The sequence below is a fragment of the Phocoena sinus genome, chromosome 11, assembly GCF_008692025.1.
Source record: "Phocoena sinus isolate mPhoSin1 chromosome 11, mPhoSin1.pri, whole genome shotgun sequence".
Taxonomy (NCBI): domain Eukaryota; kingdom Metazoa; phylum Chordata; class Mammalia; order Artiodactyla; family Phocoenidae; genus Phocoena; species Phocoena sinus.
The window spans coordinates 93174324-93246412 of NC_045773.1; the positions used below are offsets into that span (position 1 = coordinate 93174324).

The following is a 72089-nucleotide window of genomic DNA, read 5'->3' on the forward strand; positions in this document are numbered from 1 at the left end:
TCACATAACCTCATTTCCCTCTGTTAATGTTACTGAGTTAAGCACAAGAGAGAAATATTATTAGAAGATATATGGCTTCCTCTTCATCAGAGCTGGCCTAGAGTGGAGAAACAGAGCCCCTGGGGACAAAGCAAGACACTCATGAACTCTGGCCACTGTAAGACAAACAATGGGGACCTTATTCTTAATTTAGTTTCTAAGCAAAGGTTTTCCTGGTGACCTCGTTTCTCTGGAGCAATCACAACGCTCCCCTGATGGATTAACAACTTGCCCTGGTACCGTGAGTTCCCACTTTGTCCTCGCTGCCCATTTTCTTTCAGGAGATCTGGATTTTTCTTCTAATTACACATTTTCTCCATAATTCTGCACAGCAGTAAAAATAAATATAACTTCTAGCCTCTTAAAACCTGGTAATCATTCAGCTAGAAGAAGGGCTACTGTTTGGCATAGATAAAAATAGTCTCCAATAGTGTCCTGCCTAGAAATAGTCCTAAGCTTGAATTTACGGTGAGGACAACCCAAGGTCTCTCATGTTTAGGGAACCACCAAGCTGTGATGATGCTTAGCCGGAAGTAACTATTGTATTACACTGGGACTTATGAGCCCTGAGGGGTCCACGCAGTTTATCTGGGGTGAAAGCTGCCACCAAAAGTGCACAATACCAACTTCCCCTGTCAATGAAGCCTTCACTGCATCACCTCCACTGCCCCATCTTGTGAAGTGAGGAAAGTTCTCTGATAGGAGAAATGGAAAAGAGGGAAGAGGGAGGAGTGTGCAGGATAGAAAGGGAGGGGAAGGTGGTTTCCATAGAGACCTAGCCTTCCTCATGCTCTCATCAGCCAGTGGTCTAGAAGAGCAGTCTCTGAAGCCACTGGCTTAATTCCACAGCTGCCTATGGAAGCCCCAGGGGCACTGAGATATCAGCTGTTTTTCCACAAAAGAAGGTCCCCTAAATCACCCATGAAGGACAGTGTGCATGCCTTGCATATATCATATACCATCTTTCAATGGAGCCAATATAGCCAGGTGTGTTTTTTTTCCATTATTAAAACACATCTCTGTTTCTTGAGCAGCAGATGAAGTAGTTGGCCTGCATCTGGGGCCATGTTTTGTGAGAACTATGGTTGCTGTGGCTGTTGTTTTCTGCAAACATGTGGTTGAGTGTGTGTAAGTTGAATGTGAGTGTGATATGTCTCCACTACAATGCGAAAGGGATGAGGATAGTCTAAATTTGATATGGTCCTAAGGTTAGCGGATAAGCAGAATTACACTTCCTTCCTTCCTCAGGAAATGCTTGGTATTCATTCTATGTTAAATTGTTTGATTCCAAAGATCTACTGGTTTGCTCATGGCTCCTCTTTATTTTTCTTATCCAAATGCCCTCCTGCTCTACTGATTTACCCAGGAGAGGTCAACATTTGAGGACTTAGTAAATCAGGTCAGCCTTGGATTTCCATCACAGCTCTGACTGCTTATGTGAGCACTTTATATCACAGAGAAGGAAGTCTGGAGGACAGGACAGAGATAGCTCAGAGAGGTTTCCATATTTACCGAAGCGTTATGTGAAAATATTCTCCCCAGCTCCCACTTCTATCCTCTTTAACCACACACATCCACAGAGATGAGCACTGTTGTCATTGATTGTGGCCACAATACTGGATGGAGGCAGCGAGGCCAATTTACATGTATCCCCCCCCCCGCCCCCATTGAAGAGGCGTGACACAGGCTAGAGGGGAAAAGAAAACACATGCAGGTACAGTAGAACGGCATCTTGCATATTGTGATTTGTCCATACATGTTGATTGAACTGAATTAGGTAAAAGTGAACGCAGCAAATATTTGCCTTGCGCTAACATGCTTAGGAGTGGAATTTTGTTTCACTTTCCCTGTCATCTTGCAACATCTCCAAATAGTAATCGAAATTTTGCGTAACTCCGATGTATATTTGTATTGGTATAAGATGGTGTTGTATTGAAAAGATTGGCACAATTTTCTGATCAATTACAAGGCTCACATAGTTATTAAACCTTACTTTTGAATGGAAGATTAAATACGGATTGGTGACACAATCAAAATTGGAGGTTGAGAGAGTTTTGCCCAGTCTAGATCCTGTTTGCAATCAAGATTTGGGATACTGTTTCAGGGAATTCCCAACCAAGAAAGTATGAAATAAAAGCCAGATGAGTGAAACAAATAAAGAGCTATGGGAAAGCAAAGGAAGAGATGGGCATGTTTGTGAGAAAGTTCTGAGGAAATTTTCACAGAGAAGATAATGTGGGAGCAAAGGGCATGGATCTTACTGGTTTTGCCTTACACGGTGCCTAGAGCCAGCTTAACAATTAGTCGATTCTCAATGAGTAGTTATTGAACTTATAATGGGAGGAAAGGCAAGGAGATAAGAAGCAAAATTTTAATCTTGGAGCACATCCATATTTAGAGGGCAGGGGGAGGAAAAGGAAGTACACAAGAAGGTTGCAAAGAAGTAAAAGAGGAAAACGGGGGATAGAAACTCATGCAAAGTATGAAGACATCTCAAAGAGAACTTGTTGGACAATATTTTCTAATGCTGTAGAACAGTACTATTTAAAGCGTGATCCTCAGACTAGCGGCATAAATGTCACCCTGGAGCTTGCTAGAAATGAAGGTCTTTGTGCCAGCTCCAGATCTACTGAATCACAATCTTTTGGGGTGAGGGCCTGGAAGTCTGTTTACTAAGCTCTCAGAGGGATCTTTATGCACAGCTGGAGTTTGAGAATCAACATTGTAGCGTATTTCTGGAAGATGAGCTGCTGCTGGCATAACTAAAGTTCTCTGATTCTGAGATTTCAAGAATTTGGTTCTAGGATCCTCCCAGAACCATGTTGCAGGGAAATTACTATACTAAATTGCTAATGTTTAAATTATATTTAAACGGTTCAAGATAAACAGTTTGTGCCATGATTATTTCTTTTTTTCTTCTTTTATTGAAGTATAGTTGATTTACAATGTTGTGTTATTGTAGTTTCAGGTGTACAGCAAAGTGATTCAGTTATATATACTCTTTTTCAGATTCTTTTGCATTATAGGTTATTACAGAATATGGAGTATAGTTCCCTGTGCTATAAAGTAGGTCCTTGTTGGTTACCTATTTTACATGATTTATTTCTTCAAATCTGTTTTGTAATGCCTCACTTCTATCCCCACCCACACCCCAGCCCTGTGTAGCTGCAGACGCAGGGCGCAGTCCAGGGTGGGGAGAGCAGGTCTCAAGTGCGACTGCGTTTAAAGTGCTTGCCGAAGGGGCTTCCCTGGTGGCGCAGTGGTTAAGAATCCGCCTGCCAACACAGGGGACACGGGTTTGAGCCCTGGTCTGGGAAGATCCTACATGCTGCAGAGCAGCTGGGCATGTGCACCACAACTACTGAGCCTGCGCTCTAGAGCCCACAAGCCACAACCACTGAGCCCACGCACCACATCTACTGAGGCCCGCGCGTTCTAGCCCGTGCTGCGCAACAAGAGAAGCCACCACAATGAGAAGCCCACGCACCGCAACGAAGAGTAGCCCCTGCTCACCGCAACTAGAGGAAGCCCGCACACAGCAAGGAAGACCCAACGCAGCCCAAAAATAAATAAATTACTAAATTAATTTTTTAAAAAAGAACATCAATTAATATAAAGATGCAGCCGTTAGAGATTTTTCATGTGAACCTTATTGCTTTTGATAGGGATCAGGAAAAACCCTTTATAAAGGGGGACTAGTGTAAACATCTCCACTTTGGCCTGGGTCCTCAGACCATGGCCGACCTCACTGTGGTCATTTCTTGTATTGAGCACCAGTTCGTGCTCTGTGGTGGTTCACGCCAGGGTGGTTGTTCCAGATCAAGGCTGTGCTCCCAGCAGCAAGGAGTTCTCTCTCTCTTTGCTAATGTGTTTGTTCACAACTCAGACTTCAGGGTCCAGGACCTGCATCAGCCGTCTTTGTGTCGCCCTAGCTAGCTGTCTCAGTGTGCTTCTGTGCAGATCTATATACCATATAGAATGCAGTTTACAAAGGTTACTTTACTGTCGGGTCTTGCAAAACCACCTGCTGCTGCAGAGATTAGAACCTGGGGTGGCTTCTCTGTGCTGCTGTGAAAGGAGGTTTTAGAAATCATCCTGGCTTTGGGAAGGTAGAGGAATCTCTCTAGGCTATGAGTTAACATAAGGCTTTCCCTTAACTCTATAGTTTCCTGTCTGGTGTTGCTCCATCAATGGAATATTATTCAGTCCTAGAAAGGAAGGAAACTCTGACACATGCTACAACATGGATGAACCTTGCAGGCATTATGCTAAGTTAAATAATATGATTCCACTTATATGAGGGACTTAGAATAGGCAAATTCATAGAGACAGAAAGCAGAACAGAGTTTACAGGGACTAAGGGGAGGGGGTTACGAGGAGTTACTGTTTAATGAGTACATTTCCTTTTCGGGTGATGAAAAGTTCTGGAGATGGATGGTAGTAATGATTGCGTAACTTTGTGAATGTACTTAACGCCACTGAACTATACACTTAAAAATAGTTAGTATGATACAATTTTATCATATGTATATTTAGCTACAGTGAATGATAATTTTTTTTAATTTTAAAGCTCATTGGAGGCTCTGAGCTCAGGTGTGGGGCTTACATGCTGCGGAGTCAGCCATTTCTTTGGGGACCCCTCATTGTCAATTTCCTAAGATTTTCCTCTTGGACGAGTTGGATTCTCCAGGGAAAGACTTTCCAAACTCTTACCTGAAGGACAGAGATAAACAGAGTGGGGGAAGAGGGCATAGGTCTTGGCAGTCAGTATGGAAACGTTTATTTAATCTTCCTCCAATCCGATTTAGTCCTCCTTTCATTAAGGTACCCCTGCCCCAAACTGTATCTGGTGTAACCCCTGTCTGGAGACCTTCTCTGTTACTCCTCTGGAGAATAGACCCTTAGGTTTCTGCTGTGTAAAGGAGGGCTACAAAGACATTTCAAGTCTTAAACAGATTTGTGACCAATCCTCCTGTTTTCACTCTGCACCTTAAGCCCTCCTTCTAGAGGTAACTGATGTCAACAATTTCTTTTTTGAATTCTGAACATTTATGTCCATTCTTTTTCTTTTTTAACATCTTTATTGGGGTATAATTGCTTTACAGTGGTGTGTTAGTTTCTGCTTTATAACAAAGTGAATCAGTTAAACATATACATATGTTCCCATATCTCTTCCCTCTTGCATCTCCCTCCCTCCCACCCTCCCTATCCCACCCCTCCAGGCGGTCACAAAGCACCGAGCTGATATCCCTGTGCTATGCGGCTGCTTCCCACTAGCTATCTACCTTATGTTTGGTAGTGTATATGTGTCCATGCCTCTCTCTCGCTTTGTCACAGCTCACCCTTCCCCCTCCCCATATCCTCAAGTCCGTTCTCCAGTAGGTCTGTGTCTTTATTCCTGTTGATGTCACCAATTTCTGAAACTTTTGGAATTCTTTAGTGTCACCTGATCCCCTTGCTGGCTTAAGATTCATCTTTCTTAGGTCGGATAAGCCAGTTACCATTTGTTTATCTGCTTTCCAGCTTCTAAAACGTTATTACTATTTCCTTCTCTCTCATTACCTTTGTTCTCAGGGGCTTATGCAAGAAAAAAAAAATCCTTTACCGTTGTTTTAGTGGAGCCTAGGACGGAGCAATAGTTAACATGTATGTTCAGTCCACTGTCTTTGCCGGTAAAACTATTCTGTAGTGTTTACAATGCCACTTAAAAAACTGTTGTGATTCCTTAGGCTCAATTAAAAGAAGGAAATCATCTGAAACAAAGAAAGTGGTGGTGGTCAGTGAACTCTGGAGTACTGTTTTCAGTTCCGGGAACAACCCTTAACACCAGACAAACTGAAACTATTTAGATGACAGTGACTAGAATATCAATGGCACAATTGAAGGGATTAGGGAGGTTTTCAACAGAGGGTGGAAATTTCCAGCAGTTGACCTCAAATATTTGAAAGGCTGTTGTTCATTCATTCATTCATTCGATAAGTATTTAGTGAGTTCCTGCCGTGTGCCAGGAGGTATTTTTCCAACATGGGAACACGGTAGTGAACATGACCGATTCTTAATTCTTGTGGAGCTTACATTCTAGTGGAGGAAAGAGTGATTTGCTCTAGATGGACCCACTGTAGAAATAGAACAAATGGATAAAATCCATCAGGAAATAAATTTCAAGTTAATATAAAGAAGAACTTTAAAGTGTTTGAGTTACTGAGGTGTGATGGACAACCTCTTCCATGCCCTCAGAAGGCTATGGAAACTAGGATGTGCCCAACAACAGCTGAGCAGAGAGATTAAGTGGCACAGCCTCTAGCTGGAATCCCAGCTCTACTCCTTGCTGACTGTTGACTTCGGTCAAATCACCGAACCTCTGTGAACCTCTATTGTTTCATGTGGAAAACGCAGCTAATATAATATACCGTGCAGGGTGTTGTGAAGATTAAACGAATTACTCTGTGTAAAGTGCTTGGAAAAGTATCTACAGTACAAAGTAAGGGCTACATAAGTGCTGCTAATATTATTTCTTTTTTTTTTTAACCAGCTTTTTATTTTGAATAAATTTCAAACCTATAGAAAAGTTGCAAAAATATCTATATACTCTTTATCTAAATCCCTCAGTTGTTAACATTTACCTCATTTGCTTTAACTCTCTGGTTGTGGTTTGTTTGTTTGTTGCTGGAACATTTGAGTACTAGTTTAGCTGTCAGGACACTTCAACCCTACATACGTCTATATATATGAGAATGAGGGCATTCGCCCACATAACCACAGTCTAATCATACAAAATATTATTGATACAATCCTGCTTTCTAATATGTAGTCCGTGTTCAGTTTTCCTCAGTTGTCCCCATGTGTCCTTCATAGCTTCTGAAAAAATCATAATCCAATCAAGGATCAGATGTCACACGTAATTGTTATATCTCTTCAGCCTCTTTAATCTAGAGCCATTCACTGAACTTCTTTGTCTTTTATGGCATTGGCATTTCTGAGGAATCTAGGCCATTTTTTTGTCTGTTGTATCTCAATTTGGATTTGTCTGATTCCTTCCTCATGATTAGATTCAAGTTTAACATTTCTGACAGAAATACTACACAGGTGATGTGGTTTTCTCACTACGTCACATCAGGAGGTGCTTGATGTCAGTTTATCCCATTATTCCCATTTGGTTAAGGTGGTACCTGCCACCTTCCCCTTGGTATTAATAAGTCACCTGTGGTGTCATATTTGAGACTGTGAACGTCCTATTCTCTGGACAGTTTCTCACCCAGTGATTTTAGCATCCATTGATGATTCTCTTATTATTCCACAATGGGCATGGCACAGTCAACAAGATGAACAGAGAAGATAACTGGTCCAGGGAAAAATTGCCATAGAGTATAATGGGGGCTTTATAGCAGGTAGTTAGTCCCACTTAGTAGAAGAGACCATAACCTTTGATATAAATGCACATTTCTCTGACAATTGTTAGCTGAATGACACTGGGTAAAATTCTTTAAACCTAATACTCTGTAAAATGGGAATTATAATTTCCATATCCCGAGGTTCATTTGTGGATTGACTACAAAGGGACCGGATGATGATAATGGTGATGATGAGGACGATGATGACAGATGCAGTATCACAGGGTCAAGAGGATTAAGTTATCAACTAACTTAGTGGCAGTTAGAGAAAGAAAGAATGAAATGGACACAAGAGACAGGATGTAGGGAAAAGGCCTTGCTCCACAACTAATCAGATATGAGAAACGAAAGACACAGGGAAGCACAATGATTAAATATTGGTTGAATGCTTCCTATGTGCCAGCCATTCTCCAACTGGTACATTTAATCAAAGAGTGATGATGACTCTCAGGTTTATGGAAATTATGGCCTTACCTCCTGGGTTTGGACAAATTACGAAGGGCCAAAGTCAGGAGAAGGCGATGAAGAGTTTGATCTTCTTCGTATGCCACCTGAATTGGTGGTGATACATCTAGTCTGAAATGTAATGCAGAGCTGGTCATAATCAACATTGGACTGTTTGCATAACAATCTCCTGAGAAACTTATTAAAATTGTAAATTTCTAAGCTAAGCTAACCCTTCAGAGATTCTGATTCTATATGTCTGGGGTGAGGTTTTAGCCCACCGTCAAGGTAGGTAAAGTGTTACATGAGCCAAAGAAGTCAGCTCGGGGGTTGAAAGTCGATTTGAGTGTTATCAGATTATAGACAGTAATCGTATACTTGGGTGTGAGAGCATCGGCCTGAATCCTGGTTTGTAACAAGAAGAAGAAGGCAGCAAGGTCTTTGACGGATCAGTTGAGGCATTACGTGCACGTTCCTGAACTGACACAGGAGTAGCCAGAGAGTTCTGACGCCAACTCCGAGAGCTGCTCTCCAGATCCGTGCTGTCCCTAGGTGGCCGCTAGCCACACGTGATTCAACCAGAATTAGAGAAGCAAGAGTTGATGGACTTTTAAGACACACTTCTGAGTACTCAGGGTCATTAAACAACAACGACAACTTTTATTATGGAAAATATAAATTGAATTGAATTTACATTTAATTTTAAATGAATTATCTAGCCTATTGCAGGTGTTCAGTAACCACGTGTAACTAGTAGCTGTTAGATAGGACAGCATAGATGTGGAACATTTCCACCACTGCAGAAAGTTCTATGGGACAGCACTGCTGAGGAAGTGTTGATAGCTTGCCAAAAGCCCACTCATAGTACAAAGTAGTTGTCACCGGCCTCACTCTAGAGGCTAGGAAAGACAATGTTTAGTGAATAAAGGACGATTTTAGTTGGTCTTCTTGCCCACTGGAGGCAAAAAGATTGTAACAAGCAAGGAGGTATTTGATGAAATGAAGAAATGGCATCCATGTATGTTCATTCCCCTTCTTTGGTGTGGGATGGGCGAGACGGGAACTGAGCTTCTAAACTCCGTGGCCCCAGGAGCAAAAGCTCCCTATGACATCCTCAAGGGAGTGTTCTAGGATCCACTGTCGGATTCTACTCTCCTCCTGGCCTTCCCCTTCTCCAGGCAGCCCAATTGCCACGATGGTTGGCAGTGCCCAGGTGTGATGCCAGGTAGCTGCACTTCCCCTCTGTGTGCGCTCTGCTGGTCTCCTCTCAGTGTAGTTTGCACTTCTCGCCCTTGCGTGCTGCAGCAGTTAGGTGCTGTTTTGTCCCCTGGAGGAAGCCCATATTGTTCTGTTCCTACCAGAGGAAAAACAAATCAAGAGCAACAAGGAAAAATATGGAGTGTAAGCACGTGTTTCCAGGTCATCAACATGCAAGCAAACATGCATGAAAATGAGTGTTAATTTCTTGCGTGATTCGGTGTTTGCAAGACTATCAAGTCATTTCCCATAGGCAGCCCAACAGCCATCCCATGGTAATGAATGTCTATTACAGCCACGTATGATGGTTGAACCAGAAAACTAATGAGCAAAGAAATGAACAAAATAATAACAATGGTGATAACAGTAATGATGGTGTAATACTTAACTGGCAAGGCATTTACGACTGGGGTCAATAGGGTAATGTAGTTATTTGGGGGCAGTGAGAACAGGTCTGATTTTCTCATTTTAACATTTGTGGTTTCTGCTGCCTTTACATTTTTAAAAAATAAAAATTCTCAATGAAAATAGACCCGGCCTAATGATCAAAATGGAAACAAGTTGTATGGATAGTAGTTTGTGCTTTTTTTATGTTCTTCTTACTAGGTTTTAGAGGTCTTTTAAAATTTCCGTGGACTGTTCTGCAGAAATTAAAACAGAAAAAGACTCTAGCTTTTTGGAATTTTTGTGTTCAGTGTTGAATTATATTCTTCATTACCAATTTTCTCATTCATACGTATGTATCTTTGGGCTTTGCTTTAGTTATCTATAAAACTCAGGGTGGACTTGTGCTTTAACATGGACTAAACCGTTTGAAAACAAGACTATTTTAAAGATAAATAGGTATTTCAAAAATTCATTTTATCCTCCTTTAGAAATCACTATTATTTTCTTCTCACTTTTTCTTTCTCTCAGTTATCATCAGATATATTTTAATATCAGATTGAAAGGAGAATTGATCTGGGGTTTTTTTGTTCTTTGTTTTTTTGCGGTACGCGGGCCTCTCACTGCTGTGGCCTCTCCCGTCGCAGAGCACAGGCTCCAGACACGCAGGCTCAGCGGCCATGGCTCACGGGCCCAGCCGCTCCGCGACATGTGGGATCTTCCCGGACCGGGGCACGAACCCGTGTCCCCTGCATCGGCAGGCGGACTCTCAACCACTGCGCCACCAGGGAAGCCCCTGATCTGGTTTTTACAAGGTAAAAGTACATGATGAATTTAAAACATCTAGAGAGCAGCCCAAGATGGCCGACTTGGAGGACTGGGTGTCGGATGAGGAGAAGGTATGCATAGCTGCAAATTCATCACTCACGCACCCCCAGCGGAATGTAATGAAGTGTTCAACGATGTCCGGCTACTACTTGATAATGATGGTCTCCCCAGGGAAGGGGCAGCACATGTATTTGCCCAGTATAGCATGGGTCAATTCATGCCTGTGAAGATAGAAGGAGATGAAGATCAGTTCTTAATTACAGAACATGGTGACCTGGGTAATAGCAGATTTTTAGATCCAAGAAACAAAATTTCCTTTAAGTTTGATCACTTACGGAGAGAAGCAAGTGACTCTCAGCCGGAGGAAGTAGATGGAGGTCTGAATTCTTGGAGAGAATCCTGTGGCAGTGCTTTAGGGGCCTATGTGAAAGACCATTATTCCAACGGCTTCTGTACTGTTTATGCTAAAACTACAGATGGGCAACAGACCGTTATTGAAGAAATGGCATCCATGTATGCCATATGTATTGAAAGCCACCAGTTTCAGCCTAAAAACTTCTGGAGTGGTCGTTGGAGATCAGAATGGAAGTTCACCATCACACCCTCTACAGCCCAAGTGGTTGGAGGACTTAAGATACAGGTTCACTGTTACGAAGATGGCAGTGTTCAGTTGGTTAGTCATAAAGATGTACAGGACTCAGTCACTGTTTCGAATAAAGTCCAAACTGCCAAGGAGTTTATTAAAATCATAGAGCATATGCAGCAAATGAGTATCAGACAGCAATCAGTGAAAACCATCAAACAATGTCAGACACCACGTTCAAGGCCTGGTGCCGGCAACTTCCAGTTACCTGCACCAAAATCAACTGGAACAAGATACTCAGCTACAAGATTGGCAAAGAAATGCAGAATGCTTAAAGGCTGAATATAGGATTCTTCAGTACCTGGAAAGAAAGGAGTCAACGTGTGGTCATATGATAAATAAGTGATTTATAAACAAGAGGGATACTTTTCTAGGGCTTTCAAAGTTAACAGGTTTTCTAGTCTCATGGAATACTGTTGAACTTATAGCATTGTCTAGATTCTTTTGTGTTTTCTGCCTTGTAATTTTCTGTTTTCACTCTATCTACTTGTAAATCTTTTTTTTTTTTTTAATTCTACCACATTTAATGATGGAGAGAGATATCTATCCTGGAGTCATTTTTCTACTTAGAAAATTATCCTAGCCGTGAAGCCCTGTTACTGACATAGACAGGTAATATGTTCAGTACTTTTCTACCCCATCCTTCAAAGCACTTCTGGCACTTCACTCGTTTTTACTGATCAACCAACAGCTAAAGAGGCTATGCTACAAACTACAGCTGAATGGAAGACACATTCATCCTTCTCCCTCCGATTGCTTTGATCATCATTTATAACATCTCATAACTACAGTTTCAAACGTTTGGATTGGGGCTTTTCAGGTTCTTTTTGGAGGCAAAGGAAGTTTTCTGGAAATTCCATTATAGCCAGCTTCTCTGGGGAAGTTATTTTTAAATCTAAAGACTTGGACCACATTCCCTGTAAATGAATGTGTTTGCTGTTTTCCCTTCCCTCATCGTCTCCTTCCCATCTAGTACCATTATAGTGATAGACGTGCATTTTTAGAAGAGTTTTACCCATTTATTATTATTTTTGTAATATTCAAAAACTGCTGACATACTAGGGATATAGTAGAGTATAAAACTTGAAAAAATGCAGATGTTGAAGGAATAACAGTTACCCTGTGCGTTAATACTTTATGGCAGGATTGTACTATAAGCGAATGAATCAAACTATGTTTGTTAATGTAGTTAACAGTCATAGTCAGACAGTATCTTTCTATTACAACCTGTTATTTAAGGGAAGACTGGTGATTTGTTCTAAATAGGATGTAAAACTTTTTCCAAATTAGTCTTCCCACTCCTGCCTGCCAACTCAAATGTAACTGTGATAGAGCAACCCTTCCCAGGTTTATCGGCAGGTACAGGTGTGATCTCAGAATGCACAGGTAACATAGATACGATAGGACAATTGGTAATGGCGGATTCATTTACATTGTTTACACTTCAATGACCAGGCCTTAAGAGAAGGTCAGTTTTTTTAAAAACCAAGTAGTGTCTTCCTCCAAATACACGTCAAAAGAAGAGTTTGTGTTTCAGCTTTGTTTTTGCTCGGTAATACAGTCAAGCAAGTTTATTTCCAAGTGACCCGTTGAGCTATGTAAGCATTTTTGTTTATTTCAAGTAAAATATACTTGTATTATTTGTCATTCATACTATCCATCCATACCACACGATCCTCTGTATCAGGTAGTCCAAAAGAAATATACCTGTTTTGTTCTTTAAATAAAAAAAAATAATAAATAAAACTAAAAGAGAATTCTAAATAACGTAAATTGAGTTTAACGTTTCGTTAGCAATTTTTCTTGAAAAGTTGTGTCAGTTCATGCTCATTTTCTTTAATGGAGTGTTGTTAGTTATCTCATTTTAGGTAAATATTCTCTAGCAGGTTTCAGCCAGAACAAATATTTACAGTTAAGCCCTCAACTCCAGAAAATGGCTTTGCATGTGTGCTGGGGGGGAGGGTTAAATGCAAAGGCTGATTTTGTCTTCTCTTTAGACACGCCGCCACAATAAATCATTCAAAGACACTCAAAGGGATGTGTATTGGAAGAATGCTCACCTCCGTGAAGCTAAGGTAGAGGGTTAAAAGGCTATGCAGGCTATGACGCCACATAACTAATGGGCACACTTTTCACAGACAGAAGGGCCATGCTTTAGTCATTTAGTCATGGTAAATCTGTAGTGACAGACGTTTGTTCTATATTTGTGAATGACCTGATTTGGCATGCATGCAGCTCGTTCTACTGACAATAATGGTAACACGGTGTGAGGGAGAGAGGAAAGAAAGGAGGAGGAACAGGGGGACGAGGTGAGGTGGAGGGAGGAGAGAGACCCAGGCGGACTAGAGGGAGAAGGGGAAAGGAGTTTTAAACAGCTGAAGGTCATGAGCATCTAAGGGTGGCTCTAAGGAAACCTGCCTTCAGTAGATGGTTATTTTAATTTGGGAACAAGTCTTACATTCATTCCTAATTGATGTGGAGAGGACCACCTTCCCTTCCTCCATGCTCCCTCCCTCTTCTTTCACTCCTCTCCCCTCCAGTCTCTGGGGGAGATAGATATTTGTCAGAAGGATGCTTCTGTCTCAAGGAATCCCTTGTAATTTTCAAAACTTGCCTGGCCTTCCATCCTTTGCTGCAGTCCTGCTACCCCTTCAGCTAGGGAAGAAGCTGGCCCCAAGTGATGAAAAGAATGAAGGGCTGCCAAGAATTATTGACGTCTGCGCTGACCAGCCAATCCAAAGTGTGGCCCTCCCCCATCATTCTCCAACACAACACTTACTATCATCTGAAACTATCTTATTGATTTCTTCGCAGTTGTTTAATTAACCAAATAGGATACAAGCTCCATGCAAATAGGGACACAGTCTGTCTTATTCACCACTTCTTCTTTAGTGAAGAATATGTATGTTCTTTATCTTATTTGTATTCTCATTATAAAATAAATGCTTGAGGAGTATTCAGTGAATCTATACAGATATTTTTCTATGTTGAGTTCTTTCAGTTTGCAAACAGTAGAGACATACTGGGGTTACCTCAGTGAGTGGGTGTTTATAAGGTACACACAAGCAGGCGAGCGCTCAGGAAGCTCCACTGGGAAAAGGAGCATGGATCTCACTATTGAGGATCCATTTGGAGCTTTATAACCTGATAGCCCCTCTGAGGACACAGCATCTATCTGCTCACTTCTGCTCAGACCAGGCAGCCTTCCCTCTCTGCTCCAGGGCTCTGCCATGTCAGTGAAACAGGTCCCCTGGCTCACCAGTTCCCCTGTTCTGGATTCCCCAGCATCATCAACCCTCTGTGAGTTCTGAAGTCAAACTCCTCCAGAAAGGAGGAGTTTGCCTAATCACTACAGAGTATAAGGAACCCCTCTGGGGAAAAACTGCCTTGAAACCAGCACTCAGAGGTTCCTTACCAGGGGAGCCCATCAGAAGCAACTGTACAGCTTTTTCAAAATACACTTCCAGGGGACCCGCTGATATGGAATAACTTAAAATCTCCATCTGATATTGAATTGGACATCTGATATTTTGAAAAGTCTCTCCAGGTAATCCTGTTGCGTCCCTCTGGACCACAGCCAGTGCCACTGCTGATTGCCTTTGGGCCATGTGCTCATCTCTAGTCCAGTCAGCTATGCCCAGGGAGTGAGTGTACCAGAATTCCTGGTACAAAGGGCAGGGAGTGAGCATGGCACCCACTCCGAACTCCCTAGTTTCCTTTCAGATACCCGGTCTACCTTTCCATTTATCTGTCCATCTTTCCTCCTGTCTACCTATATATTTATCTTCCTAGGTATGATTTTTTAGATATTGGGTCTTGATTCTAATATCCTTCTCCTTGTCCTTCAGAAACACTTATAAGGATTGATTAAGAAGACAAACGGCAGCAGTTCTAAAAACTGGAAACAGAACAGTTGTGGTTATAGAGAACAGAGCACGTAACCCTAGATTCCGTTTCAGAATTAGAATTTAGCTTCTTAAAATAATAATCCTTTATTCCATAGTCTTTCCCATTCACAGTCCTTCCAAGGTGGGGATACCTAGAAAGGAATTTACTCTTCTGGGTCACATGAGGGCAGCCCACTGAATTACTTATGAAATATAACTGCTGCTTATTTCCTTTATAACAACAATGACAACAAACAGAGGTGAAGAAGGAGGAGGAGAAGGAAAACAACATCAAGCCTGGATCAACCTCCATGGCTGACATCAGGAGGCCCTTGGGAAAGAATGGGCTATAGCAGAAAGTGAGGAAGACTCAGCGATAATTTAGTCAATATAATGTGTACTGAGCTCCAATTTGTATGGTGTATAAAAGAAATAGAAGATACAGCCCTGCCTTCACTGAGCTGACAACCCAATAAGAGAGACACATGGAAAGGAGCTACAATATTAAATAGGGTAATGTATGTAAAGAACCTAAGACTACTGTATGATCTCAAAAGATGCTAGTTCCCTTTCGTCTGAAACAAAGAAGCTGGTTAAACAATAGCTGTGTGTATCAGACTTACCTAACTTCCCTTCCAATTTCCTCCTCCCTTGCCTGCCTCTCCTTGATTTTCCAAGCTCCCTTGCAGTTAAGGTGACCATATGACACAGGAGAAATCTGCTGGCATTGCCTCTACCCTTTTGTACTGGGTTGAATGGTATCCCCCAATAATCAGTGTCTACCATAACTACAACCTTATTTGGAAAACGGGTCTTTGCAGATGTAATCAAGTTAAGATGAGGTCTTACTGATTTAGGATAGGTCCTAAATCTAATATGACTGATGTCCTTATAAGAAGATGGAAATCTGGACACACAGTTGCAGACACACAGGGGAGAAGGCCGTTTGAAGATGGAGGCAGAGCTTGGAGTGATGTATCTACAAGCCAAGGAAAACCAAGGATTGCTGGCAACCCCAGAAGCTGGAAGAAGCAAGGAAGGATTCTTCCCTAGAGCCTTCAGGGGGAGGACGGCCCTGCCCACACCTTAATTTTGGACTTCCAGCCTCCAGAACTGGGAGAGGATAAATTTCTATTGTTTTAAGCCACCCAGTTTGTGGTACTTTGTTACATTGGCTCTAGAAAACTTCTTTCTTCTTCCTAGAAAGAGGATATGATTCCTTGAGGAACCGCAGACATCTTATGAGCATAAGGACAGAAGCCATATGCTAAATAAGGCTGGTAGACCAGAAAGACAGTAAACCTGTCTCCTTGGGGCAAGTTCCCCAGACTCAAGATAAATAAATCCTAGATGATTCCGTTGTCACTCAGGATTTCCATTAAGGGAGGTACATTTCTTTTTTTTTTTTTTAATTTAGTTTTAACATCTTTATTGGGGTATAATTGCTTTACAATGGTGTGTTAGTTTCTGCTTTATAACAAAGTGAATCAGTTATACATATACATATGTTCCCATCTCTCTTCCCGCTTGCGTCTCCCTCCCTCCCACCCTCCCTATCCCACCCGTCCAGGCAGTCACAAAGCACCGAGCTGATCTCCCTGTGCTATGCAGATGCTTCCCACTAGCTATCTACCTTACGTTTGGTAGTGTATACATGTCCATGCCTCTCTCTCGCTTTGTCACAGCCTACCCTTCGCCCTCCCCATATCCTCAAGTCCGTTCTCTAGTAGGTCTGTGTCTTTATTCCTGTTTTACCCCTAGGTTCTTCATGACATTTTTTTCCCCTTAAATTCCATATATACGTGTTAGCATACGGTATTTGTCTCTCTCTTTCTGACATACTTCACTCTGTATGACAGACTCTAGGTCTATCCACCTCATTACAAATAGCTCAATTTCGTTTCTTTTTATGGCTGAGTAATATTCCATTGTGTATATGTGCCACATCTTCTTTATCCATTCATCCAATGATGGACACTTAGGTTGTTTCCATCTCCAGGCTATTGTAAATAGAGCTGCAATGAACATTTTGGTACATGACTCTTTTTGAATTATGGTCTTCTCAGGGTATATGCCCAGTAGTGGGATTGCTGGGTCATATGGTAGTTCTATTTGTAGTTTTTTAAGGAACCTCCATACTGTTCTCCATAGTGGCTGTACCAATTCACATTCCCACCAGCAGTGCAAGAGTGTTCCCTTTTCTCCACACCCTCTCCAGCATTTATTGTTTCTAGATTTTTTGATGATGGCCATTCTGACTGGTGTGAGATGGTATCTCATTGTAGTTTTGATTTGCATTTCTCTAATGATTAATGATGTTGAGCATTCTTTCATGTGTTTGTTGGCAGTCTGTATATCTTCTTTGGAGAAATGTCTGTTTAGGTCTTCTGCCCATTTTTGGATTGGGTTGTTTGTTATTAAGCTGCATGAGCTGCTTATAAATTTTGGAGATTAATCCTTTGTCAGTTGCTTCATTTGCAAATATTTTCTCCCATTCTGAGGGTTGTCTTTTGGTCTTGTTTATGGTTTCCTTTGCTGTGCAAAAGCTTTGAAGTTTCATTAGGTCCCACTTGCTTAATTTTGTTTTTATTTCCATTTCTCTAGGAGGTGGGCCAAAAAGGATCTTGCTGTGATTTATGTCATAGAGTGTTCTGCCTATGTTTTCCTCTAAGAGTTTGATAGTTTCTGGCCTTACATTTAGGTCTTTAATCCATTTTGAGCTTATTTTTGTGTATGGTGTTAGGGAGTGATCTAATCTCATACTTTTACATGTAGCTGTCCAGTTTTCCCAGCACCACTTATTGAAGGGGCTGTCCTTTCTCCACTGTACATTCCTGCCTAAGGGAGGTACATTTCTGACTAAGGCACTATGGTCAAGAGGAACCGACATAAGAGTAACTTGAGTTGACGTCTCAGCCATGTTGTTCTGTAGATGGGTGGCCCTGGGCAAGTTGTAAAAAATTCTTGAACTTCATTTTATTCCTCTGTAAAATAGAAACAATAATATGTATCTGGGTTTTAAGTGAGATATTTTATGAGAAAGCCAGGGGTCATCAACAGGGCAGGGGAAGCTAATACAAATTTCCTAGACTGTGGAATCTCCCAAGGTGCCTGGATCCTGTCTGTTGCCTATCAATACAAACACTACATGGAGACCATTCCCCACCCCCATGCTTGCTGGCGAGGACTCCCCCCTACTTTTTAGTAGGAAGCAGCTCTTGACAGCCCTGGTAAAATATAAAGAAAGTATCTTGTAAAATATAAAGAACCATACCAACATTGAGGATTATTTAAGTACAAATTAAATCGCTCCATCACATAACTTATATAAGAAGTATTACTGGGATGAAGGGCTCCAGATGCCCTCATCCAACAGTAGAGAGCAGAGGTGATTTTTTTTCAAGTTCTATCTGGGGTAGAGTCCTACCCCACAAACTTCTTGAACCATGCCTTTCTTGCCCAAAGTATGTCCTTCCCATCCCAGAACCTTCCTTTTAGTTATGAGCAAATACAAGACAGGAGCTAACAGCCTGTGCTGTCGACACTTCCTAGTCAGAAAGCAGCAGATAGATAAGAATGAAAACTTGTTCCAAAGGCCCACAGGCCCTGATGTAATTGAACGGCAAATTCAAGGGAGACCACAGAAGCCCACCGCTGCTCCCTGGACATCCGAGGTGGAAGCCGGGCTTTCTCAGAAGGACACATGAAAGAGACTCTATCTCACCCCACCTCCCACTCGGCAGAAGGGCCTCTCCATGAACAACCTCAATTTTCTAGAGGGCTGGAGCTTCCCAAGGTTCAGAGCATCGAGACGCAGGTCCAGGTGGGCCCTGTGTCCCAGCTCCATCAGTGCCTCGTTCCTCGCAGAATTCAATCAAATCACCTGTTTGCAGATTCGAGTCTCCACAGTGGCCAGCCCTGGTCTGTCTTTTCCACTTCCTGCCACCCTCTCACACCCTCTTCACCACTCTGGAGCTAAGTGAATACGGTTTTCCAAATATAGTTTTGCAGCCAGTGTGTTAGGCCTTCTAATGAGCCACGGTAATTGCTTCTGCTATTTTCCAAAATGGAAATCAACCTCGGAAGAGCAGCTGGGTTGTTGCAATGTTCTCCTCCCTCCGATTACATCCCCCTCCCTACAAGTCAGTCAGGCTGCAGCCTTGACTGCTTCATCTGTGAGCGGGGCCTGCGGGACCGCAAGAGGAATGTGCTGATGGCAGCACAGGCAGGGAGACGGAAGAAGCGAGCTATTGTGTCTTTATTGCATTTGAGAGAGTGTGGAAGGATGAGGTGGGAGGGAAGGATCTGCTTTTACTTTTGATTTCTAAGATATTCTCTTACGTGTTGTGCTTTTCGATGTATCTGAAAAGATAACCAGGTTTTTAGATGACAGAGCAAAGATGTTTCCGCCCTCCTTCTTTTTTTCAAGAACTGCTCCGAAACAGCACAGAGAACAAGAAACAGAAACACAAGCACCGCATTCGTTAAGGGCAGGAGACATCTGGAATCTGGAACCACAATATATGGAGACGAGAAGCAGATGGAGGAACGGTAAGGTGCTTCGTAGATAGAGGTACGGAAAGTTAAACCTGAACGCCCAAGGGGGTCACCATTGCAAATCAAGCTGATTCACTCTGCAGAACACGGGGCTTCCCGGGCCCACGAACGGCAGTGGCCAGGAGTGAGCGTGGCCCTGCAGACAGTCCCTGAGGGAGAAAGGTCATAATACCAGCTGCCATTTGTAATGTGCTTATTGGGGCCTGGCTCTTTACAAACATTCTCTCCTGCGGTCCTCACAACAGCAAAACATATTATTGTCCCCATCCTGTAGATGCAAACACTGAAGCTCAGAAGGATAAAATCATTTGTCCCAGACAACAGAGAAAAAGATACTAAACCAATGGAGGCTTAATTCCAAAGCCTGACCATCAGAACCCCACCTCTCCATGTGAAACTGAGGCAGGGGTCCCAGCTGTAGCTATGTTGACTATGTGGCCAGGCTGTCGTATGGCTGGTGGGGTTGCGAGCAGGCACTGGGCAGGGCCGCTGCTGTCTGACGTCCGGCCCTACTGCGTGGCTCGGCCATTTTGCTGAAGCTACCCTGTCGTTTTGAAAATTCCTATAGAAACGGAAGTGTCCCCACCTCCCCTTCAACAGGATCTGATCTGGAGGGACCCTCCTCCTGGAATGGGGGTTAGACCTAGAAAGTGAGTTCTTCGAGGCCCACAGTAGCCAAGGGTCCACCAGACACACTGTTCTGGGTCCTGAGGGGGAGGGCGGGCTAATCCCTTCCTGCGCCCTCCTGTTTGCTGCAGCCCTGCTGCCTCTCCTGTGCCACCCAGAACAGGTGCCCATCCCACTGCAGCTTCCCGCCCCTCCCCTCTACCATCGGGTCCACTGGTCGCCAAACGCACACACGTCTGGGTGAATCTCGGTCATGAGGAAACCAAGCATCCCATGTCGAAACCTTTAAACTAAAGTCTGCAGACACGTGATGAGAGTCTACTCTGCTAAGTGGTCACTGTGTAGGCACTTCTGAGGTGAGAAAGACAAAGGGCATGGGGTCTGCTCTCAAGAATCCATAACCAGCTGGAGCTTCTAGCATCAGCCCCAGAAAAGGGCACTGAAAATACCAGGCTGCGTGTGGTCAGGAGCAGGTGGAGAGGTTCTCAGTGTTAGGGAAGTTGTTCTCATCGCCTGTTGTCTCTGGCTCTCCCATTACGTTGTGAACTCTTCGAAGGGAGGTGGTTTTTCTTTCCCCCAGGCCATAGCAGTATGTGGGTGAGCATTTGTTCAGTAAGCATATTTTGAATGAATGGAGGAAGGGAGGGAGGGAGGGAGGGAGGGAGGGAGGGAGGGAGGGAGGGAGGGAGAGAGGGATCCATATGTTCAGAGGAAGGAGTACTGCACAGACCTGGAGTATCAGGGAGGGTGTCAATGAGGACGTGCGTCTGCAGCCAGGCAGAAGGTTTGTCATCCAGTGACTCCACGTTACCAATGGAAACTTCCAAAGGACAAGACAGTCCCAGAAAGAGACTGACTTGAGAGTAAGCCCAAAAAGCAGGCTTGTGGCAGTGAACTCTGGGGAGACTGATGGAGACAAATGGATGTCATGGGGACACCAAAACAGAGCCTTTCCAGGAAGCAAGTAAAAAGTCAGCTGTAAGTAAAAGAAGTATCTAGAAACAAATATATGTTCTGACCCAGATGTTGCCACTGACTCTAAATTCCTATCTTGCAAAGACAAGGCAACTTTTATAATGCATTTGTTTTTACTCCTGCCAGACGGCCTGCTCATACCGCAGGCGGCTGCAACAGTCTGTACCTACAAAGGCTATTCAAAAAAGTGTGAAATTCTTTTTTTTTAACATCTTTATTGGGGTATAATTGCTTTACAGTGGTGTGTTAGTTTCTGCTTTATAACAAAGTGAATCAGTTAAACATATACATATGTTCCCATATCTCTTCCCTCTTGCATCTCCCTCCCTCCCACCCTCCCTATCCCACCCCTCCAGGCGGTCACAAAGCACCGAGCTGATCTCCCTGTGCCATGCGGCTGCTTCCCACTAGCTATCTATTTTACGTTTGGTAGTGTATATATGTCATGCCGCTCTCTCACGTCGTCCCAGCTTACCCTTCCCCCTCCCCGTGTCTTCAAGTCCATTCTCTAGTAGAAATTCTTCCTGGCATCGAATGCCTCAGAGTCATGGGTTCCTATTTGTCACTTATGATGACATCCAGCAATCAGGACCAGTACAAACTAACTTCTGCCCACACTACTAACAGATAAATTGAATCGATGGTTATCCCTTCATTCAAAAAACATTTACGAGCATGTACCGTACGGTTCGTCAAAGTCCTAGGCGGCAAACTGAGCACTGGAGATTGAACGGGGGGGTACACAGACAGGGTTTCTGCTCCGTGGACTCTGGATCTGGTATCTGCACAGATGTTCACTTCCTTTCCTAGCTGATGCTGCTTCCAAGCCCTGGGTCAGGAAACTACAACCTGGAGGTCAAATTCAGCTCACCACTTGTTTTTGTACAGCCCTCTCAAGCTAAGAATTTTTTTCCCCTTTTTTAAGTGGTTGGAAAAAGCCAAAAGAAAAATAATATTTTGTGACACATGAAAATGACATGAAATTTAAATTTCAGTGTCCATAACCAGTTTTCTTGGAACGCGGCCACGCTGGCTGGTTTATGTGCTGTCTACGGCTGCGTTCATGCTACAGCAGAGTCATTGCCACAGAGCGTATGGCCACAAAGCTGAAAGGTTTTACTATTTGATTTTTTATAGAAAAAGTTTTCTGACCCCTGTTCTAAGCAAACTTTCTCAAAATGCACTCCATAAAACATTACTTCTGAGGATATTAATGTGTTAGATTTTTTTAAAAAAGATTTCCATTGTCAATATATTAAAAGTTTCTCTAGTCAACATTTTCTCTAATCTGGAGTGTGCCAAATACACCCTCTAAGAGAGGATGTGGAGGTCTCCAGACCTGTTCATACATTTGTTTACTTCCAGGGAATCTCATAAAACAGGCGGTTGTGCACGGCACTCTTTGGGAAATACTTATCTAAACAGAGTTCTTACTCACAGGCTTTCTTTGTGTTATTTCTGACACCAGTTGCCAAAAACCAAAGCAGTGTCACTGCTAGAGAAGTAAGACTTTTCCTACCCAGATCTGAAGCCCCTTCCTCTTACGCATAGCCTGATTGTTCTGAAGCCTCCCAGTTTGATTCCAGCTAAAGAATTAAGTAGTTAATCTCTACCTATCACACTCAGAGTTTCCATGTGCTTCCCGAAATGAAAACTTGTGGGGAAGATCCCAATCCCCTAGCTGTCGGTTATCTTGCCGACAAGCTGCTCTTGATTTATTCTGTAACCACACACTGATTCATCCACATACGTGTGCATAAAGGGTCTCAGGAAGAGCCCAGGGTGGGTCAGCTGGGGCTCCAGCACTCTGGGACACATCTGGAGAACTGCAGGTTATCTGCACAGGGGCTGAGAAGCTTCCTGGGAGAGCATTAAGGGAGAAATAAGCCAGGCATAATGACTTTGACTCAGTAAGAACATCTTCATCCTTTTAGGGGAGGGCAGTTCTGAGGATCGTGTGATCTCTGTCCCACAGATGCATCCCCTGCTCCGATACCCGCCTGCTTGAGTCCTGTGAAGAGGTGGCAATGCGGAAAGGGTGTAAATAGAAACTGAAAGAGGTGTTTCTTGAAATTCATAAAATCTTGAGGCCTGAGTGACACTGCTTCGAAACTGAAGAAGGCATGCTTCCCGCCATGCCGCGAGGCGTTGGTCTGGTAAGTGCTCACGGCATCGGGGATGCTGCTGCCCAGGAGAGAGGGCCAAGCAGTAGCACAGCCTCCTGGGGGCGCTGTGGTCACTGGAGAAACCGCAGAGCCCCACCTGCTCCTCAGAACAGTGATAGATGGTGTGGAACCACAAGCCAGCAAGAGACAACCTTGCCTGGTGGAGCAGTGGATGTGATGGCCACCAGCAGGTGTTCTGGTGTCCAGGGCAGAGGAAGCCTCTGCTCTTCCAGTGGAGTAGCAGCAGAAGGGCAGCTGCATCTCCTAGAGCACAAATGAGACTATCTACTCTCCCTCCCAGGAGGGTGGGTACCAGGAATCCTTGGGGCTAGTGGGCACGGGGCTGCCATTCTGTGTCAGGCTCATGACCAGTGAGCTTGCGACCTTTGATCTCACTTCTAGTCTCAGAAGGTGCATGGGGGAAATTTGGATTTCTTCTATCCACTAACAGAAACACACATAATCTCACACATTTGCATGTATTCCTATCAAGACATGTGCTATGAATGGAAAGGCTCACAGGTACCCAAGCTGTGCTTGTGTATGAAACCATACATTGTTAAAATGAGGTGAGAATGGGTGAGAGTTAGGTGGAGGGTTTAAGCGGATGAGTCTTGGGGTTGGGGGTCTCGCCATCCCTGCTTCATCCAGAGAGCTCTGCTTTTATCTGTTCTATGCACTGTGCTTCTACCTAAAGATTTCTTTTAAAAAAGGTTTTCGTGGCAAAACAAAGAGCTGTGAAAAACCCACTTGATATAATCCAACACTATTATTTTATAAATGAGGAAATGGGGACACAGAGGGGTTAAATGACTCACCTGAGTTCATGAAAACAAAAGTATTGGATTAAGGGCTCGAGTCCAATGTTTTTGTTTTGTTTTGTTTTCCTATTACACCTTGCAGAGAAAGAAGGAATATACACTGAAACAACGAAGTCTGGGTATTTTACAGAACTTCATGTGTTTCATAGTTTTAGTGGTCAGAGGTTTGAGAACCGGCTTATTAGATCTTTTCATTTTTCTAGCTATGATTTTATAGCAAGAAAAATATTAGCTATGGGGGCAAAAATGTAGATTAAGTTCATACAATTATGTGTCAAATGACCACAGTTAATACAATTTTCAGTTCAGCTCTAAAGTTGAATTAAAGTCTACTTAGACATGTTGTACTAATCAGAAATATACAACAAAATGAGATCATTGTGTTTTAGAAAGAGCCTTGAAAAACAATGGCCCAGTTTTCTAAGCACAGAAGGAGACAAAAAAGATGACAAGAAAGTTGGCGAAGAAGTTCATGAGTAAATGTAAAGAGAATAGAATTATTCACTCTGCAGAAGAAAAGGCAAAAGAAGCTAACCGTTTCCTGGGGCATAAAGTATCTCTTAACTGAACTGCACTCCTTTCTCATCCACAAGGAGGACAGAGTAAGAGTGAACCTTTAGAAAGACCGTGGGAGCTTCAAGGTGGTATAGAGTCTGAAGAGTAGCTTTGAGGTTCTCCAGGCCATGCAGAGCTATAAGGATCAGAGGTAGTGCATGTTTAGTGATCATTCCAGGGAAGAAATGATAGCTGGATGACTCATGGTCTCTGTTGTTATTTCAGAAAATATCAAGTCTCACCATATGGTGGAGGCTAAAGGTAATTCATCCAGGAGGCGTAGGGGTGGGAAGCAGGAGGCCGAGGCACCACTTTCCATCCGTACACTGAGACGGTTACTTGGAGCGCCCACCCACTCTGCACGCTGCCTCCGCAACCAGCTCTGAGTGCCCTTTGTACCCTACCCTGCCCCTCCTGCTGTCAATTAGAGATTCCCAGCTGCCTGCTGGTGCCGTGGCTGAAGTTTACAGATGAGCGTTGGAAATAAGGCAAAACACTTTCTTGGAAACTTAGGTTGCATCTAATGTCCTCATTTCTTAATACGCTGTCATAAACTTCTGAAACATGATCGAGTTCTGGACACAAATGACTATCACACATCCCTCCCTGTGTCACCATTTTCCCTTTCTTACCAGAGAAGGCATTTGAAGCTGGTAGAATGGGACATATACACAGCTGGGAACCGGATGCAGGCACATCTTCCCAGAGGGGGTTGTCATAAAACATATGCTCACATGAAAAGAGACAGAGATGGCACTTATAGGAATTGCTAGCCTAACCCTTAGTACCTCGGCAGTGCCCACCTCCAGAGAACAGGACACCATGGACGGTCCGATTGTGCATCTTTCAAGTTCCCTTGTTTTCAGACTCCAGATGTCATGTTGCTATATTGTATCTATATCTAACCTTGCAGCCCCAGGGCCCAGTGATGGTAGATATTTGTAATGGAAAAAAAAAAAAAGATTCAGAAATACGGTGATTGTTCACTTCAATTTTAATGGACCCAGAAGATGTATTGGAATCCTATGGAATGAAAGGATTATTTGTGACTGACGAAAGCTTTTTGTCCAGTTAACCCCAAGTCATCAGCATAATTAGAAAGTGAAATCCAAGATTTCAGAAAGGTGTATTTGCAAGTTGTTAATTATGAAAGCAACCAAAAGCCAACTCAACAATAAACCTCCAACTGACTAGCTTGCCTGATGCCCTGAGATTCTTGGATGATTTGGTGTCAAGTGCCCCTTTCACGTTCAGGAAGGAGGAAATGAGCAGCTGAGACTCTGTCTTCCAAGGACAGACCCTGACTAATTCTCTCGTTGTTCCTGCCTTTCTCAGTCTGGGCAAAGCTGTAAGCTGGAAAACTCAGCTTCAGATGGTGAGGCACTCTCTTGCAAATTCCAAGGATTTAGCGGGAGTGGGTATTAATAATTTGCAATGTCTGGTGGTGACTCAGGTCTCTGCAGACCGGCTATCTAATTTGCAGCCAAGCCCCATTTCTCTGCCTGTGGCCCTGGTCCCACATGTCCCTTCCAGGATTCTGTATTTCACATGAGTCTTTGAGGCTGTAGACATGGCTCTGTCTTCACGCCTCTGGAAGTATGAGACACCCAGGAGGCAGTGCAGGCCCCTTTGAGTGTAAGTTGTTGAATCAGCCTACTTTGATTTGCTGTCATGAGTCTGCTGTTGAGAGCAGCTGTGCCCCACTTATTACTCAGGCTAAGAAGACGACAGCTTTTACCGATTTACTTGGGGAAGTCTTTGGAAAGCATCTAGATGTTCTCCAACTTTGGCCGATGGATAGGGCATGAGAGTCATTTTGTATACTGCTCAATTTGGAGGGTCTGGTTAATTGCAGCAATTTTCTATGGATTTTTAAAAACTGATATTTCAAGGACTGACCTGAGCAATTATTTCACTGGTCATTAACGTGAAATGGAAGAGAGAGAAAAGATCAACAAGATGGCGTGGAAATCATGCCGCTTGAACGAAACAATTATAATAGTTACAAGAAATTTTTTTAAAGTAAGCTACTAAAATAAGGAAGAATGGTGGTGACTAAAACTTATGTAAAGGCTGATTGAAACTTTACTCCCTTCAAATGGGATTTCATCTCTAGTACGCTGCAAATGTCCTTAGAACCTTACTCTCCCATATGCTGTCCCAGTAACTGTCACCCACTCCCACTCCATATCTCTCCTCTCTTCTTCCAAACTCCTCGAATATCTCAAGTCCACATTACTGCTCAGCCCAGGCCCCGCACTCCACCTGACTCCTCTTCTCACCTCCTTACTGAATTCTGTTCCACCAGAAACACTGTCATTTCCGACATGCATCACTCCAGCCAATCTTGGTTACTTTCAGTTCTGCCCTACAACCTGATTCTGCAAACAAAGAACTAGAAAACAGCACAGAAGCCTTTTGTACAGGTGGAAAGGGGAAGAGCCTCTGAATAATCCTTGATTTTTAAAATTACACATGCAAAGGCCTAGTATAAGGCCATAGCAAGAGAAATGATCAATAAGTAATTTACTAATATTAACTATAATGAGCTGGAGGAAATAGAGTGAGGTTAAAAAGTGAAAGAAAGAAAAAGAAAGAAAAAGAAAGAAAGAAAAGAAGGAAAGAAAGAAAGGAAGGAAGGAAGGAAGGAGAAGGAAAGAAAGGAGAAAAGGGAAAACAGCAGTTCCTTTGTAAAATTTTGTTTGAAGTCCCAAATTTAAAGTTCTAACTCTGATCACAGCAATGTAGAAGTGGCCTTATTCTTAATAAAAGTTATATATATATAAGGTGAGAAACTGTGACAAAACTATGCCCAGAATACAGCATGGAAAGAAATATATATTCAAATGATAATGGTGGTTGCTTGGGGAGGTAGATATGTAAGAAATGTAATTTTGGAAGAAAGAGTAACTGATAATACACATAGAATCAAGCTGTAACATCTCCCCAGCTACACCAGCCTTCCATATCATCATTACTGAAACTCTTTCCACTGACGTAGATATTCTTCATTGTCTCCCTTCTTCCTTCCTTTCCTCCCTCCTTTTTATCTTCTTGTCACTGTCTCAACCCATTCAGGCTGCTGTGACAAACTACCATAGACTGAAGAGCTTATAAACAACAGACATTTATTTCTCACAGTTCTGGAGATTGGGAAGTCCAAGATCATCGTGCCAGCACATTTGCTGTCTGATGAGAACCCACTTCCCAGTTCATAGACAGCTGTCTTATCTCTGTGTCCTCACATGATGCAGGAGGTGAGGCTGCTCTCTGGGGTCTCTTTTATAAGGGCACTAATCCCATTCATGTGGGCTCCACCCTCATAACCTAACCATCTCCCAAAAATACCACCTCCTAATACCAACAGATTGGGGGGTTAGGATTTCAACGTGAATTTTAGGGTGACACAAATATTCAGTCTATAGCAGTCAACTTCAAGGTCATTCAAGGATAAAGATATTGATGAGGGTAGGGTTTCCATGCAATGTGACTTGTCTGATTCTCTTTGAAAATAGTCATAATGGGGCTTCTACAAATATGAGGGAGGAAAGCAGTACTCAGTATTGACTGAACACATACCAAGTCTCATGCTGTACCCTTGACAAGCACTATCCCTCTCACTTTTTTGTTTTGTTTTCTTTCACAACAATCATGTGAGGTGTGTCTGTAATTACAGTGGAGTTATACGATGCATGCATTTGATTTATTCAACCTAGAGAAATTAAACTGTGTGTACTTCCCAGAGAAGAAGGTGGTGGTGGGGTGGGAAGAGAGAGAGATTGCATTTAATATAACTGGTACAAGTGATTTTGCTCCCACTTTCACTCCGTGAACCCAGGCACCAGAGCACACAGAAGATGTGTGTTTCCTCAAACTCTCTCTCTTACCAGGGTGCCTCCAGTGGTGTTTAGCATCTCGGAGCACCAAGACTGATTTCAGTGCCTAAATTTGCAATACAGTTTTTTTCTTCCAAAATGGCTCATAAACTGAGGCCAGGATTTTATCTGTTCCACTGCTGGAGGAAAATCTAGCTGTGTGAGACCCAGTGAGAGATGATTTGGGAGATGACTTTGGAAGAGAAACCATATAGGTGCAGTTTGGAGCATACTGTCAAGAAAAAATTTTGATATATGTGATATTTCACTTCAGTTGTTCCGTCTTATCTCACACGTGAGACTCCACTTTATCTCCATTTTACAGATGGGAAAATTGAGGCTCAGGGAAGTTAAGTAACTTGCCTCCTGCCATATATATGGGGCCGGGATGAGATCTAAGCCAAGGCAGTCTGGCTCCTAAGCACATGCTCTTCCAACTCTGCTTAAATCCAGCTACACTCTCTCCTTGCATCCCAGTTTCAAATGGTCATCTGCTTCTTGGCCATCTCCTGGGTGTCCGTGTCATCTCGCTTTTCCTTTGCTTCGGTTCAGGACTCTTTTGACAAAAGTAATCGTCTAAGTCGTTTTAGAATATTTTTGCCACACAGGTCATAGGCAGTTACTGGCATCTTCATTTTCCCGATAAGGAACTAAGTGGGAGATAAGTTTGGGATCTGAATGTTCCCAACTCAGCATCTGTTCATGCTGGTTTTCGTGCAGTGCCCAGGAGTGCCCACAGCCAGCTGTCTCAGTAATTTGCTGAGAATTTAGGGTGACAACTGATGGAATGACTTAGTGAGACCTCGGAGAACAAACAAGGATTTTATTGTCTTTATCTGGAAACGTGTGGCGTAGTCATAGACTGTGTTGGGGTCCAGAGTTACTGATGGCATCAGGACCCTTTGGGGCTGTGTGCCTGCCTTGTTCTGATCCATCCTACCGCTCCTCCTAATTACGCTGGCCGTGTGGGTGGCCCAAAGCTTCTCTCGCAGGAGGACTTGCAAGAGAGGAGCAAGGCCTCCTACCATCACGTCCGATGTCACCCTGTAGGATATTAAAACTGACTCAAGATTGTGTTGAAAAATGTTTTCCTTTCCAGTATGCTAATAAGAACAAGATCACATCAGTGGATGTGCATCGTGGCGGGATTTTTCCGCGGCCGAGTCTTTTAATGAGCTGTTCCATAATGAGGGCCCATTTGCAAACAGTATCTGGGTGCTAGTCAAAGTTTAAAGACCTCTATTTTCCCCCAACACGCACCCTCTTCCAAGCCATGGCTTTAATTCTTTTAAACAGTAACATTAATTGGCTGTTAAGTAAAACAGGAGAGAACACAACAGATTTATGATATTTTGAGAAGCTACAGCAGTTCTCAAGCATTCAGAGAAACGGGCTTGGCCTTTATGAGGTAATTATGATTTAGTGTTTTCTCTCGCCCTGTTGAGTCTGTGGGCTGCCTCTAAAATGGATCTGGGATGAATGTCAAAATCAGGATTTACAGTCAAACCTTTTCAACATAGGAAGTGCAGGAGAAGTTTACTGTTTTATTTCTTTTTCTCCTAAGCAATACTGCGTCGTGCATTTCTGTGCTGTTAGGTTTTGTAAGATCTCCATTCCCCAGCCCTCCCCCCCGCTTTGAAATGGTGTCTATAAATTACTTCTCCCGATAATGCTGCTGTGATTGTTTTTGCAAGCAATCATGAGAGAGCATGTCAATTTACATTATCTCTTTTTTTCTTCTCACCTCTCTTCTCCCTCACCCTCTACAGGAGAACTGCTTTCATCTTAGTTTTTCCACCCTTTCAGAAATAAGCAGAAACCAACGAAGCTTGATGAACAAGAGATCTCTCTCCTTCTTCCTGTGTCTTTTTTTTTCCAGTCTCTCTTTGAAATGAGAACTGTGTTTAGCTGTTGCCTTCAGGGACAGCAGACCCTGGGGATCTTTGGGCTCCAAGGGTTTCATCCTTGTCTCCCCTTGAACATAAGGAAATCTGAGGCAGTTTCTTTCCCTCTGGGAGCCTCCCTTCTCTTAATTTATAAAACAAGGCAGGGGGGTGATTTCTAAGGTGTCTTCCAACTCTTAAGTGTTAACATTACCTATATATGTCCCAATAGTAGTATATTAGGCCACTTTGGTGTGTGTCGTTGAAGAGTACATGTCACCCCAAATATGCCACTTTGGCATAAGAATTATTTTGAGCTAAAGGCATTTGAAATCCCTTCTCTGCCAAAACACAGAGCCTCTGCAGATAACTGAATTGTTATATTCCCTCCCTGGGAGCCACTCTTATCTCCTCTTCTCAGAGACCTTCTGGTCAGCACCACACCCAGACAGGCATTGTCATAAAACTATAATATCTCCCATCTATTCTCCTAAGGGCCTGCTTATTTCTCCTAAAAGTCATTTGTTTTCTCATAAGTGCCCTTTTCCCTTCTCCTTCCCCTATAAAAATGGCACATAAGCCCCAAATTCTAACGACCTCCTTTGAATCACATGTTTTCTGTGAACTCTCTTGTATGTATGTGAATCAAAATCTGTCTTTTCCCTTGCTAATCTGTCTTTTGTCAAGTTAATTTGCAGGCCCCTAATCACAGAACCTAAAGGATAGAGAAAGGGATTTTTTTTCTCTCTTACGTGTGTGTGTGTGTGTGTGTGTGTGTGTGTGTGTGTAGAAGTTGCAGAGATGGGGATGGAGAGGATGATGCTAGGAGTAGTATTTTTCTTTAAACAAAAATTTTTATGAGGAAGCTTTGTAAGAGAAGGCACATTCACCATGCTTCTTATCTCTACCAGGAACCGCTCTACAGCACCATTGTCAGTACAGCCCTCCCTTCCCTAGGTAAGGGTGTAAGCATGGCATGCACTAGGGGCTTTTTGGGATTTTGTTTTGTTTTGGTTTGGTTTGGTTTTGGTTTTTTCTGGGAGGGGGGAATGTAAGGAGGGGCGAGAAGGAACAGATGCCAATTCAAGGTCAGCAACTTTTCAATATGGGCTCGGACCACAGTTATTCAACTGTAAAGTTTTTTTCCCTCCATTTTATTTTGCTTTCTATCTTATTGGATAATCCTTGGAGGTCATTCCTGGCAAGTTGGGAGTAGGAAGTTGCACCTCTGGTCTATTGCCTGATGTCTTCATAGAAGAGACCATTCAGGGACTTAGACCAGAGTCTAGAAATAGCCTCTGGACATTTGATTAGATTACATACTATATGAAATACAGTATGTATTGTATATAGCACCATCGACTTGTAATGCACCAAGATGTCATCGTATAGTATATACAGCTTCATAATATGGCATAGTTTATTGCAGCTACAATTTATTGAATATTAACTATGTGCCAGACATGCTATTAAGCCTTTTTCTTATGTTTTCTCATTTACTTTAGATGATGTAGTTTATATAAACGGTAATTCCAGATAACATTTGGTGTTGGTAATATCTTCCAAGCATTTCTCCTGTCTTCAAGATAAAGAAGTTAAGACACCCGGAAAAGGATCCAACAGTAAGGATGTCCTTGCAAATAGATGAGATAATACAATAGGACTTATTAGAGGAATTATTAACCCTTCCTCCTCCCCACCGCCAGCCCCCATCCACTCTAACCACACACACACACATACACACACACACATACATATACACACACACACACACACACACACACACACATCCTTAAAGACCTAGTACAGAATAATTCAAGGGTCCCACTGTATTCTAAAATCTTCCCAGCTGGGATAATTGGCTTTGGAACCTCCCTTATCTCCATGACTCTCTCCCTCATACGCCAATATCTCTAACACATAGATAATTTATGAAAACAGAGTAGACACTTTTTAATAATTAAATGATAGATAATAGGAGCTTTTAAAGTAAGCTGTAAGAGCTTGGAAAAGGAGGGGAGACTAAGATGGTTAGCTATCCACATATTTATTTGGAACGACTCAAAAAGGTTCTTCACCTTGTACACCATTATCTGCGCCTGGAGGCCCCCCCAGGTTTGCTGTGTTTGTTAGCCGAGGTCTTTTCCAGCAGGTGTTTGAAGCCGCAGTTATTCCAAGGGAGAACCAGACACCTGCCCCAATTTCCATCACCCAGCATCACCCACTCTATTCTCTCCAAATTACAGTGCAAACAATAACACAGGTAAAATTAGCCACGACACTAATTATATAGCGCATATGTGTAAAGGATATAGAATGATAAATGGCAAATGCAGAACATGTTGTGTCATATCATGTAATCTCTCTGGCTGCCGAGCCCAGGAACAAAAAGAGACTTGTGCCCTGTTTGTTTAACATGCTCCATATCACAAATTGGAAATCCTTCCTAATTAAGATATTGTTAAATGTCCTTTGTTAGCAGATTTTAACAATGTTAATTGGGAGGTTAGACTGATCATTGTTCATCTAGCAAACGATTAGGGTGATTTGCATTGTAGCTTTTGAGAAACTTCGGAGCAAAACAGAGGAGTTTCCTTTCTGCAGGGAGGGGAACTGTGGAGAGAAGGAGGGGACGGGATGGGGAGAAAGGACAATGCTACTCCTAACATTTTTTAGGCTACGGGCCAAGGCAAAGCGTGAGGAAATGTAGCTGAGGGCCTAACAGCTGTTAGAAAGCAGTGCTGGCCTTGACCTTGTGGAATAACAGTATTTGCAGATGTAAAGTCGATCCCCGCCATGGTTCTCGCCTTGGTAATTCAGGAGACTGTGGTCAGAGAAAGCAAGAGTCTTGAGGTCTCTTACTCATCGGTTGAGTAAGGGTGTGGATGGAGTTCAGGACACGCTATCTCAAAATACAACACCTGGCATGTTAAATACTTTAAACTAAAGGCGGTTGAGAAAACGGCAGTTGCAGGAAGGTCACACTGGCCTTTCCTCTGATTTTCTTTCCTGCAACAGGTCATAAAGCCCTCCTGTGAGAGGTGCCCTCCCTAGACCAGGATGAGAGGAACATCCTTATCTCCAAAGAAAAAGGGATGTCAAGAAGAATTGGGATGCACAGGCCTGGCTAAGCGTCCCCCAGTTTACTACTCTGACCTCACACCTGTTGTCCTAGGTATTCTTCCACGTCTGTGCTCTTCATCAAACCTGGCATCGAAACACCCAGATCTCACTTTCTTCAGGTCTTCATCTCCTTATGAAGCTCCTGTGTCGTATAAACCTTTTACTCAATACGTGTGTGTACATATCTCCGGTTCATCTGTCGTTGTTGATTTAAGGTTCACACCCAATCAGGCACCCTAAGAGGCTCCAGAAAAACTTCTTCCTCCTCTTCGGTGTCTTCTTAAGCAAACAAAAACAATGCTGTACCAGCCATATTTCAGACTTTTCTCAAATTACAATTGATTATTTTAGCACCAGATGAGTCTGTGCTCCTTCTTCTATACCCCCACCTCCTGCCACTTTTGTGCCCCCAACACACACACATGAGATAAAGAAGTCAGCACATTTTTTTTCTTTTCTTTTGAAGGGTAGCAGAATATGCCACCCCAAAATATGACTGCAGGAGTTCAGGACACGCCACCCCTAAATATGCCACTTCGGCAGTGACTATTTCGAGCTGTCGGCACTTGAAAAACAGCAGATTCTAGGAGAGGCTTTCTCTCAACTCCCCTTATTTGCCTAAAGACAGATCCTCCAAAAGGAACTCCATCACTTGAGTCTCCTCCCCTCCCCTCCCCTCCCCTCCCTGGGAGTTTGATCAGCCAGGAAAAATTGACTCTTATCCCAGGAGGGAAGAGTAGAAGTTGACACCACACCCAGACAAACTTTGTCACAAATGGTCATCCCCTCCCACTTATTCTTCTAAGAGCCCATCCATCTCTCCTAAACATCATTTACTCTCCCCTAGGAGCCCTGCATCTGCCCTCCCCTTTCCCTATTAAGATGATATTTAAGCCTGAATTCTAAGCCACCCCTTTGAGTTACTCATTTTCCCCTGGTATCTCCCATGTATACATGAGGTACCCAAGTTCATAAACTTCTGTTTGTTTTTCTCTTGTTAATCTGTCTTTTATTACAGAGGCCCCAGCTAAGAGCTCAGAAGGGCAGAGGGAAAATTATTTTTTCTTTCCTTCCTCCCTTGCCCAATCCCCAGCCTGATACTGGAGGCGACTGGATTAAAAAGAAAGAAGGAAGGAAGGAAGGGAGGGAGGGAGGGAGGCCTCTGTGTTTAGCTACTTTGAAATTGCAAGTATGAGAGCAAAGTATATTTGGAGAGGAAGCAAGAACTGGCTGTTTAAAAACTACCAGAGCACTTGGGTTTCTCTGATAATCTTGTTCTCTCTTGGCAAAGGTGCTTGCGGAGGGCTGGCATCCCAGCAAGAGGAAGTATTGACTAGAAATTGAACCCAGATTCTGAGTTCTGTTTTTGGCTTCATCAATGATTTCTCAGTGCAAACTGAGGGTGAGTCACTGAATTAAAAGTCACACCTACTTGGAGATGGTACCAGGTGTCTCAGTGCAGTGATTTTCTAACCACGCACACCCAGCTCTAGGGAAAAAACGTCTTACAGATATCCAGCAGCTACTCAGTGCCAGGCACTGTGCTAGGTACTTTACATAAATTTAATCACAGCTAGCACTTAGCTTCAATCACAAACAGCCCTGAGGCCCATTTAAGTTGCTCTCGAGCCTCTTTCATCCTTGGGGGACCCCATCTGCTGGGGGGATAAAAAGCCCTTTTATGTTCTACAGCCTCACAGACCACCCACCCCAGCAGTTTGTGCTTTGTCACAAAAACCCTCCATCTAATTAGCAGTGCACAATTTTGATGAAATACGGTGGAATAAATTATTCATACATGTCAGAATCAAGTATAGATCACTGTTCCGATGTCTGTAATTTGCTATAAAGTGCTTTAGCATAGATAATGGGATATCATGTATGTGTTAGCTTAATTCACAACCTAAGTGTAGGAGGTGCTCTAACAGAAATTTACTTGTTAGGGGTGAGCAGTCAGAGTTCTCATTGGGAAGTCCAGCTACTACAAATGCACTTCTGTTATCTTATCTTGATCAATATTGGACAGTTTTTGAAAGAGCATGGCCAAGGTCAGAAATGGGTCTCCACTGGTGAATTTGTGGCTTGCTAATTAGCATACAGGCTGTTATAAATGGGCTCTCACTGGTGAAGTTTGATCTGAGAGTCACATAACAGTGACACGCAGAGGTGAACTCAGTTTTTTGTTTCTTTGCGCTGTGTGCAGGCATAAATACGAATTCATGTGTGCCTTTGTTCTTCTGGCCTGCCACGTCTGTCCCCACCAGCACATCTATGCCAGAGCAGGCACTCAACACACTCAGGGACTCAACACACATCCCCTGAATGAATGATGAAAATTGCTCTGTCACGATTGGGGAAAATTCATCTAGGGTGGAAGATCCATCCACCTTTTTTCAAGACCCAACGGAAAAACTTGGCAGGTGCGTATTTTACTCTTCAGTTTTCCAGATAAGCCTTCCATGAGTTGATACAGGTCGTGATGTGAACCCTTCAAAAGCGTCAGTGAACTGCTTCCTTCCACTTAGAACCCTTGGTTATCTTAAAGCCGGTCAACTTTTCCAGCCATCTTTATCCAGGGGCAGCAAGCAAGGAGACCATAAACTCATCCAAATTTAGGCCCTCAGTGCACAGGAGTGGAGAGAATATTCAGGCTATGAAATTCTGATGGCTCATTATCATGACAAAGGTGGTAACAACTTGGACAGGAAGCTGAACAAAAAGCATCCACTGTTCTATTTGCAATTCTAGGATTGTATTTGTAATCTCTCTTTGCGGGAGAAAGAGACTGCCAGTAAAAGGCTGAAACACAACAGGAAGAGAGGCCGCACGATGCAGAGAGAGACCAAAGGGCTCCGTGCCTACGCTCACACGCACGCTCTGTGTGTGCACCTTCCCTGTGTCTGTACACATTGGACAAGAGGAAATTATTGTCATGGGTAAGAGTTTAACATTATTGACCTGTAAGATGGCTTTTAAAAAATATATGCAACACGGCTGGAATGCCAATTGGAAGTGGAGAAGCATTTCGGGAAGATGAATCGGCTGCATGAATAGACATGGAGCAGAGCGAGCCGCTTTAATTTGTTCGCTTTGGAGTGTCTGGGAGTCAGCTAATGCTGTAACCTGCGAAGGAAGTCACCGAGAACGTGATTAATAACGTGGTGGGGGGAGGCTCTAGAGTTATTGTGCTGTGTACGGTTTTGGTGTCAGGGAGGAGGTAACTGTTCCAAGAGTCACTGACAATTTTGGTTAACAAGTGATACGAATGGAACGGGTCACTCTGCTGTTCTTTGGAGCCCTCCCTCGCCCCGTAGCTGCTCAACTCTGCAAATTCTGATTCATTACCATTTGCTCCCCTTTTGTTACCTACCTAGCCAGTGACTGTAGCTGGGAAGTGTGTGGTGCAGGGACCATTCAAAAAAAGCTCATTGTCCCTGGAGCTCGAGGAGCAAAGCCATTGCTTTTGTTCAGCTGGAAAAGAGTGAAACCCACATTGCCTTCTATCGTCCCACTGCAAACTAGGCTTTTAATTGGCACGTTGGCGTTAGGATTTTAAAAGGTGTGCGATGACAGCTTAGAAGTGAGGCATCACGGGGGCAGAAGTGACTTCACCTCCAGTTTAATCCTGCCTTGAAATTTGTGTGTGCGTGTGCCGTGACTGTTCTCGACTCCCAGGAAATGCGTGTGGTTGCTATCAGTGGAAGGCAGACGGGGCTGCTCTTAGATCACAGGACCGCCGTTCAGAGGCTACACTAACCTTATGCTAAGATGCATCGATCTCTTTTATTCCCTCCACCCCTCTGACCCCCTGATGGACATGAACAAAGTTGGCCCCTAACCACACTTCTCATTCTGCCTCCTTTGGTTTCCATCTTGTTAGGGACCCATGAATAAAAATGTCAGTTTGTCAATCCCATTTATGCTTACAAAGTGAACACCTAAGGACGAGACAATTAACACTGAGCAATTCAATGCAACACACGTGTATCCAGCCTCTAACTATAATTGATCAAAAGTGCTGAGTCATTAACAAAATCACTTTTGTGACTTTCGAGACAAAGTCAAGGTGATTCTTGCAGTTAGCCACGTGGGTGTGTGTGTTTGGTGTGTGTTTACGGCAGCCAGAAGAGGCTGGGAAGTTCAGTGTTGACAATGTGTAGGTGTGAGAACTGCACGTCAACTCAGGTGAGTGCTGGCCTGCTGTCCTGGACTTGCTTTAAGTCTGGCTGTGGAGTTTCTACAATCTGAATTGACACAGTGCTGTAATACTGATGACTGTGGAGAATCTATCTCTACTAAAAAAGTATTGAATGTGTGGAGTCCAGGACTGGGGTGTCTGGTTACTCTATCTCTGTACTTTACTTCACCCAGCCTTCCAGTCCTCAAACATTAAGCAACATCATCAACCCTGTTCATGTACATGTAAGGGAGGAAAAAAATCTTTTTCTCCTTCCCTCCTAGATTCTCCAGCTGGGGATTTGTAAATTAGACTAACAAAAGAAGGATTAGGAAGAGAAAAACATACAGATGTACTCCATAGTAGTTTTAGATGACACAGGAGCCTTCAGAAAGAGATGAAGACCTGAAAAAAATGATTAAACCAGAGGGTTTTATACCAGGTTTGATGAAGAGTGGATAGTTGTGGGAAAGCGTAATAGGAGAAAAGAGTATGAGATACACGTAGTAAACCGTAGGAAACTCAGCAAGGCCTTTTCATTTGGATTCCCCTGGGGGTCCCTCCATCTTTGGAGATAGGGATGCTCTTTTCCTCCAGGTATAGACAGGCTACCTGCCATGGGAGGGTCTTATGACCTGCATCAGGGAAGAAGGGGGAGGTCAGAGAATCCTTCCAGCATTTGCCGTTTCTATGCCCTTCAGCTTAAAATGCTCAATATGGCAAGTTGCCATATTTTGGGGTAGTGTGCTCTGAACGCCATCAACATACATATATTCTTTAAGAAATTATCTGCTTCTTAAATCTCTATACACCTAGGTAACGCAGTCTCCATTTTATAGTAGACTGGTGCATCAATGAAAAGAAATATACTTAATTTTTTTAAAAAGTCCATAAAGAGAATCTTCTGCAAAGCCAAAGTGGTAGGATTAAGCTGTTTTTGTTTTTTTTTTAATTATTCTTATTATCCTAGGATTAAAAACATTTTTCTTCCAAATTTAATTTTGGAAATAGAGGATTCAGAGGTATTCAGTAACATATGGAACCAATATAAGCTGATAAACATATGCTATTAAAATAATAGCCCTTGTATTAATTGGTGTATTTTCCTGAAAAGCAGTTTATCAGTAGGCACCAAAGGCCTTTTAAACAGTGCACACCTATTGACCTAGTAATCCCTCCCTAGGAATTTATCAGAGGGAAATGTTTGGACAAATGGACAAAGATGTATGACTGAAAACAATCAGCGTATACTTGTTTATAAATAGGGGCACATTAGGAAACTTTTAATGTCCATCAATAGAGGATTGGTTGGATAAACAATGGTATATTCATGCATACAATATGTTATAATAATTAAGAATGCTGTTATAGAGAAATATATACATATTATCTTGGAATAATTCACACAGTATGTGACCAAGTGCAAACATCAAGTTAACAAAATATTATCTACACTATGGCTCTACTGTTGTAGGAGAACATTGGAAATTTGCACATAAAAGGTTAGCAGCAATACTCCTGAGCAACCAGTGAGTCTAAGAAGAAATTTTTAAAAACCTTGAAACAAATAAAAGTGAAAACGTAACATGCCAAAATGTATGGAATACAGCAAAAGCGGTTCTAAGAAGGAAGTTTATAGTGATTAACACTTACGTTAAGAAAAAAGAGAGATCTCAAACAAACAACCTAACTTCAGACCTCAAGAAACTAGAAAAAGAAGAACTAACTAAGCCCAAACTTATCAGAAGGAAGGGCATAATAAAGATCAGAGAAGAAATAAATGAAATAAGGAATAGAAAACAATAGAAAAGATCAAGACATCTAAGAGTTTATTTTTTGAAAAGATAAAATTGACAAATCTTTAGCTAGTCTTAAGAAAAAAGAGTGAGGACTCAAGTAAATAAAATTATAAATCGAAGAGGAAACATTACAACAGACACCACAGAAATAGAAAGAATTATAAGAAACTACTAATAGTTTTATGCCAACAAATTGGACAATCTTAAGGAAGTAAATTCCTAGAAACATACACCCTACCAAGACTGAATGATGAAGAAATAGAAAATCTACTGATTCAATCTTCTATTCAAGAATCAAAAAAATTTCCAGTAAAGAAAAGAAAAGCCCAGGACCAGTTACCTTCACCAGTGAATTCTACCAAATATTTAAAGAAGAATTAATACCAATACTTTTCACTCTTCCAAAAAATTAGAGAGAAAGGGACACTCCCAAACTCATTTACAAGGTCAGCATTACTCTGATACCAAAGCCAGATAAGAATACTACAAAAAAAGAAAATTACAGGTCAATATCTCTGATGAATATACATGCAAAAATTCTCAACAAAATACTAGCAAACCAACTTCAACAGCATATTAAAAGGATCATACACTATGAGCACATGGAACTTATCCCTGGGATGCAAGGATGATTCAACATATACAAATCAATATATGTGACCCACCACGTTAATAGAATGAAAGATAAAAATCATATGATCATCTCCATAGATGCAGAAAAAGAATTTGACAAAATTCAGCATATTTTCATGATAAAAGCTCTCCATAAATTGAGGATTGAAGGAACATACCTCAACATAATAAAGGCCATATATGACAGGCCCCAGCTAACATCATACTCAATGGTCAAATGTTGAAAGCCTTCCCTCTAAGGTCAGAGACAAGAAAAAGGTACCCACTCTCACCACTACTATTCAACATGGCACTGCAAGTCCTAGCCAAGCAATGAGGCAAGAGAAAGAAATAAAAGATATTCAGGTCAGAAAGGAAGAAGTGCAGTTATCTCTGTTTGCAGATGACATAATCTTATACATAGAAACTTCTAAAGACTCCACCAAAAAAACCTGTTAGAACTAATATTTTCCTTCAGTAAAGTTGCCGGATACAAAATCAGAATACAAAATCAGTTGCTTTTTATATACTAACAATAAACTATTTGAAGAAAAAATAAAACAATCTCATTTACAATAGCATTGAAAACAATAAAATACTTAGGAATAAATTTAACTAAGGAAGTAAAAGACTTATACACTGAAAACTAAGACATTGACAGAAGAAATTGAAAAAGACATAAAAAGATGGAAAGATATCTCATGTTTACAGATCAGAAGAGTTAATATTGTTAAAGAGTCCATACTTCCCAAAGCCATTTATAGATTCAGTGCAATCCCTGTCAAAATTCCAATGGTACTTTTCACAAAAATAGAACAAACAATCCTAAAATTCATATGGAACCACAAAAGACCCTGAACAGCCAAAGCAATCTTGAGAAAGAACAAAGCTGGAGGCATCACCCTTCCTGATTTCAAACTATGTTACAAAGCTATAGAAATCAAAACAGTGTAGTAGGGCTTCCCTGGTGGCGCAGTGGTTGAGAGTCCGCCTGCCGATGCAGGGGACACGGGTTCATGTCCCAGACCGGGAGGGTCCCACATGCTGTGGAGCGGCTGGGCCCATGAGCCATGGCCGCTGAGCCTGCGCGTCCGGAGCCTCTGCTCCGCAACGGGAGAGGCCACAACAGTGAGAGGCCTGCGTACCGCAAAAAAAAAAAAACAAAAACAGTGTAGTACAGGCATAAAAACAGGTACGTAGACCAATGCAACAGAACTGAGAATGCACATATGGCCAAGTAATATTTGACAAGGGAGCCAAGAAGACTAAGGGGAAAGAATAGTCTCTTCAATAAATGCTGCTGGGAAAACTGAATATTCACAAACAAAAAAATGAATTTGAATCCCTAAATTACACCATTCACAAAATTAACTCAAAATGGATTAAGGACTTACATGTAAGACCTGAAACCATAAAAATCCTAGAAGAAAACATAAAGAGAGAGCTCCTTGATATTGGTCTCGGTAATGATTCTTTGGATATGACACCAAAAGCACAAGCAACAAAAGCAAAAGTCAACAAGTGGGACTTCATCAAATTAAAAAGCAAAAGAAACAATCAACAAAATAAAAACTGAAACCTACCCCCACTCTATCCAAGAAGGGGGCTGGTAAATATTACAATTGGAGTTCACTGGAGTGATGGCTAATTTTATGTGTCAACATGGCTAGACTATGGAGCCCAGTTGTTTGGTGAAATGCCAGTCTATGTGCAGCTGTAAAGGTGTTTTAAAGATATGATTAACATTTAAATCAGTAGACTTTGAACAAAGCAGAGTATCCTTTTCCTAAATGGGACTCATCCAATCAGTTGAAGGCCTTAAGAGAAAAAACTCAGGTCCCCCGAAAAGGACAGGATTCTGCCTCCAGACCGCCTTTGGAATCAAGACTGCACCTTCTACTCTTGACAAAATTTCCAGTCTGCCAGGCTGCCCTGTAGACTTTGCACTTGCCAGTCCCACACCCTACTGGTTCTGTTTCTCTAATATACCAGGGTAATGCAAAGGTCATTTGCATAAGAAATTCGGATGCCCTCGGGACAGCATCTTGGTGACTGAGATATGGCAGGAGTTGCATTGGCTGGTAGAAGAGCAGTACACCCTGCTCCACCCACAAGTGCTCCGTCCATTTGAGGAGAGACCAGCGGCTAATGCCAACTGGCTTTCGACAAAAAAGACCGTGGTGCCAGTAAGGCCTGTGGTTTCTTCCCTGAGCATGTGGACCAAGGGACATCCTCGATATGCCTCCTTTGCATGGCTGCCACACAACAACCCTTGGCGGAAGGACACGGAAGCTTTTAAAGTTGGCTTTAGCCACACCTTTGTGAAAGAAGCAACCCAGAAACACAGTCGGCCTCGTAAGCATTCACCAACCAATAGAACCGGCAACGATGCTGGTTTTCTTCCCCAGCATCCAGCACCGTGCCCAGCACCTGCTGGGCCCTGAGTTAACTATTGTCAAATTAATGGATGAAAGAATGAATGAACGGGAGCTCTTCAGATTTAAGGGAAGTCAGCACAAGTTCAGAAATGAAGATCCAGCTTCAGAGGCTGTCAGGTAACGTGTGCCAGGATACAGGTCCAGCGGCTTTAATTAGCACTTGCCGTTTCCTTCCCAGCCTCGTACAGCGGACTGCTCCGGTCATATTGTCTTCATCTCATCACTGTATCACAGACGGTCCCTGGAATCAACCCATCCAGGTTACTCTCTATATAAACCACAAGTGAAGCAGCTAAGGGAAAAAATGGTCTGTGCAATAGCAGACGGTTCTACGATTCAGTCTCATTTTGCTAAGAAGCCACGCAGAGGAATCCGTAAAAGTTGAGGAGAAAATTGAAGCAGATGCGATGAATACTGTTTTTGTGTGTGTTCTTAAGTAAGGTAATTTAAGAGATGCAATTGGCAAAGGGGAAATATACATTTTCAATGGATTCTCCAATAAGCAAAAGCAAACAAGAGACAAACACCAGTATGTGTTTGTTCCTCTCCTTTCCTGCCTGGTGTCTTCCCAATCCACTGTTTGCAAAAAGCCCCTGGGCTTTAAAATCAACATCCAAATCTGACATTGCTGCATTTTGGGGGGGAAAGGCAATTTCCTCGATGCATCTCCTAGCTGCGACCCCATGTTTCTCTTAGCCTTTGACCTTCCTTTCATTTCTCTTTTTACACTATATTTCTTCTATTTCTTTTCCTCCCACTCAAGTGTTATAAGATTCTGTGGCTAATTATGCCCAGATTTTCTAAAATAGAATTGAGGACATAGTCTGGAGAGTCCAGGCTGCATTTGGCTTCTTCAGCAAGTAGAGGGCCCGATGGAGTTAGAGTGCAAGAGATTTATTGGGGTAACAACATGGAAGGTAATGGGGGGGCAGGAGCGAGTAGGGAGAGCCTTCAGACTACAGGTCTGATGCTTGTAAAAGAAGAGAGTCAGGGTTCTCCAGAGAAACAGAACAAATAGGAGAGCTATATATTATATATATCTCCTTTATATATATATATATATATATAAAGAGATTTATTTTTAAGGCATTGATTCATGTGATTTGGGGGGGTTGACAAGTCTGAAATCTGTAGGACAGGCCGGCAAGCTGGAAACTCTAGGAGGAGTTGATGATGCAGCCTTGAGGCAGAATTCCTTCTTTTCCAGGAAACCTCAGTTTTTTCTCTGAAGGCACTCAACTGATTGGACGAGACCCAAACCACGTTGTGGAAGTTCATCTCCTTTACTTAAAATCATCTCATTAGAGATCGTTAGCCACGTGTACCAGGTACCTTCACATGACCACCTAGATTAGTGTAATTATATAACTGGGGACTATTTATATGTCAACCGGCCAGGTTGACATATAAAACAAACCACCATCGGGGAGAAGGAAGGGAGATTGAGTAGGAAGAGACTCCATGTAAAGGCAGCTCTGAGAAAGCCTCAGCTAGCCCAGCGGGGAGCTCTGGGGCAGGGTTCACGTTAGGCAAAAGCCCTAGACCCTCACCGCTGGCTGGAAGGTGCCCAGGAAGAGACTCAGCGCTGACACAGGCAGGTGCAAAGTTTCTGCAGCTGGAGATGTCACCTGAGTGCATCCTTGACCAGGGAGGAGAAAGGGATCTGGACCATACAGTCCTTGTACATCCCCATCTTCCATCCTCTTCTCATACCTTATTCTGACACCTAATTTCTCCCTTTTTTGTTGTCCGTGAAACAGCATTGACCATCACGGTCTTGTCTCCTTCCTCCCCTTAATTCTATTCCCCTGTTTCTTCTAGTTCTTCCCTCCTTTTCCACACTCTTCATTTTTCACCAATTCTCCCCCAGCTTCCCTTTGTCATTTATAAAGTCTGCTGTGCCACCTCCCTTTCCTGACCTTTCAAGAGCAGCGGGTTTGTGGGAGTCCTGGGTCCACTGGTGTGTGATGGGGGAAGCTTCTCAGGACGCCTCCCTCGCCGTGGGGAAGCGGGGCAGGCTGGCACCAACCCAAATGCATGCTTAAATAAGGGGCACACCAGTGCCAGAAAATTAAAACCCAGCATGGAATTGCTGAATTCACAGTTTTATTGTCACTGATTGCCTGGTGGCTCTGCATATTGAGAAGATCTTCACAGCGTCTTCCATTTTCCATGCCTTGGTTAATGTGCAGATAATTGTAGTGGTAAACTTTTTATTCCCCTTTCAACGTATTCGTCCTTTCCTCCCCACCGAACCAGGCAAAACAGAAAAAGTAATACACAATTGTCATGAACGTGCTCTGCATTTCATCTCATCTCATCGTTCATCTTTAATAGAATAATGATATTTCATAACTGAAAGGTCAAACAAATCGTCTGCCCATTTTACAGATGAGGAAAGTAACTTGTTAGAGGTCACCCAGGGAAGTTGTGGGAAAGGCAGAGCCGGAGAGAGTTCCTGGCCTCAGCTCAGTGTGTGTTCACAACTCCCTCTGAGTTAAACGGAGAGATAGGCAGGAGAGATGCCATTCTTCCCCATTCACAGATAAGGAAACTGAGTCTCAGCCCTTCCCAGGGAGGAAAGGGCATAACTTGGTCTCCGGACCTATTTATTTCTATTTTTGTCACACGATGCTGGCTTTTACTAAGTGGCAGGGTAATTTGTTTCCCTTGTTAGAATTAGAGGTGGAGCCTGACAATGCGCACGTGGAAATACAGTACCTGTGGAATCTTTCTATGATGGAATAATGATAGGTACGGAATAACATCTACTGTGTGTCCAGTGCTTCACTGATTTCAGAATAACCTCTTATTTGTTATTCCTGTGAGTCAACACAATTGCTCCAGGAAGTAGTGAGGCCATGTTTCAATAGCCCGATGTTTATGGTTGGGGAAACAAAGGCTGAGAAAGTAAATGATTTGCCCAAATCACATACTAAGTGAGGAAACCAGGACTTGACACCTGGATCTTCTGACATCCTGTGCTCTTTATACCCCTCATCTGTCAGCTCGCTTGTGGGTGCGGAGGTTTCTGATGGAACAGTCACACGTGCAAGCCTGAAGTGACATTAGAGCCGGCTTCATACTTAGCCACTTCCTTGCATCCTTAATGCCATTGTCGTTCCTACTTCAATCAGCACGACAGCTTCCTAACTAGTCTCCTTGCCTCCACCCTTGCTGCCCTCCAACCCACGTTCCACACCGTCACCTACTGCAGCAGGGTAGCCCTTTCTAAAGCAATTGTCCCTGCATCCTCAAATGTGCATATGTTTATAAATGACAGGCACGCACTATTGCTACCATACTAAGCGCATGTGTAAACAGCATATAGAACGAGAAAAATTTAAAGGGCGCAATTTTAAACAATGTGATTAAAGGACCTAATATTTTCTTATTATTCTGCTCTGGAGAAATTACTCAAAAGTGCAAGTCTGATCCTTCCCTTGCTAAAAACTGACATGGACCCAAGATGAAAATCCCAGCTGAGTATGGTTTATGCGGCTCTTCCTGATGTGATGCTGCCTGTCTCGCAATCCTCATCTCTTGCTATTCCTCACCTTGAATTCCACACTCCAAGCAAATAAACAACTCCCGATTTTCTTGCCCCCGCTCATCTACCTGTGGGCTTCACCCTCTGCTGTTGTTTCTGCCCAGAACGTGATTATCCTCCCTGTACCTTCTCTCTTTTCTTCTTCTTTGTTGCCAGTTAATACCTACTGGTACCTTGAGTCTCAAATTCCGCTTAACTTCCAGTGGAAGGCTGTCTGTCATCCTCTGAGAGAGGTCAGGTGCTTCTGGGTACCCTGTAGCAGCACTTAGCACACGGAAAAGTCATCTTCATTTTCAATTGTCCTCATTCCCCAGTAGATCATCAGCTCCTTGAGGGCAAAGAGTAGGGTTTGTCGATCTTTACTCTCCGGTGCTATCCAAGTGCCATGTGCCAACAACTATTTGTTAAAGGATTCCACGAATATCTGCTCTCAGCCCAAGGGTTTCTGTTTAGTGGAAACAGAGCATGCAACCACTTTACCAATCACCCAGTTCTCGAGGGGTGTAATATTTTTGACACCTTTATTCTTTTAAACCACCCAGCAGGGAAACTTTGCCTTGTCTGGGAATAAAAGTGAGGACACTCCACGCCCCGTGGCTTTTCCGTTTACTCTCAGGCAATGGAAAAAATCACGCGTTCCTTTGAAATCTCAGCCATGTCTCCGTTAATTTAGTAACAAATGGTGTGCAGCCCAGTACACCGAGCAACTTCAGTATTCACGGTAAGATTGCAGGAGAGGAGAAGATTGCAGGGTCCTCTTAGAGTCCCTGTCTGAGTCTGAACATGAAACTGACAGGTTAACAGCAGAAATGTGAGCAAATTTATTTACTGTAAGTTTTACATGACACAGAGCCTTCATGAGGAAATGAAGCCCTGAAGAAACAGCCCTGAGTATTGTTCTGGTTTTGATGAAGAGCAGACAGTCGTGGAGGAATAAGGTTAAAGAATATGAGGTAAGGGTAGTGAACTGGGGGACACTGGCCAGGCCTGGGTGTTCAGACTTTTCTCAGAGTCCCTTTGTCTTCGGAGATAAGGATGCGCCTCTCCTCCAGGTACGGGCAGGGCTCCTCTCACCTGAGAGCTTTAGGACCTATTTCACGAGAGAAGGGTGGGGAAAGGTCAGGGTGACCTTCCCACTACTGCTGGTTTCTCAAACTGCTTCAGCTGGAAATATTCACTATGCCAAGGTGCCATATTTGGGGCTAGGGCATCCTGAACCCCACTGAGATACTACACCTCCTTCTCTAGCAACTGTAAGGCCTTTCTTTGGGGAGAGGGTATGGCTCTCACCTTTTCTGGTCAACCTTCCCACCATCCACTGGCTACAGTTTCTACCCTTTGGGGTAGAAAGGAAAGGAAACAGAGATAGTAAAGTTCTTAATTGAATGACACTGTTGTACGATGGCATCGTGATCTCTGGACCATACAGACGTTTCAAGTTGACTTTTTCTTGTGGGCGCTCTTATGTGTTCTCTCTTCTCGACTCTTAAATGCTTGCAGGATGCCCCAGACCAACAGTACCAAACTGGACTGCATCTCAGGTCCCTAGGATTCAGGTAGCTTTGCCTGCCATTGCGGGGAGTGCCATGACTCAGCCCTCCTTCTGGTGACCACAGGTCACTGAAGCTCTTCCCAGGGATGAATCTGGTATAAATCCTCCATGAGTTCCTAGTTGCAGAGGATATGTGTCCAGCTCTCTAGTGGTTTATTGAAGCTCCTCTCTCAAGCTCTTCCCAAGGAAGAATCAGATGTCTAGTTAGAAGCTCCAGTTAGAGAGAGGTGGTCCTAAGAGGGAGGCACTAATGTAAGGTTGCAGCTTTCACTCTCTAGCTGCTCCATAGATGAGAGATACATTGAGTCCTGGACTTGCCCACATGCTGGGGACAAAGAGGTGAAACCCAAGAATCGGGGTCCCCAGGGGCTCCCCATACCGGGCATGGCACAGGTATCTTTAGCACTTCTTCCTACCCTGTGATTGTGTGCAATCCCATGAAGAGGAAAAGATTACAAGAGGACAGCCTAAGTCCTGAATCTGGTCGCCCTTTCTTGATTGCCGAAGACATTGGGTTAGCAACGTAAGAAGGGTGAGTGGAGGCCTTGTCTACCAGGTCTTCTCTGGATGGGTCTTTCCAAATTGCAGAGAATTCTTGTAAATTTCCAACTCAAGGCCTGACGTGAACCAGCTGTGAGCCTGGGTGATCCAAATCCCGTTCATCAACGCTACATCTCTTGCTTATTTAAAAGGTGAAATTATCCATAGTGATCAGATTGACTTTTAAAAAATTCAGTTAATGAATTTTGAAAATACACTGTCATCTTAAATGGACTGATTTGTCCCCCTAATGCTGGCATTTATTACCCCATTCTTAAGAATATGTTGCAAGATAGCAATTTTTTGTAGGACCCTTCTAAGGCAATGAGAGCCACATGAGGCTTCCTGCAGCCTTTTAGAGTAGAGAAAACATTTTTAGGGGCATTGCTTAATCGGAAGTTTTAAAAAACCCAAATGAAGTCATAAAGTGCATGCGTGTCTCAGAAAGTATGTTCATGAGACTATTATAAAAAGACCTGACTAAAAAATACTTACAGTCTAGAAGTGGGAAAATGAAGGTATTTTCTCCTTGAAAGCAGCAGAGGGGTCTTTGTTTCTCAATTTAATGGAATTCTAATATGAAAAACATGCAGTGAGCCATTTAAATAACAATGCCAGGTCTGACTCAAAAATTCACAGTCAGCACTTAGAGCTGAAAACTTAGCACAGGTAGGATGCCTTCAGCCCACACTACTGAGTCAACAAGTCACAAAGAGAGGAGCCCAAGGTACAAGGCACAGCAAAAACGCGTCGCTGTGCTTTCTAGACACAAGTGTAAAAGTCATGGCTTCGATAGTAATTTGAATTTTTATTCCTTAAGGAAATGTCACGGAGCTCGAAATGCAATTCTTTTGTTTTCTTTGAGGGGGAGAGGTGTGTGGATGTGTGTGGGTGTTTAAAACTAAACGGCATTTGAGGGCTTAAGTGTTTGAGTCCATGAAAGCGAACAGACCATATGGTCTATTGTAGAATTAGTAATTACAGACTTATTAAAAATACATGTTAATTTTATTCACTGACACTCCATGATAATGGCTTCCTCAGGATCTAATCCATTCTCCCCATTATACTCAGCTATTTCTTGTGCAGAAACCTCTTGTCCTGAACAAATGGCGTAAGTAAGATTCGAGCTGACCCAGTCCCACCCCAAAAGATGAAATCACTACTTTTCAGTGATGTAGACAATTTAAGGTTATTTTCTCTGTTGCCCTTTACATTCTCGCTTCAAGCCAGAGGCAGATAAAGCAGAAAAGGGGTTTCTACTCCCCTCAAACTGTCAATCTGAAGGGAAAAAAATATGGAAAAATGATAATTTTATAGGAGGTAAGACAGAAATTTCCTGAGTTACCTCCTTAAAGAGTATAGTACTCACTTAGGTTAGCAACCCCAGAGTAAATCACTGATGCCTGAAAATGGGTTGTAAATTTTATCGCCATCTAGTTTGGGGAAACTAGCCCTGCCATTTCTCCCAGCTGTTAATGACTAAGTTACTTATCAACACTTCTCAAACTTTAATATGCTTATGAATCACCAGGGAATCTTGTAAAATACAGATTCTGATGCAGTAGGTGTGGATGGGGCCTGAGAGTCTGCATTTCTAATAAACTCCCTGGCGATGCTGATGCTACTGTCCTGGGGACCATCCTTTGAGGAGCAAGGACTTGGCTGACTGACGAGATGCTCTGGTACTGGTCCATACATACTCAAGCTTGATAATGGACCAAGTGTCTGTATTAGTAGATTATTCGTTGAATATAGATTATAACCCAGGCCTTAATTCAGAATATTAAACTTTATTTTCTTAGACTTTCTTTCTTTAACCACTGAAGTTTCTTTAGAGTTGGTCCATCCTACCAGAAGATCCTGATCATCCATGGGGTACCATTCTAGAATATAATTACAGAATACATTTCTCTCTCTTATAACCTAGGCCTGCTAGTCATTAATTTGAGGTCAGTAAATCACCAAAGCTTTGTTGCTTATGGGTCTATATAATTCAAATCAAAGTCATGTGTTTTCTAATGGAAATATATTTATTATTTTTGAGGATTACAGATGTTATATGTTCCCTGTAAAAAAATCAAACAATTAAGAAATAATCTAATGTGTATTCCGAAGGCAATTTAAATTGGTATCCCAGCAAAATATAACACACCATGGACATCTGAGTAGTTGAAGCATCAAATATGAATTCCTGGAATGCTGAGGGTAGTCATATGCCATTAGGCTAATTATAGCAATAGGTACCAGGTACTGAGTGTCTGCTTTGCTGAACACCCCATTGTGTGCTCCGGCTGTATCACATACTTCACATTTGCAATGGTCAGCGTTCCTCGATTCAAACAAAAGATACCAGCTTCTTATTAACTGTGAGCAGAAGAGTAAAGTACGGAAACAGTGCCAGAAGTTCACGGAATAGAAGGCTAGAGAACTAAGCTCCGAAAACTCTGAAAATGGGCAGAAATCAAGGAAGGCTGAGCAGTGGGGACACTGACGGTGTGGATCTTGCCACAGGATCCCTCTGGCTAGGACCTTGCCGTTGTCAAACTCTGGACCCTTGATGCAGCCACCAGGAGTGACTTTGCCACTGTCCCCAGAATACTGAAAGGTTCAGTTTGCCCATGGGGCCAGAATCTTGCCTCCCCATCAGGACTCACACAATGAAGGAGATTCCCCCAGGGTCGTCACAAAACAAAACAGAGTCCACTGCTTTTCATTATCTTGTTTACTCTTCACAACAAATTGGTGATGGGGTTCAGGACACGCTACCCCCACATATGGCACCTTGGCATATACTGAATACTTTAAGCTGAAGGATTTGGGAAATGGCATGTGCAGGAGGGACTTTCTGACTTTCCCCTGAAGCAGGTCATAAAACCCTCATGTGAGGAGTGCCCTCCCTATACCCGGAGGAGAGGGGCATCCTTGTCTCCTAAGACGGAGGGACACAGAGAGGGACACCTAGGCTTTGCTAAGTTGCCCCCAGTCTGTTAGACTTACCTTGTACTCTCTGTCCTATCACAACTGTCCACTCTTCATCAAACTTAGGATAAAAGCACCCAGGTTCAACTGTTTCTTCCAGGCTTCATTTCCTTATGAAGGACCCCACATGGTGTAAAACTAATATTAAACATGGCTGCTTTTCTCTTGTTAATGCTGCAGGTGTCCCTACGTGGCAGAAGCTGATGTGACCGTTGCCATTTTCAAGAGGAGGATCCTGAGTCCTAGAGGTGAAGCAATTTAACCAAGAAGCAAAGGTCCTGCCACTTAAGCCCAGCACCCTCTTACCCCGAAACCGTGCTCCCTGTCCCCTGCCCTTTGACTTCATGCCTCACCCTGAGGTGTAGGAAGTCACATACCATTCACCTGTGTATCTTTAGGATCAGAATCTTACTAGTTTTCTAAGCAGGAGCGGAAGAGAAACCAAAACAAAACAAAAATAAAGGAGTTGATTTTTTTCCCCTCCATTTGCTATCAATCTCTTCATCTCTAAGAGAAGCTGGAGGAGAGAATCAAAGGTACAACAGAACCAGTTCGCCATCTCTTCCTTTGCTTCTTCCCCTGACGCCTCTTAGCACAATATGGCATTGCTAATTTCACGCTGAGAATTTAGGTAACGGGGCTCTCCTCGGACTCATCTCCAGTGGAGATCTTCTTCCTTCCTTCCCCACCTGTGGATGTTCACCGTCAGTTTCCCCAATAAAGTATACTCACAGGCGAAAGTTCTCAAAACCTAAAAACTGTCCCTCTGCCACGCTAGGCTGCAGGATGGTAATGCAAACCTTCGGGCAGGGGCCATGGCTCTAGAGAACGAGGCTTATTGTTCTAATGGAACTTCTGGCCCAGGCTTTACCTGGAGCTAAAGCTTTGTCTTAAGAAGGTCACAAAACCAAGATAGAGGATGCTGGTGATAATCTGAAATCTATGGCTCTGGGCCAGCCAGGGCACTGCATCAAGATGCCTTAGTGAGGTTAGAAAAAAGAGAAATACTTAGTGTATTTCCTGAAGTCTAGAAATTAAATTTTCCCCCCATTTTTTTCAGAGTGGTCTAGATTTCACTTCCTCCCCCAGCCCTATTCCCATTTTGGTAGGAAAAACAATGCTTAGATCAGCAGAAAAGATTAATACATCAGCAATTCTGTTATTGTATGTATTGATTCTCAAGGGGCCAGACAAGAACTCAAAGGTGAGTGTAAGTAGAAAATACACGTAGGCAATATTCCATCAGCTGTACTTATGAGCCATTTAGAGCATCCCAGGAGGGCTGCAGTTTAAAATCTATCAAAGCTTTGGGTTCTTTCTGTTCTTCCCAAGGAGATGCCAACAACTGTTCATTCTGCAAGTTTCTCTAAGATCCCAATGCTTCCCATGAACGGTATCTAGAAGGAAAATAGTGATTGTCTTGCCAATAAATGAGAAATGCTGGGAGCTGAGGGAGAGAAAAAGCCTTCTGTGTTTCAGTTTTTCATTTCACACCCATCATCTGAATGCACAGAATGGGCATGATCTGGCCTGTGATGTAGCCAGTTACCTCTTGGATTCATGTAGTGAGTCCTATCATGATTCATGGGTATGCTACATTTTAAGGACCAAAATATTGAATCCAATTTCTTTGTTCTTTTCCTTTTTTCCTCATTGCTTAGAATAGTCTCTAATCTCAAATATGTCTCAAGAAATACATTTTCTGCATGATGCACGAACCAGGTCAGCCTGCTTAAAGATGAATCCAGGCGTCCTCGTGGACTCACTGATGCACTCTTCCAAAAAAAACATTCCCATAATGTCCCCTCTGTGCCAGATTCTGTTCCAAGGTCCAGGGATGGAGAAACATCCTCTAAAAAACCTCACAGTCCTGAGGAGATGCCAGACAGGTAAACATGGTCACAGAACAGTGTGGGAAGTGCTGTCATAATAAAAAGAGCTACCATTTCTTGAGTATTTACTATGCTGGTACTACTTATGTAGAAGCATATCATCTCTAATCCTCCCATTACCCTCCAATAAGTTTTATTTTCCCCTTCGTTTAAGGAAATAGACTGAAAGAGGTTCAGAGACTTGCCTAAGGTTACATTGCTATAAATATTAGCACTGGGATCCAAACTTGGGGTATGAGGCTCTAAAACTCCCATTCTTTGCATGTTGCCCCTAAGTGCACTAAGAGAGCAAAGACAAGTCACTCACCCAGACCTAGTGAGGGTTCCAGGAAGGTTTCCCAGAAGAGGTGAGCAGGAGGGGAGATTCTCCCTCCCCAGAGGAGGGAGAAGCTTTCCTTTATGACACCTTCTACCCACCTCCTTAGACAAAGCCTCATCAGAATGTGCCCAGACTCCTGAGCTGTGGGGAAAGGAAGGTGACAATCCCACATTTTTTTGGTTGCTGTAGGAAAAGTAATAACCGGACCAGGAAGGGAACACATGCAATAATCAGGGGGCAGCTGTAGTCAGTAGAAAAGGTGAAGTGATTCCTGGCCACAGTAGTTCTGAAAGAGGAAATGGCATCTACCAAAAGCAGCATCTAGAAACACGGAACTTCAGCTTTGTTACTTTGAACCACTACGTCTCCTTCCCAAGACTTCCGCTAACTTATTTCTCCCCTGGATAAAGACGTCTGCTAAGGAATTGGAATTAAGTAGAGTAAAATCTTATTGTTTTGAGAAACGGGAGATTGTGAGGCTCATTTGAATTAATCTTTAAAAAAATTTCTTACTCTAGGATTTGTTTAAAGAAATACTGATAATTATGTTACAGTATTTCTTTCTTTTTTTTTCTTTTTTGCTATAACTTCAGAAATGAATGGGGTACTAATAAGGAAAATTAGCTAAATGAATCTAGGATTACATTTATACAAACACTGTTTAGTAAGTGTAGATCTCATAAACTTACAGATTTCGAAATTACAACCCTTCATTCAAACTTCTTACCCAATAAGATCGTGTCTTAATTCCAAAATGCTGGGCCCAATTAAGGAAATTTTACTGTATAGCAAATCATGAGGCGGGTTGTTGTAATTCTGTACTTATATTAAGAAAGAGCTCTGAGTAGTAGTATTAAGAAGATGTTCGAAGCCACTCAAAACAGAGGGAGAGATTTAGCATGTATATCTTGTATTGTGTCAGAAGCCCTGTAATTGCCCTGCAACTGTTCAACTTTTTATATACTGGTCACTGAGTGCCTACCATGTGACCAGGTCCGCAGAAATATGCGCATGACCCAGTCACTAAGGTGCACACGTGCTGGAGGGTATGACATGGCTCTCACACAAATAAGTAATGTGTGTGTGTGATAAATCCAACATGTACTCACAATTCCCATCCACCCCTGGAGAGCAAGTTGAGTACTTTGGTAGGTGGATAAACTTTCTACTGGAAGAAAGGTAACAGAGTGGCTTAGAAGTGTCACAGCATCTCTCCAGCATCCAATTTAGAGGAGAAACACCAAGGATGGGAAAATCAGGCTTCTGTAACCAGATGACCTTTGCCCTTGGTTTGCAGGGTCTGTGGATCCAAAGCCAATTTTTTGAATTTTCAACTTTGCAAAAATGAAATGTGCCTAATTTAACTGAATTTGCTGGCCAACCTAGTTTGCTTGTTTTTTCTAAAGGTGACGGGAGGGGCCGTGGGTATAACGAGGCGGGCAGGCAGGACCTAGTTCTCTGTTCCTTTTCCCCGGAGCTATTGAAGAGTGTCCTGGAGAGTAATCTGGAAGTCAGCTGAAATTCACACGGTGATGCTGACTGTACTCCCATGTAATCTGACCCTCTCAGAGCCCTCCTGTGGATGGCTCACCCTCTCCCTGCCACCAACATGGCCAGGCATGGTGCCCCATACACCCAGGTGCAGGCCTCTTTTCCCCTTTGATCTGGAACCCGGCTCGCACCTGAGGGCCTGCTGGCTTCCTTCCTGAAGGGAGAGGCCCTGCCTTTGCTGCTTCTCCCACCCCCTCCTTCCATGTGAAGCCTCCTTTTGTGAGGTCCATCTTCCAATTAAGCCTAAATCATGACAGATGGTGCTGTGGGCTGATTAATCCACACACTGGGCGTGCCCTACAGCACCCGAGGTGTACCTTCACGAGGAAGGGCTCCAGCTTCGGTGGAAACGGCTCACTGGGAACACAGATAAATTGGAATAAAAGGAATACATGAGGTGGGGTATAGGGAAGGGAGAGAAGGGGAGAAAGGAAGTGGGAACAGAAAGAGAGAAAGAGAGAGAATGAGAGAGAGACAGCCAATACTCCATATGCTGGAATTTGTTTTTTAAAGTATCTTATTTTAATGGGTATGTGAATTTTTTTAAACCAGTCTCAACCCACAACTTAATGGTAAGGAAAGCTGGAAGATGGAGAAAGAGGACTTTCACGTCCCAGCTCCACTGACCACTGCCCGCCCTACCCCCAATTTATTTGTCTGGCGATCTGGACCCACAAAAGGAGGCAAGAGCCTTCACAGAGAGGAAGGGGAGAGGAGTAAATTGACGTGCTCCCTCCAAATTTGGGGGGAATTTTTCTTACAGTGGACAGGGCTATGCTGTCATCTCAGCCTGAATGGCTTTGAGGAGTTTTCCACACATCCCATTTTGATGCCAAAAGTCACCAATGATTTTCTCTCTCTGATCTATATAAGAGGTGCTCCAAGCAGCAGACAGATGGGCCCATTTCCCCAGATTCACAACTCTCACCTCCTACTCCCGTCCCCACTACCTTGTCATAGTGTGAGCGTGCGTGCACGCACACACGCGTGCGCACACACACACACACACTTTCCCCTTATGTTTGCAACAAGATTCATTTATTTTTCCAATGTATAACTTAATTCACCTATTCCTAAAGCAAACACTTATGAAACACCTATCAGTGTCAAATCCTAGGCTGGGCCCTGCCCCCAAGTTGCTAAAACTCTACGAGTGGTAAGACGGAGTTGTCCCTAGCCAAGTCCAGGTTACTCAACCTCTCTAACCTCAGTCTGCTCACCTGTAAAACTGGCATCTGTTATCACATATCTGACAGATCTGACTAGTATGTGTTGCTCTTACTAGTAAATGTGATGGCATGTGAGAAATGCAGCATCTTTACGAATGTTAGGTACTATTATTTAACCATTAAGATAACTTCCAGAGGAAACACTTCACGGTTTGAGTTTTCTGGTGAGTCCCTTGAGGTTCAAAATGGCCTCCTATTTGTGAAAATAACTCTTTCTCCATGTGACTGAGTTCCCTCCCTCCTCTCCCTCCCCCTTCATCTCCTTCATCTCTATCTTTGGATTATTATTACAGTATTATTACTATGATTAATCAAAGCCCGAACATCACAGGTTGATTGTGCAGAGACCTAGAAGAGCTAAAGAAAGCGGAGGAGATGGAGAAATGGAGAGACAGCAGACAGTCCGAGGAACACGTTATCAGACGGGCAGCCTAGTTATTAGAGGCGAATACCTCTGAGATAAGACTCCTTGAACTTTCTTTGGGACAATCTAGTAATCTAGATAAGAACCCTGAATTACTTCTTCCCTGGCTTTCAGCCAGACCAGCTCTGGGAAGTGTGGTCACACTCTAACTGACTTGGCATCTGGAAATCAAGCTAAACCTCTTCAACCATAAGAAGAGTTCCCCTCTGCACACTAAACTATTTGCAAAAGAAAGAAAGAGTGAGAAGAATAAATATTTGAAGATCATAAAATAAATACTGCCATCCTTTTCTGGTTTCCAGCCATTCCAAGACCCTCTTGGTTCCCCCCGCCCCGTCTCACTGATACCTCCCCTTCTCCATCCATAGGGTAGTGATGTGCAAAGTGTTCCTTAGGCCAGGGTTCCCTACACGAGGGGTCGGAGGTCAGCCCTCCTGCACACAACAAGCCACTGGCATGTGAGGGTGCACCCTCCAGGAAAGGGTACCTTTTACTAACTCACATAAAGGCATACTGCGCTGAGATTAGCCCACTCTTCCTCCTGATTTTGTGGAGAAAGCCTTACAGAAGCCACTTTCTCCTTGCTTATTTCTGGGCATGTTTTAAACCACCTGGATATTCGTCCATTTTTCTCCCTTCCAGGCAGTGTATGTGTATGGATACTCTCCCTTCCACGCAGAGAAAGTGTAACCATTTGGGTTTACACTGAAATGAACTTGAACCCCACATCGGCCACTTTCCATCCAAATGAACCTGCATAGATGACATACCTTCCCTGAACTCCACTGTCCCCATCCACAAAATGGACACAGCAATAGCTGTTCAGGAAGGATTGTTTAAGGATTAGATACTGTATCATATGTACAGTTGGCACAGAATGAGTATAGCCATTGACAATCAACAAATCACCAGGAAGAGAAAAATGACTTTCTTGAAGTTTCTAGGAAAAAAAAAATTTTTGTGCCTGGCCCCTATCTTAAATTAACTGTACCAACTTGAGTAGATTTTCAAATACTGTTCTTTCATCTCACGTGAAAATAATCTGGTTATACAAAAATGCATATTTAGCAAACAAAAATACGTTGCATCTACTTTCTATTCTCTCTTAATAATGCAAGCAGTTCTGCTACATTGAAAGAAGGATTCAATTTGCAGTTTCTTGATTTGTTGGTTGCTTTTCAAAGGAAATGTATAGCTCATAATTAAGTATACCTCTAGATTTCACTCTTACAGAAGTGAACATTACTAACCATGACAAAGATAAAGCATCTGCAAATGACAAATGACTCAGGTGCAGAAACAAAGACAACTAATTAAGCCATATGTCACCAGGAGAACCTAAGTCTTAGGGATGAGAAAAACATGCCAACAGCTCACATTTTCAAAATGGGCCCCAGGATTCATTCACCTAGACAGTGGATTGAAGTGGAAAACTCGGTTAAATTGGTGAAATATTAGAGCCGACAAGAACATAGTGATCACGTGGCCTGACCCCCTGGTTGGACAGATGGGGAAACTGAGGCCCAGGGAGTCACACAGCCTACTTACGTTGCGATGCTAGTGCCACGATCCAGGTTTCTGGCCACTACAGAAATCTCTATTTTACCTACACCCTAACAGGAGTGGTGATGATGCAATGTATCGGGAGAAGACACTACTGGGAGACGGGCTTTCCCTCTGGGCTCCTGGCTCACGTGTCTCCATGCCACTATGGTGCCTCGCTCACAGTAGGAATTCAATAAGCCCTTACTGAACGAACAAAGTTTGAGTGTGCACTTTCAAATCTTATTAGTTTAAGAAAGACAATGATGGGGAATTCCCTGGTGGTCCACTGGTTAGGACTCGGTGCTTTCACTGCTGGGGCCCGGGTTCATTCCCTGGTCAGGGAACTAAGATCCCACAAGCCACGCGGCACGGCCGAAAAAAAAAAAAAAAAGATAATGATGATCATCATGACCTTTTGCCAATTAGCAACGAAAGAGAACAAAGAAGGAGGGACAATATACATAAGCAGAAAGATCAGGGACTCAGGAAAAGGCCACTTCCGATCCTGGCCTTCTTCCACCTACCTTCCCAAGACAATGACCTTTTCTGAACTTAGTTTTTCTCAACTATAAAATGGGATTAAAATGTCTATTTCACAAGGTTTTATGAAGGTTGTACATGATAATATTTATTAACTGCTTGGTACTGTATCTGGCACAGACTAGGAGCTCCATAAATAATCAAGAGACAAGGAGAGAAGAAGATATTGTGGCAATAGGTGTCCTGTTGGGTTTACAAGAATGGTGTTTACCATAGAGGTGCCCTGTCTTACAGCATCACATTCTGACAAAGAGGGGATGCAACTCCACATCAAAGCAAACCTTGCACATCTGTCCTCAGGCTCCATGTGAAGCGCCCACTCCTCCCAGCTTCTGATCTTGGCCATCCCTTTTCCTTTCCCTTCTCACCTTCATCATGATTTCGTTTGTGGTTTTAAGGGCTCCATCTGCTTGGGTCTCCTAACATACACCTTACTCACCACCAATCTCAAGGGAACTGAGATAAGGCCCCGGGGTCTAGGGCTGTTCCAGTCCTGGGGGGACAGTCACGGCACTGTCCAGTCTCAATCGAGGAGAGACTCTTCCCCAAGTCTCTCACAGCCACTTGTCTCCACTAGGGACCCAAGCCAGAAGAGGCTCAGGGCAAACGCTGCAATGCAGGCCCCTGCTCAGAGGGCAGGTCCCCCTGGGGCAAACCCCCAGGGGCTCGGCACCCTTTCCCAGTGAGACCAGAGTAATGCCCAAGCCACCAACCCCACCACAACCCGTCCCTCCCACCTCCCCAGGCTGCCACCTTCTGCAACTGCTTAAATCATGTCCCTCTTTGGGAGCTTGGGTTTGAAAAAGCAATTTAAAACCAAAGCAGAGGGAGCATCTTGTAGCAATGAGTGAGCCCACACTGAGAGCAGGTCAGAAGAGTTCATACATGTTCAGACGCAAACAGGGCTGGGAAATCCACACACTTTATTCGAGAAACCACAATGCCTCTGTGTTCCCTCCTCTGCTGGGCCTTTTACGGTTTACAAAGCACTTCCACAGACCTAGGCTCATTCACAGCTTAAGAAAGTATGAAGTGGAATTCCCCTCTGTTGCTTGGTGGGGAGTTCCCAGCAGCAAAATGAAGATTTTCCTCCTGCAGGAGAACATCTCAGGAACTAGGGGCCTGCCTGGGTTGCTGATGGCATCCTTGCTGGAAGGATCCACAGCTCCTGACAGAGAAGTACTGGAAACCCCTGTGGGAAGGAGGCCCCTTAAAGCCAGGGCTTCATCATTTCTCAAAACCCACAAGGGAGCCCTGTTTCCAGACATGGGGCTCAAGTGCTGGCTATAGCCGCGCGTGGCCCAGATCTCCAGTGACCCCGGCTTGGTCCCCGAGTCTCTCTGTGACATGTGCACTTTAGGCGACTATTAGCCCTAAGCTTTTCTGTGTGGTGATGAGCAGAAGCTACTCTTCCTGTACTTGGACTCATCCTTCCTTCCGAGATCTCTCCCCTCAGCCTCACAATAGCCCTGGCAATAACGAGGTGCCAGCAGGGAAGAGCTACGGTTTAATAAAGCCTAGGCCCAGCGGCCTCCCTCCACCCACACTTAGGGCTCTAATAAAGCCCTTCCGGCGTTCCAGGGCTGCAGTTCCCACCCCGGCGTTGGAAACGGAAAGGATGCTTTGTTTGTACTTAGGACGAGGTTGCGGACAGTCACGAGTTTCAGCCACCCTGCGTGGGGTGGGAAAGGGAGTTGGGTGCCGGTAGCTCCCGACCTAACCAGGTGACAGGCCTTCCCAGGAATCATGAAGCTTCTAGAAGTTTCTGGAGTGCCTCCACTCTAGATGCAGGTGGGCTGCATCACTACCTTTAAACACACAGCTAACTTGCTTCTCAGGCTTTCTGTTTGTGTAGAGAAACAATCTTTTCACTCTCCCCTCTGAACGTAGAAGACTGGAAAAGAGCCCCCTCAGAGTTGTCCCTTTCCCCAAATCCCACCCTTTCACAACACTTTATAGGACGTGAGCCAGGAGCTTTCATCACCCTTGTATATTTACTCAGTGAGTCACCTGCGCTTTTACTGTGTGTTTTTATAAAGTGTTTTTGTGCTATTTTTATAAAGTGTTACTTTTTAAATTACAAAGTCATTCATGACATTGGTTAAAAATACAAGCATTCAAGAATCGTGTGAATTAGAGACTGAAAGACCCCTATAATCGTATCCTCTGGAGATCTGTATGATGGGAGGGGTTTATTTTAATTTTCCATCATAGTTAGTAGTTATGGGGAAAACAAAAGGATGGCTGGTCAGATGGGAAACCGGCAGGAAACTCACAACAGAACCAGGTAATTCTCCTTAGCACACCAGGCTGAGCCTCTTTCCCTGCAAATGGGGGTGATTCTGACCTCCGTAACTACTTTCTCCACCTACATCACACCTGCTTTCGATGGCAGGGCTCCTCGAGTCTTGGCTAGTGGGAAGGAAAGACAGATGGTCAGTGTAGTGTCAGGGTATGTGCAGAAATGGGGGTGCTATGGACAGAACTGCCCCACCCCCAGATTCATATGTTGAAGCCCTAACACTGAGGTGACTATGTTTGGAGATATGGCCTTTATAGAAGGAATTAAGGCTGCAGGAGGTCATAAGGTGGGGCTTTGATCTGATAGGATTGGTGTCCTTATAAGAAGAGACACCAGAGCAAGCTCACTCTCTGTCCACCATGTGGGCCCCTGGGGAGAAGGCAGCCATCTGCAAGCCAGGAAGCGAGCTCTCACCAGAACCTGACCACACTGGCTCCCTGATCTCCGACTCCCAGCCTCCAGAACTGTGAGAAAATAAATGTCTGTTGTTTAAGCCACACAGTCTGTGGTGTTTCATTATGGCAGCCCAAGCAGACGAAGACAGAGGGAGGGAAAGTACTGCGCTCAGCTAGCTGTTTTCCCATCCCAGCCTCTGTCCGTTATTGGTATATTCACATTTCTTTCCCTACTGCCACCACGGGGACTCTGAAAATGGAATTGGGGGGTAGGAGTGTCCCCTTACAGACCCTCCTCCCAGTGGGACCTTCTGCTTCTTTCTCTGTTGCAGCCCAGGGGCCAGATGGTCCCCATGTACCACTAAACATGCCTATAGTGGGGGAGAGAGTCTTGGGGCACACTCTACACACCTTTGAATCAAACTCTCAGTGTGTTTCATGCTCTCAGCTGGCTTAACTCAGATATAAATTCACTCAACAAAGCCTGTGCCCCTGATGGCCTTGGTTGAGAGGTTTAAAAGTACTTCCACTCTTGCAAGTTCCAAGCTTGCTCCAAGCCTCAGTTATTGAATTATTAATTATTTAGCCTCTCTTGCTCCTCCTTGACCCTACAGGACCTGCTGGTGGACTCCAGGTTTGCCCCATCAGTGTCAGATCACAGAGACCCTACCACCAGCTCCTGCAACGTGAGGCCCACATGTAATTCAAAGGATGAAATAAACAAAAACCCAGGAGGCTAGTGGAGCTGAAAGGAAGATTTCTAGTTTTTGCTGTCCATCTTTAGCAAACACATCACCAACACCACCGAGGTGCGTTCCAAGATGCAGGGGTCTTTTCGAAGTGGCCGAGAGTGGGGAGAAGGGAAGCTTAAGGCAACTGAGGGGCAGAGGGGACCCTGAATCTGTGCTTCTCGGGCTTTTCTTTAATGACCCACAATAAACAGTCTTTATGTCACCACCCAGTAGTACGCATGTGCACACACACACATTTGAAACAACCGTTTCACAAAACAATAACTACCTTTATTGCCTGAGATGCACTCTGATATTATCTAGTCTAGTCTAGTCTACTTCACCAAAAATCTTGTCTAGGAATTAAATTGATATGATGGTTAATATTCTGTGTCAATTTGACTGGGTTAAGGGATGCCCAGAGAGCTGGTAAACGTTATTTCTGCATGTGTCTATGAGGGTATCTCGCATTTGAATGGGTAGACTGGGTACAGCAGATTGCCTCACCAGTTTGTGTGGGCATCATCCCACCTGCTGGGGACTCAGAACAAAAGGTGGAGGATGGGCAAATTCCCTCTCTCTGCTTGAGCTGAGACATCAACCTTCTCCTGCCTTTGGACATCAATGCTCTTGGTTTCGGGGTTTCCTTGGACTCAGCCTGGAACTTATACCGTTGGCTCTCCTGTTTCCCTTGCCTCTGGACTCAGACAGAATTACAGGACCGCTTTCTTGGTTCTCCAGCTCATAGATGGCAGACTGTGGGACTTCTTGGCCTCCATAACCACATGAGACAATTCCTGGATAAATCAACTCTTGTAACCAAGCAGGACCCTGCAGGACCTCCTTAGGGACAGACCCCCGTGTCCCCCGCCCCTTGTTTGTAGAAAAGCTTTAGCCTTCTAGGTCTTCCCCAAGTTCCAAAGTGCAAATTTAATCAGAGAAGTAAGAAAATGCAGAAACAAAGTAAAACAGTTAAGCAAGACAAAATAATAATAGTTTGGCCATAAAACACAGTCAAGGACATTTAGCTCCTCCTCGAGGGCTGTAGATAATATTCTGAGCCACGTCCTTGAGCTGTTTTGTAGATACTGAACCCCCCACCAGGTGGAAGAAGTTAACTGCATGCTGACCACCAGCACGTAGACCCCAGAATGACTGGAGCCAGGAAGCTGATAATTGAGATTCCCAAAACACCACCCTGTTACCTCCCCATCAACTGAACGGAGAGCTGTGCCGAGCAGATCTGGCTCTTTTGCACACACCCGCCTAACCTTCCCTTTAAAACCCCTTCCCTGAAAGCCACTGGGGAGTTTGGGTCTTTCGAGCATGAGTTGTCTGTTCTTCTTGCTTGGCCCCATGTTGAGCACCTTGCAGTAAAGGCTGTGCTTTCCTTCACAACAGTCTGGTGTCAGGAGATTGGCTTTACTGCACGAGGGGGCAGGCAGACCCGGGTCTGGTTTGGCAACACTCTTCTATGTGTCTATATATATCCTGTTGGTTCTGTCTCTCCAGAGAACCCTGAATAATCCAGTTGATTTCATTCACAGCAGAATTTGTTAGCATTTGCAAGGGTGTGAAGAAGGATCGGTGTTTAAATTTTGGACATACTTTGGTCAGAGGGAGCACAGCAGAGTGGTTTAGACCCCTGTCTTTAGAGTCCAGCGGGGCCTTGAATGCAAGTCTCAGCTTTGCCCTTTAACCAGCTGCACGGACTTGGATGGGTCCTCTGACATCTGTGTGCGATGGGGGCAATGATACTTTCCTCACAAGGTTGTCACGAGAGTTTTGAAAGATGAAATGCTTAGCGCAGTTCCCCGCAAACAGTAAACTCCTAAAGAAATGTTTATTGCTATTAACGGGCAAACACCCAATCAGTCATTCAGGCATTTGTCGTGTGCTTACCCTGGAGGTTCTGAGCCCTGCCCTGCCTGCTTCTGCTGGAAGCCGATCAGTCCTGTGCAGGGCTAGGCAGTGAAGTACGTCTCCGTGATGTGGGCACAGGGATGTTTATTAATAATGATAAATAGAGCATCATTCATTTCAGCCGCTAAGCATATGGTCATCCAAAACAGACTCGTGAGCAACGTGGGTTTTAAACCCTGGCTGCTACTCTGCCACTTTGTGTCATTTTCCAGCAACACCATCTTGTCTGGAATGGCCATCGGGAGGCTGCATTCTAATCTCTCTCAGATGCTGATGTGTTATATGAGCTCATGCCGGGCATTCCGTTTTTCTGCGTCAGTTCTTGTAATAATGGGGAAAATAATACCTGCCCACCCTACGTCACAGGCAGGCTGAGAGGCGTGAGTATATTTAAAAATACAGGAAGAGGCTTTGAACCCCTCACAGAGGAGCATATTATCAATACAAAGGTTTTACTATTTATTGCTACTGTCTATCTTTCCTGAGTAATTCCATTGTGAAGATTTGTGGTTAGCGCTTCATCTTTTTTTCCTTCCTTTTAAAGGATAAAATGCATTTCTAACTACCTTTTGAAAGCCAATTTATGCTTTGGCTATTCAATTAATAGGAGTGCTGAGAACCAGCTTCCCAGTCAAAGCTCTTTTGAGTAATTCAATGCCCGATATTAAAAGAGGACGGCTGCTGCCTGACGCAGTTTACTTTCTACATTGTGGGGAAAACGCGAGCTGCCCTTCCACCCAGACGGATGCCTGGGCCCTGCTCGCTCCCTCGTTCAGAGCCCTACCAGCCCCAAAGACGGCTGCACTGTTTGTGCATGAACATCAGAGCCCAGCCCTGGGTACCCCGAACCCTGTGTCCTGCCTGGGGCTGCAGTCACAGACCCCAGGGAAGGGACATCTTTTTCTAACTGGTCCACCCAGTGGGGTGACTTTTTCAAGTTTGCACAAGGTTCACTGTGTAGACTAGCTGAGGCCCTTCTCCTAAGTGAAAGCCCTTGGGAAAATACAAGGCCAGGCAGTGTCCCTGCACAGACTCCACGGGGCACGATCGCAAGTCCCTGGCAGACACCTGGCTGGAGCTGACCCTTTGGACTGCAGAGTTCTCCTACCCGCAGGTGCCCCATGCCCCATGGAAAGAGGGCGGAGCTGCTGTCCTCTTTGCCTTTCGGTAGGGCAGGGCCTGCAGCGGTTAAGGCCGTGGCCTCGGGTAGGGAGGCCACCTGAGTGTGCATCCCAGGGCACTTTGGTGTTCTCTTCTCAAAGCCTGTTGTATAGATTAAACGGGAGGCGTGTGTACATTACCTGCCACGTGACTGCAGTGCTCAAAAAGTGCTGACCCTCACTCCCTTTTCCCTCGGCTACCCCTTGTCCATCTTCCACCCTTTCCACTCCAGCCCTGTTGCCCCTTTTCTACCTTCCTCCTTCTGTTATTCCTCCTCTTCTCTCCTTCCCACACCCAGGCTTCTACAAAGTTCACATAGACTCCAGCTGTGCCCCGCATCTGTAATTATCCTCACGTCAATATTCTAATACGCTTCCTCCTCCCTTAGTTTTCTGGCTTTATTTTTGGTTACCAACTTCCTCTAGTTTTAAGGGCGTGAGGAGTGAAAGTACAGATGATGTTTTTATTCTAAGTGCTTTAAAGGCAAAGGTTCTTGTGTATTCAGTGTTTTCTCCCCAAATGGGGCTGGAGGTCCCCAAAGCCATATGTATGATGATGTTGGTAACGGTGCCCCCAGGCACTCTCTGGCCATGAGGGCCGCAAATCGGGCTGCACCATTCTGGAGGCTGGTGGTGAGGTTCTGATAGCACTCACCCGACTTGGAAACAGGAGGGTTAATGCTGGTATTAGGAAGAGTGGAAATCTTTGTCTTCAAGATAGGATGTTTTGAGGAATATCTAAAAGCCTACTCTTGTAATTGAGTCCGTCCGTGTTAAACATTGTCACAGAAGTGTCTTATTTTCCAATTGAAATAATTTATCAGCTTTACTGTGACTTCATTCATCAGATTGTAGAGACTGGGAGGGGCAGTTCAGTCCAACTAACAATAACCAGTTTTATTAAGGACAAATCTGTCATCTTTTTCACAGCCGGCTAACCAGCGTCTAGCAGGGTACTGAACACACGATAGCCTCTCCACAAACGCTGGGAGGATAAGTGAATGAATGAATGAATGAATGAGTGAATAACATGCTCGATATGGGGCCAAACACCCTTGCTTACCAAGATGAGGAAGCTCAGCGTCCTCTCAAGCCAGTGGTGGAGGCCACGTTAACGCACACCTACCATCTGTTACGATAACCGTTACGATCGTGTTTGTGTACTATCTTAAGGGAACTAGAACTCGGAACGATAAATTGAGTGCCTGAGTGGGGAGGTGGGAGGGTAGCCAAATATGCCATGTTTTCAGGTCACTCATAAAAATTTTAGCTGGAAGAAAAACATTTTAATTGGGAGGATCAATTATTGATAACACTATTCTCAAAATACAGTTAAAAGCCAGAGAACTAACCATATGCCAAAGCGTGGGGATGGGAAGGCAGAGGCTGCTCCTTTGCGTCGCTGGCTGGCTGCCCATCAGCTGTCAGGTCCTCGGGGGCCCTCAGGGGCCAACCTCACAACAGAGAGTTCCGCTCTCCCGGACCAGCCACCGCAGAGTAGAAACACGCTCCGCATCACCTCTTTCCCTTCCTAACTCCCAGTCCAACCTGGGAAAAGGCTTCAAGTACCAGCCTTGTTAACCCAATGGGTATGGTTGGATTTTCTTGGATATTTTTTTCTAGCCCGTAGTAACTCAAAGTACCAGAATCCCCTCGCGGCGCTTAATAAGAACAAAAATTACTGGGCTTCCCCCTAGACCTACTGAATTAGAATCTCCGGAGCCGGGGTCTGGGAATCTGCATTCTTCTAACTCAAGGGCCCTAGATGAGATTTTTTAGAATTGATCTTATATTTTAGATTTTACAGAAAAACTGAACAGATAGTACTAAGTTTCCATATAACCCTCTGCACACGGCTTCCACTAGTATTAATATCTTACATTACTATGGTGCATTTATTATAATTAATGAACCAGTATAGAGACATTATTATTAACTAAAGCTCAGAGTTTATTCGGATTTCCTTAGTTTTACCTATTGTCCTTTTTCTGTCCTAGGATGCCACATTACATTCCCTTTGATGATTTTTTGCTTGTTTTTATTAATTTTTAATTACAAAGAAAATTTGTGAATATATTCTCTTATTAAAAGTTAAATGTTACTGATGAAAAATCCCTTTAGCAACCCCCCGGTTCTTTACCCTTACCCCAGAGGCAAACAATGTCAAAAGTTTAGACCATATCCTTCTGGCCATTGTTCTGTGTATTCATATCCACAGACAGATGTATCAAAGGAGAGAGTATTCTTTTGCATTTCTTAAACATAAATTAAACGGTTTTGTTCTGCACATGTCATTCAACTTCTCCCCTTCTCTACCCAGTCATAGTGGTTGCTGAAGGCTTTATGTCAATATAATGAAACCTACCGCAAGCTTTTAAACTGAGGTTAAATATCCATAGCATGGATATGCTACATTTTATTTGTGATCAGTTAACTGATAAACATTTACATTGTTTATACTGTTTTTTTTCTGCTTCACTATTATGAATTTGCAAAGAATACATCCCTGTGCACATTTGAGACTGTTTCCCTCAGGCACTATATTCATTTGCAGGGGCTGCCGTAACAAAAAACAAAAACAACAACAACAAAACCGAGTGGCTTAAAAAAACGGAACCTATTGTCTCTGGAGGCTAGAAGTCCGAGATCTAGGTCTCAGCAGGACCGTGCTCTGGCTGATGGTGCCAGGGAAGGACCTTTTCCAGGCCTCTCTCCTAGACTCTGGTAGCTCCTCAGCATGTGACTGCACAAGTTCAACCTCCACATGGCCTTCTGCCTGTGTGTGTGTCTCAGTGGCTACATTTCTCTTTTATAAGGGCACCAGTCACATTGGATTAGGGGTCCATCCTACTCCAATATGACCTCATCTTAACTAATCATATCCACAATTACCCTATTTTTAAACAAGACTATATTCTGAGGGATTGGGCAGAGGGGTTAGGACTTCAACATACAAATATTAGGTAGACAGGGCAACCCTATCCGTAAAGCACATCTTTGAGCATTCACCAAAATATATGTGCATTTAAATATTTGTAAATTATATGTGTGTGCTTTTGTATTCATTTGTGCATCATACAACCTCCTTAGGTCAGCTCCCCAGGAAACAGACACCAAGGCTCTGAGCTGTGCAGGCTGGGACGTTACCGGGGAGAGAAGGTGAGCTCAATGCAGTTGCCAGCAAGCACTCAGCTGGTCCCTGGAGTTCAGGGCTGGATGGCCCCTTAGTGCTATTTAGAATTGAGGTAAGGGGCTAGTCTTTCTACCCCCAGCTTGACCAGTCATCGGACACAGGCTGACCAGGATGGGCAAAGCAGCTCCCCTGGGCCGAGGGCAATTCCCTAGGAGCCACTCAGCCATGAGCCTTTGGCAGTCACCCTTCCTGCCAGCTGGGGAACCAGCTAGAAAGGGCATCGAGGCAGTCTCCCATGGCACCTTCCGCAAAAATAGATTCTCAACATGAAATTTAAAAGGATGGTGTACAGTTGAACACAAATAGAAGTTACCGTATTTTCCCTGATACTGAATGAGTCTGGCACATGTCCTGAGATACACAGAATCCACCTTCTAGATCACGCTGGGTCATAAAGAATATGCATTTTAAATTTTCATAGAAACTGCCAACGGTCTTCCTAAGTGGTTACACAATGTTATACTCCCATCAGGAGTGTACAATGGTACCCATTTCATTTCCTCGTAGTCTCACCAATACTTGAGATTATCAAACTTCTTAATTTTTACCAATATTGGGTGTAAGAACATCTCATCCATCCAATTTTCATTTCCCTGATTCCTAGAAAGGTTAAGAATCTTTCTCTATTACTACATCTTCATATCTTCTCCCCTCATTCTTTTGAATTCTGTGTCTCTTTCTTAGTGACTCGTAGGCATTACTTGTATCTTTGAATATTGGTGGAGGCATACCTCCATTCATTCTTAAGCACAGTGAAATCTGAAAACCACACTCCTGTCCTTCCCCCTCTAGCTCTCTTCTTATCTTCCTGTGATGAGTTTCTCCATGAGACTTACCGGACAGCTCTGGAATTGTCTACTTGGAACCAGAAAGTTTGGGCTCTCAGTCCCAGTGCTGTCACTCACTAGTTGCGTGCATTTAAGTGGTTAATATGTTCTCTCTGATCCTCAGTTTTCTCATAGGAAAAAATGAGAATAGCCTCCCTTCCCAGGATTTTTTTTTTTTTTTTTTGCAGTACGCGGGCCTGTCACTGTTGTGGCCTCTCCTGCCGCGGAGCACAGGCTCTGGATGTGCAGGCTCAGCGGTCATGGCTCACGGGCCCAGCCGCTCCACGGCATGTGGGATCCTCCCGGACCAGGGCACGAACCCGCGTCCCCTGCATCGGCAGGCGGACTCTCAACCACTGTGCCACCAAGGAAGCCCCCCAGGATTGTTTTGAGGATTTAACAACATTATATATGTGAAATCTTTATTGTTACGGCTTATTTTTTTGGACTTTATAATAAAAATATAAAGGTTTATGGGGCTTCCCTGGTGGCGCAGTGGTTGAGAGTCCGCCTGCCGATGCAGGGGACACGGGTTCGTGTCCTGGTCCGGGAAGATCCCACATGCCGCGGAGTGGCTGGGCCCGTGAGCCATGGCCGCTGGGCCTGCGTGTCCGGAGCCTGTGCTCCACAGCGGGAGAGGCCACAACAGTGAGAGGCCCGCGTACCGCAAAAAAAATAAATAAGTAAAAATAAAATAAAATAAAATAAATAAAGGTTTATATAGGTACATTTGCTGCCTGGGATTTGTTCATCACTCATTTATTCATTTGTTTATTACTCACTAAAGGGAAATTTATTATTGCTAACCACCTGCTGTGTTAAGCATTGATGGATAATGTGGTTCCCATCCTGAAGGAGACCAAGGGGGAAAGTAGATTTAAAAAAATGAAGAGTCCACTTACTAAAGATAATGGAAAAACTCTGGATTCTTTCTTCTCATGTTTCAAAGGAAGTACTTTCATCCTTCTCAGACTTGGACTGGAAGAAGAGAACTATACATACAAATGCCTTCTGCATCGTGATGAATCAGAACTTGACATTCCCTGAGCCGTGCCTTAGCCCTGGGCAGGGTGACTGCGCTAGAAGAGCCATGTAGGAAAGTCCTGACTCCTGCATGTCCAGCCTCCTTGTTGCAAATATCAACAGTTTAGGCAGCCTGGCCATCTTGCTAGCTCTCTCTTCCCCTTTCGGCCAGTGAGTAGGTAAAGAAGGCCACTAGCTGTGCCCAGGCAGCTACCTAAGGGGATCTGTCATCTGCTCTGCAGGTCCGGCCACATCCTTCTCTCTCTCAAGTGCCCCTGAGTATTTAAGCCATAAGTCAGCTATTTGTGATGAAAGGGAGGGCAGATTCAGCCCTGAAAGGAAACCATGTTTTCCAATCATGCTGTTATCAGACAGCCCTGCCTTTTCCATAAGCAGGGGTTTGTCCATCTCTTAATAACGGATTACTTCCCCATTTCTCTGTTGGTCTTGAGTTAGCGCTCCACTGGTTACAAAAGCACGGTCTGTTCAAGAAGTGGTGAGAAATTCCATGACACTGAACATTCAATCAGGTTCACTGGGTGAAAGTACTGGAAAGGTAGGATCCAACTCAATCGGGGACACATTTCTATGCCGAACATTGTAGCGGTGGACATCTGAGTGTTTAAAATAGGAGAGTAGCATGCTTAGATTTAATTTTTCGGTAGATGAAGACAGCATTAGTGGAGTGGAGTGACAGGGAGCAGGAAGCTTCCATTGTCAGCGGATTCTTCTCCCCTCCGCTGGGGTCCTCTTCTCTAGCCCACCACCACCCTCTCTTTATCCTAGCAATCTCAGGGATATCTGAAATACAGTGCAAATATGCCTGCCAGCTCTCTTGCCAGCATCCTGACTGCAAGGTTAGGGATAGAAATGTGCTTAACATGAAACCACATACAACAAAGGCGAGAAGAGAAGTGTACAAGCTGAATTTGCCTCTGCAGCCTAAGATGCGCTTTTCAAATGTCTTTCCCTCCACTCACGGTGGCTGACACAGGGGGCCGTGTTGTTCAGGCATCTCCCACCTGGCCTCTGTCCCACACTTTCTCCAGCTGCACTTTTAAACTCTTCCTGCTCTGCTGAGATTTTCGTTTTCTGTGTTTTCTTTTCCTGGTGGCCTTTTACAATCTTCCATTGACATATAACTCACTGCTTTAAAAAGTAGGTGTTATTATTATTGAGGAACGCTGAGGGCAACAGGTCAGGAGGTAACTGCCATTGAAAAGACAGCTTGTTATTCACCCCAAGAAACAGGGTGGGGCAGGAGGGGGCACACGGGGGAGCACCAGGGTCTGTCAGGAGGCAGAGAGAGCAAGGGGAAATGTGGGCAAAGCCTTTATGGTGGCTTTTGTGGGAAGGAATGCATGAGGAAGGGTAAACAAGCTTTAGATTGTCTAGTTTGCACGATTTCAGCGGGCTCTGAGGCATAGGGGCTGTCCCTGGTTGCCTAGTACCTGGCTGTCTTAGTTCAGGCTGCTATGAAAGAATTCCACAGACTGGGTGGCTTAAACAACAAACATTTCTTTCTCACAGCTCTGGACGCTGGAGGTCTGAGATGAGGGATGCCGGCACAGCCAGGTGCTGGTGAGAGTAGACTGCAACTTCTCACTGTGTCCTCACCTGACAGGAAGAGAAGAAGCTAGCTCTGTGGCCTCTTTTTATGAGGCCACTCATGCCATTCATGAGAGGCTCTACACACATGACCTAACTACCTCGCAAAAGCCCCTCCAAACACCATCACATTGGGATTAGAATTTTAAGATATAAATTTTGGGGGGACACAAACATTTCATCCATTGCACTGGCCATGGGGTGATTAAGGCAGGGGATAGCGGCCCAGAGTGTGGTAGTGGCCCATAAAGGAGATGGCTGGGGGTGTGGGGTGTGGCTGGTTTGCATATGAAAGGTGAGCTGGCAGGAAAAGTCCTTTGCTA

The 72089-nt window shown here is 43.8% G+C and overlaps 1 protein-coding gene and 1 long non-coding RNA gene across 2 annotated transcripts; both read left to right on the forward strand.

Annotated features, from left to right (window-relative positions):
- Positions 1–10268: 10268 nt before the first annotated feature.
- On the forward strand, positions 10269–11261 carry LOC116762289 (F-actin-capping protein subunit alpha-1-like). The gene is given in 3 exon segments (XM_032649100.1): positions 10269–10424; positions 10427–11097; positions 11100–11261. Coding segments are annotated over 3 exon segments (882 nt in total). The 5' UTR covers positions 10269–10375.
- Positions 11262–19304: 8043 nt separating this feature from the next.
- On the forward strand, positions 19305–51566 carry LOC116762290. Its single transcript, XR_004352235.1, has 3 exons — positions 19305–19424; positions 23008–23188; positions 51285–51566. It is a non-coding gene; the product is annotated as an uncharacterized LOC116762290 (long non-coding RNA).
- The last annotated feature ends 20523 nt before the right edge of the window (positions 51567–72089 follow it).